This window comes from Mus caroli, unplaced genomic scaffold, assembly GCF_978045245.1.
Source record: "Mus caroli unplaced genomic scaffold, Mus_caroli_1 scaffold_15, whole genome shotgun sequence".
Taxonomy (NCBI): Eukaryota; Metazoa; Chordata; class Mammalia; order Rodentia; family Muridae; genus Mus; species Mus caroli.
Window position 1 is genome coordinate 98,730,494 of NW_028227270.1, and position 72,089 is coordinate 98,802,582.

A 72,089-nucleotide genomic window follows, 5' to 3' on the forward strand; every position below is an offset into this window, starting at 1 on the left:
TACAAGAGATGGAAGAGAGAATCTCAGGTGCAGAAGATTCCATAGAGAACATCGGCACAACAATCAAAGAAAATGCAAAACGCAAAAAGATCCTAACTCAAAACATCCAGGAAATCCAGGACACAATGAGAAGACCAAACCTACGGATAATAGGAGTAGATGAGACTTAAAGAGCCAGCAAATGTCTTCAACAAAATTATAGAAGAAAACTTCCCAAACTTAAAGAAAGAGATGCCCATGAACATAGAAGAAGCCTACAGAACTCCAAATAGACTGGACCAGAAAAGAAATTCCTCCCAACACATAATAATCAGAACAACAAATGCACTAAATAAAGATAGAATATTTAAAGCAGTAAGGGAAAAGGATCAAGTAACATATACAGGCAGGCCTATGAGAATTACACCAGACTTTTCACCAGAGACTATGAAAGCCAGGAGATCCTGGACAGATGTTATGCAGACATTAAGAGAACACAAATGCCAGCCCAGGCTACTATACCAAGCAAAACGTTCAATTACCATAGATGGAGAAACCAAAGTATTCAACGACAAAACCAAATTCACGCATTATTTTTCCACAAATCCAGCCCTTCAAAGGATAATAACGGAAAAAAAAAACAATAAAAGGATGGAATTCACGTCCAAGAAAAAACAAGAAAGTAATCCTTCAACAAACCTAAAAGAAGACAGACACAAGAACAGAATGCCAACTCTAACAACAAAAATAATAGGAAGCAATAATTATTTTTCCTTAATATCTTAATATCAATGTACTCAATCCCCCCAGTAAAAGACATAGACTAACAGACTGGGTACACAAACAGGACCCAACATTTTGCTGCTTAAAGGAAACCCATCTTGGGGAAAAATTCAGACACTACCTCAATGAAAGGCTGGAAAACAATTTTCCAAGAAAATGGTCTGAAGAAACAAGCTAGAGTAGACATTCTAATATCTAATAAAATTGACGTCCAATCCAAAGTAATCAAAAAAGACAAGGAGGGACACTTCATAATCATCAAAGGTAAAATCTTCCAAGAGGAACTCTTAATTCTGAATATCTATGCTCCAAATGCAAGGGCATCTACATTCATTAAAGAAACTTTAGTAAAGCTCAAAGCACATATTGCACCTCACACAAAAATAGTGGGAGACTTCACCACACCACTTTCATCAATGGACAGATTGTGGAAACAGAAACTAAACAGGGACACAGTGAAACTAACAGAAGTTATGAAACAAATAGATTTAACAGATATCTACAGAACATTTTATCCTAAACCAAAAGGATATACCTTCTTCTCAGCACCTCACGGTACCTTCTCCAAAATTGACCATATAATTGGTCACAAAACGGGCCTCAACAGATACAAAAATATTGAAATTGTCCCATGCATCCTGCCAGATCACCATGGACTAAGGCTGATCTTCATTAACAACATAAATAATAGAAAGCCAACAAACACGTGGAAACTGAAAAACACTCTTCTCAATGATAACTTGGTCAAGGAAGGAATAAAGAAAGAAATTAAAGACTTTTTAGAGTTTAATGAAAATGAAGCCACAACATACCCAAACTTGTGGGACACAATGAAAGCATTTCTAAGAGGAAAACACATAGCTCTGACTGCCTCCTAAAAGAAACTAGAGAGAGGACACACTAGCAGCTTGACAACACACCTAAAAGCTCTAGAACAAAAGGAAGCAAATTCATGCAAGAGGAGTAGACGACAGGAAATAATCAAACTCAGGGGCAAAATCAACCAAGTGGAAACAAGAACTATTCAAAGAAACAACCAAATGAGGAGCTTGTTCTTTGAGAAAATCAACAAGATGGATAAACCCTTAGCTAGACTCATTAGATGGCACAGGGTCAACATACTAATTAACAAAATCAGAAATGAAAAGGGAGACATAACAACAGATCCTGAAGAAATCCAAAGCACCATCAGAGCCTTCTACACAACGTTTTACTCAACAAAACTGGAAAATCTGGATGAAATGGACAAATTTCTAGACAGATTCCAGGTAACAAAGTTAAATCAGGATCAGGTTAATGATCTAAACAGTTTTATATCCCCTAAAGAAATAGAAGCAGTCATTAATAGTCTCCCAACCAAAAAAAGCCCAGGACCAGATGGGTTTAGTGCAGAGTTCTATCAGACCTTCAAAGAAGATCTAATTCCAGTTCTGCACAAACTATTCCACAAAATAGAAGCAGAAGATACTCTACCCAATTCATTATATGAAGTCACAATTACTCTGATACCTAAACCACAAAAAGACCCAACAAAGGTAGAGAACTTCAGACCAATTTCCCTTATGAATATCGATGCAAATATACTCAAAATTCTCACTAATCGAATCCAAGAACACATCAAAACAATCATCCATCCTGACCAAGTAGGATTCACTCCAGGGATGCAGGGATGGTTTAATTTACGGAAATCTATCAATGTAATGCATTATATAAACAAACTCAAAGACAAAAACCACATGATCATCTCGTTAGATCCTGAGAAAGCATTTGACAAAATCCAACACCCATTCATGATAAAAGTCTTGGAAAGATCAGGAATTCAAGGTCCATACCTAAACATGATAAAACTTCTGAATAGAACAACAATGGTTTGTGCTGTATGATTGAGAATCGACCAATGGGATCTCATAAAATTGCAAAGCTTCTGCAAGGCAAAAGACACTGTCAATAAGACAAAAAGGCCACCAACAGATTGGGAAAGGATCTTTACCTATCCTATAGATAGGGGACTAATATCCACTATATATAAAGAACCCAAGAAGGTGGACTCCAGAAAATCAAATAACCCCATTAAAAAACGGGGCTCAGAGCTAACCAAAGAATTCTCACCTGAGCAATACCGGATGGCTGATAAGCACCTGAAAAAAAAATGTTCAGCATCCTTAATCCTCAGGGAAAGGCAAATCAAATCAACCCTGAGATTCCACCTCACACCAGTCAGGATGGCTAAGATAAAAATTTCAGGTGACAGCAGATGCTGGCAAGGATGTGGAGAAAGAGGAACACTCCTCCATTTTTGGTGGCATTGCAAGCTTGTACAACCACTCTGGAAATCAGTCTGGCGGTTCCTCAGAAAATTGGACATAGTACTACCAGAGGATTCCGCAATACCTCTCTTGGGCATATATCCAGAAGATGTTCCAACCAGTAAGAAGGACACATGCTCCGCTAAGTTCATAGCAGCCTTATTTATAATAGCCAGAAGCTGGAAAGAACCCAGATGCCCCTCAACAGAGAAATGGATACAGAAAATGTAGTACATTTACACAACGGAGTACTACTCAGCTATTAAAAAGAATGAATTTATGAAATTCCTAGGCAAATGGTTGGACCTGGAGGGCATCATCCTGAGTGAGGTAACCCAATCACAAAAGAACTCACATGATATGTACTCATTGATAAGTGGATATTAGCCCAGATACTTAGAATACCCAAGATATAAGATACAATTTGTAAAACACATGAAACTCAAGAAGAACAAAGCAAGCTATAATAGCCATACAAATATTTAATAAAATATAATTTTAACCAAAATTAATTTTAAAAAGAGGGTCAGAGAAGGACACTTCATACTCAGCAAAAGAAAAACTACCAAGATGACATTTCAATTCTGAAAATTTATGCCACAAATACCAGGGTATCCACATTTGTAATAGAAACATTGCTAAAGCATATACTGAACATCAAATCCCACACATTAGTGAAAGACTTCAACACCCCACTCTCACCAATTGACAAGTTATACAGACAAAAACTAAATGGAGAAATAATGAAATGTACTGACATTATAAATCAAACGACCTAATAGATCTACAAACGACCTACAGAATATTTCACCCAAACCAAAAGAATATATCTTCTTCTCAGCACCTCGTGAAACCTTCTGAAAAATTGTCTATATAGTCAGTCAGAAAGGAACCCTCAACAGATACAAGAAAATTGAAATAATGCCTTGTATCCTATTAGACTTCCATGGATTAAAGCTGAACTTCAACAACAATAGCAACACAAGGAAACCTATACAATCACAGAACAACTGAACAACTCTCTACTTAATGATCTCAGGTTCAGGGAAGAAGTAAAGAAACTAATGAAAAACTGTTTCTAGAATTCAATAAAAATGGAGGCAGAGCATATTCTAAATTATGGGACACAATCAATGCAGTGCTAAGAGGAAAGTTCATAGCACTGAGTGCCTCCATAAAGAAATGAGAAAGTTCTCATAACAGCTATTTAAAAGTATACTTGAAAGCTCTAGAAGAAAAAGAAGAGGAGGAGGAGGAAGGAGGAGGAGGAAGGAGGAGGAGGAAGGAGAACAAGAATGAGAATGATAACGAGAAGAAAACACACCCAAAAGGAATAGATGGCAGGAAATAATCAAACTCAGGGTTTAATTTGATCAATTAGCAACATGAGGTGGTTCTTTGAGAAAATCAAAAAAAGTAGACAACTAACTAAAAGCAGAGAGAGAGAGAGTATCCAAACAAACAAAATCAGAAATGGAAGGGAGACATAATAACAAATAAGGAGGAAATTCAAAGAATCATCATGTCTTATTATAAAAGCCTGTAGTCCACAAAATTGGAAAATCTTAATGAAATGTATGATTTTCTAGACAGATATCACTTGCCAAAATTAAATCAAGATCAAGTAAACTATTTAAGAAGCCCTATAATCTTTACAGAAATAGAAGAGGTCACAGTCATCAAAAGTCTCCCAACCAAAAAACCCAATGACAGTTGGTTTTAGTGTAGAATTGTACAAGACTTTCAGAGAAGAGCTAACACCAATTCTCCCCAAACTATTCCACAAAGTAAACAGAAGGAAAACTGCCAAATTTAGGAGGCCATAGTCACCCTAATAGCTAAACCACACAAAGACTCTACAAAGAACAAGAATTTCAGACCAATTTCTCATGTAAACAATAATGCAAAAATACTCAATAAAATACATTCAAACCAAATCCAGGAACACATAAAAAACATCATTCTTCATGAACACGTAGGCTTCTTCCCAAGGATGCAGGGATGGCTTAATATATTAAAATTCATCTACATAATCCACTACATAAACAAACTAAAAGAAAAAAATCACACGATCATCTCATTAGATGCTGAAAAGAAAAACTTTGACAAAATCCAATACCCCCTCATGTTAAAAGTATTAGAGATATCAGGTATAAAATACATACCTAAACATAATCAAAGCAATATACAGTAAGCCAATAGCCAATATCAAGCTAAATGGAGAGACACTTAATGCATTTCCACTAAAATAAGGGACAAGACAAGGCTCCCTACATATTCAGTATGGTATTTGAAGTTCAACCTAAAGCAATAAAATAACTAATGGAGATCAAGAGGATACAAATTGGAAAGGAAGAAGTCAAGGCATGTTAACTCAAATAAATCAGCAACCCTCTTTTATAAAAATTTAAAAAAATGATCTGAGAAGGAAATTAGTGAGACAAGACCCTTTACAATTGCCACAAATAATATAAAATATTATATTCATGCAAGTGTAAGACCTGTATGACAAGAACTTCTTGTCTCTGAAGAAAAATATTTGAGGAAATATTAGAAGATGAAAAGATCTTCCATACTCATGGATCAATAGGATTAACATAGTGGAAATGACCATCTTACCAAAAGCAATCCACAGATTCAATGCAATCCCCAACAAAATTCTGATATAATTATTTACAGACCTTGAAAGAGCAATGCCTTTCTTCATATATTAAAATAAACAAACAAACCAAAACAGAATAGCTCCTGAATACTGAACGAACTTCTGGATCGTTATCTCTGATCCCAAGCTCAATTATAGAGCAATTATAACAAACACTGCATGATATTGGTATAGGAATGGACAGGTTGAATAATGGAATTGAATCAAAGAAACCTGAAGTGACCCAGACACTTACAGACACTTTTTTTTTTACAAAGAATCCAAAATACCACATAATAGAAAAAAAAAGAAAGTATCTTCAGCAAATGATGCTGGTTAACTGAATTTCTGCATGTAGAAAAACGCAAATAGATCCATACCTATCACTCTGCACAGAACTCAAGTTCGAGTGGATCAAAAACCTTGACATAAAACTGGATACACTAAATCTAGTAGAATAGAAAGTGGATAACAGTCTTGAATGCACTGGTATGGGAGACAAAATCCTAAACAGAACACGAATGGCTCTAAGATCAACAAATAATAAATAGGACCTCATCAAACTGACAAACTTCTACAAGGCAAAGGACACCATCAATAGGACAAAATGGCAACCTATAGATTAGGAAATATCTTCACCAACTGTACATCTGACAGAGGGCTAATATCTAAAATTAATAAAGCACTCAAAAAATTAGACACCAACAATCCAAATAACCCAATTAAAAATGGGGTACAGATTTAAACAGAGAATTTTTTTTTTTTGTTATAGAAAGGTCTTTTTTTTTTTTTTTCACTGAACTGGAGACTCTTTGGAAGCCTTGGTGTCTTTGAAAACTACTGCTTTACAGATCCTAAGGGATGGGTGTTTTTCCCTCACTTTGATCGCATGTTCTGTCCCTTATTACTGTTACAACAAATACATACACATCAGTGTCTAGAACCTCATAAAGCTAAAAGAGTTACTCTTTGTGGAAGGGATGTCATTTACCTTTAGTGTCCACTAAAGACCAAAGCAAAAACTGAGAGCTTGGGCTGGAGAGTTGGCTCAGTGGTTAGGAGCACTTACTGTTCTTGTACATATGGGTTCAATTCCTCGAACCTGCATCAGGCAGCTCAGAACCACCTGAAACTCCAGTTTGGGAGAATCTGCTGGCCTCTTCTGGCCTCCAATGGGCACCTACATGTAATTGCACCTAGCCACATACAAACACATGGTTTTTAAAAAACAATTAATTAATTTTTTTTAAATATGAAAAAGTCCTATGTGATTCATTGTGTCCATAAGGAAGAAGGTAGAATAGTGGGGTAAAAAATGCTTCTATGCTGAGACCTGACTTATGAAGAGGTAAAATCTCCAAGAGTATGAATAAGCAGTTCACTGGGAATCTTGGCCTAAACATCGAAAAACCCAGACACTGAGGCTACTGGTCCTACTGGTCCCTCACAGATACAGCTAGATGGGATGACCAAAAGTACAAGGTCCAGCCTGGCAGTTCCAATCATGAATGATTGGCAGTGATGGTAAGCATGGTACTGCTCTCAACTGGCTGTGGCTATGTACTGGCTACCTAGTTTCCATATCCTGTACCACACAGAGTTTGAGGCATAAAGTGAGTCCTTGCAACTTAATCTATTCAACACTGCAAGACAAGATTATTTCTTGAGCATTTTTTAACCTACAAAATAGGACAAACTAAAAGGTTTCTTCAGGTGGGTGCATATACTTTGAAATATATGGACTGAAGTTTTAAGAACAAAATCACATCTCTATTAAAAAGTCTACCTGGAAAAATGAGTGCGTGGAACCATCTGATTGTAGACAGTTGGAATGTTACCGATTCTGAGCCACATCCTCGTGGGTTATTTGTAATATCTTAACCATCTAGTGCTTACCTCTGTGTCAGATCTAAGATCCTTGTCACTACCAGGTAAGAACTATTTCAAATGTACTAACAGATCATTAGTTTCCATCAATCCAAAAGCCAGGAATAGATTCCATCATCTGAAACCTATAGCAGAGACCCTCCAATTTGCTGTAACCCACTATGGTGGTCTATAGATATAGACCCCATCGACACATGTGTCTGAATGTTTGACTCATAGGGAGTGGCACAACTAAGAGGTGTGGCCTTGTTGGAGGAAGCAAGTCACTGTTGAGGTGGGCTTTAAAGTCTTATGTATGTCCAAGCTACACCCAGGTGGCAGTCAGTCTCTTTCTATTGCTTGGCATTCAAAATGCAGAACTCTCAGCTCCTCCAGCACCATGTCGGCCTACATGCTGCCATCCTTCCCACCATGATGATAATGAACTGAGTCTCTGACATGATTCTGAATGAATTTCTCAGCAATGTTGTCTCTGTAGAAATCAAACAAAACAGTGTGTTGATCTCAGCTCTATTGTAGAACCACCTCTTCCAACTTGAAAGCAGAGACAATGATGCTCATGAAACAAACATAGAGCCCATACCTGTGGAATAGGCAGATATAGGTCTATCTGCAAGAGCTTAAGCAGCATCACGTCGTCCCCACCACCCCACGCTGGGATGCCAGGAGGAGCCTGAGCTACCCTCAGAGAGCTGCCATTCTGGGCCCCTCCCCACCTCTCCCCCAACCCTCCCACCACCACCACCACCGCCCCTTACCCCCCCCCCCCCCGCCCCAGCTGCTCTACCTGCTGTACTTATCTAACAGCCCCTGGCTTCCGGAAGCCCAGAGCCCTTGCCCTCAGTGCTGTGGAGGCTAAACAGAGAATTCTTTTTTGGGTTGTTGTTGTTGTTGTTTCGAGACAGGGTTTCTCCGTATAGCCCTGGCTGTCCTAGAACTCACTCTGTAGACCAGAATGGCCTCGAACTCAGAAATCTGCCTGCCTTTGCCTCCCAAGTGCTGGGATTGAAGGCTTGCTGAATTCTTTTTTTTTTTTTTCAACCCAAAGCTCAAGGAAAAAAATTTTTTTTATATTTTTTATTACATCTTTTCCTCAATTACATTTCCAATGCTATCCCAAAAGTCCCCCATACCCTCCCCCCCACTTCCCTACCCACCCATTCCCATTTTTTTGGCCCTGGAGTTCCCCTGTACTGGGGCATATAAAGTTTGCATGTCCAATGGGCCTCTCTTTCCAGTGATGGCCGACCAGGCCATCTTTTGATACATATGCAGCTAGAGTCAAGAGCTCCAGGGTACTGGTTAGTTCATAATGTTGTTCCACCCATAGGGTTGCGGATCCCTTCAGCTCCTTGGGTACTTTCTCCAGCTCCTCCATTGGGGGCCCTGTGATCCATTCACTAGCTGACTGTGAGCATCCACTTCTGTGTTTGCCAGGCCCCGGCATAGTCTCACAAGAGACAGCTATATCTGGGTCCTTTCAGCTTGCTGAATTCTTCATTTATTTATTTATTTATTTATTTATTTATTTATTTATTAATTATATGTAAGTACACTATAGCTGTCTACAGACACTCCAGAAGAGGGCGCCAGATCTCGTTACGGATGGTTGTGAGCCACCATGTGGTTGCTGGGATTTGAACTCTGGACCTTCGGAAGAGCAGTCAGGTGCTCTTACCCACTGAGCCATCTCACCAGCCCCGCTTGCTGAATTCTTAACAGAAGAATTTGGAATGGGTGAGAAGCACTTAGAGAAAATTTCAAAGTCTTTAGCCATCAGGGAAATGCAAATCAAAACAACTCTGAGATTCCATCTTACACCCATCACACTGGCTAACTTAAAATACTCAAGTGATAGCACATGTCTGCAAGGATGTGAAGCAAACAGAATAATCCTCCATTGCTGGTGGGAGTGCTTTGGAACTCAATTCGGCAGAATAGTTCTACCTCAAGACCCAGCTATACAAGTCTTTGTCATATACACAAAGGATGCCCCACTATATCATAGGAAAACATGCTCAGCTGTGTTCATAGCAGCTTTATTTGTAATAGCCAGGAAGTGGAAACAAGTTAGATATCCCTCAACTGAAGAATGGATAAATAAAATGTGGTACATTTTACTCAATGTAATACTATTCATCTATTAAAAACAAAGACATCATAAATTTTGCAGGCCAAACAATGAAACTTGAGAATATCCTGAGTGAGGTAATTCAGAGCCAGAAATACATGTATGGAATGTACCCACTTGCAAGTGAATTTTAGCCATAAAGTGCAAGACAACTATGCTACAATCCACAGACCCAAAGAAAATGGATAAAAAGGAGGTCTGAAAGGAGGGTGCTTGAATCTTACTCAGAAGGGGAAAGTAAGAAGTCCGCAGAGGTGGATGGAGAGAGGAAACTGTGTAGGAGAGGAGGGGAGTGGGGGACTGGGTATGATGACCAAGTAGTGGGGGACTGAGTATGATGATCAAGTAGAAGGCTGGCAGTGACAATGGAAATAGGTGTAGGGAGCATCTCTGGTGACTAACTAGAGGCCTGGAATGGGAGAGGATACAGGGAGTCTGTGGGAGTGACCCTAGCTTAGATTCCAAACAGAGAGGGATATATAGACTGAAGTGGAAACCTCCTGGAGCCAGGAAGGGCTTCTAGTGGAGAAAAGGGATCATCAATCCACCCACAAAATCTTTAGCCCAAAATATGTCTTGCCTACAAGACTACAAGGATGGAGCAAGACTGATGGATGGCAGAGACAGGCATCCAATGATTGCCCCAACTTGATACCCATCACATGTGGCAGAGCCAACCTCTGACAGAATTAATGATAGTCTGCTATGCTTGCAGACAGGAGCCTAGCATAACTATCTCCTGAGAAGTTTCATCCAGAGGTGGATGGAGGCAAATGCAGAGACCTACAGCTGCCCATCAGGCAGAGCCCAGGGAGTCTCATGGAAGAGTGAGGAATAGAAGTGAGCAAGTTGGAAGGGCCAATGACACCACAAGAAGACCCACAGAATCAACTAACCTGGGACCATGGGGGGTCACAGAGCCTGGGCCACCAACCAGGGAGTATGAAGGAGCTGGACCTAGTCCCCCTACACATTTGTAGCAAAAGTGCAGTTTGGTTTTCATGTGGGCTCCCAAAAGTGGACCAGGGACTGTCTTGATCTCTGTTGCTTGCCATTTGATCCCCTTCCCCCTTTCTTGGATGCCTGGTTGGGCCTCAGTGGGCAAGGCTGTGCCTAGACCTGCTGGTACTAGATGCCCCAGGGTGGGGTGGCACACAAGGGGGAGTCCTCTTATCTAACAAAAAGGGGAGGAAGTAATGGTGGGAAGGATTTGTAAGGGGGGACTAGGAAGAGAGGAGGGAAGAGGCTGTGATTGGGATGTAAAGTGAAAGAAAAAAAAGAAATTGTCACATATTTAACAGGATGAGTTTTCTCTTTAAATGGAAACTTAAAACTCTAGTGTGTCAAATGAGATGAAGGAAAAAAAAAGCATTGGACAGGTCGCTGTGAACAGCTTTCATTGGTGTGGGGGGCATAAGGAGAAATTTAAAGCACATACTGGTGTCACATGTGAGATGCTGGATAGTGACTGGTTAAGTCAATTACCCCTGAAATGCAGCATGTTACATCTTGGTGAGAACAAGAACATGCTATTTTCTTACTTTCATGATGGGATTAGCAACAAGTTTCACATTTGCCTACCCTATGATCTGTTTTTGCTGGTATTTTGCTAGAATGCGGAAAGTGTATAGTTATTGAGTAAATTGAGAACTCAAATGAGCATTCACAAGGAAAGAATATGACAGGTCTGCCTGTCTACTCAAAACAGAATTTGTGTTTATCTACTTATAAACAACTACTAGTACTTTGTAGGTCTAAATATTGAGTCAATCTGAATAGTCTTACTGGCTAGGATTCAGCGGGTAAGTGAATTAGCCAAAGATGTCTAGGGGTGCCATTTGAGGGTTTGTTTTTTTTTTTTAAATCAGATCATAGGCTGTAGATAGGAGAGGAAACTTAAAGGACCGCGGGGTGTTGCTCTTTCAGGGAATGTACAGGAAGTTTAGACAACTCTGGATCTCCCAGTGAGTGATCTCAAGGGTCTATACAGGAACCTCGATCAGTTCTGAATGCTGAGTCAGCATGGGTCCAATTTCTGAAATGCAGCATGTTACGTCCTTATCTCCCACATGTCACCCTTTAAACTGAGAATATACCATGATGGTAATCACTTAGGATGTTGCTCTTGGATAAATCCCAACTATGGACTTAAGCAGATTGAGATTCACCTTGCTCCATTGTAATATACATGATTCTATTCCTCATTTATTCAACAATGACAATTGTCATTTAAAATCAGTTGTGGCCTGGAGAAACAGCCCAGTAAGCAATTCCCTAGCATATTCAAGGTCTGATTCTCAGTGGTGATCAATTAAGTAAGTTAAGTGCATTTCTAAGTTAAAAATTAGTAGAAATGTCATTTAAAAAGTATCAACACTAAGAACATTCATCACTCCTATATTTCAACTTTTCTCCAAATGTTGCTTCTGTTACTCATCCTAAATGCCAGAGAGGCTCTTTCTCGTCCCTGTGGTAAAGGAAGGTAAAAAGATGACTGACTTTTCTAGAAGTGAGAATGGTACTGATCTAGTCTAGGAGTAGGGCTTCTAGTCACAAGCCTCCTCTGTTAGCTACAGCTGTACCTGACATAGGATATAGACATATGTGTGTCATAAACAAAAGAGCAGAACTGTGCTGGATGGTTTTACTTCTCTTTTTTTATTTTATACTTATTTATTTATTATTAGATATTTTCTTTATATACATTTCAAATGCTATCCCGAAAGTTCCCTGTACCCTCCTTCCGCCCTGCTCCCCTACCCACCCACTCCTGCTTCTTGGCCCTGGCATTCCCCTGTACTGGGGCATATAAAGTTTGCAATAAGAAGGGGCCTCTCTTGCCCTGGTTTTACTTCTATTTGACACAAGCTTAAGTCATTTTGGGGAAAGGAACCTCAATTAAGAAATACTCTGCACAAAATTGGCCTGTGAGGCATCTTTCTTTTTTTTTTATTACATATTTTCTTCATTTACATTTCAAAAGCTATCCCAAAAGTCTCCTATCCCCTCCCCCCACCCTGCTCCCCTACCCTCTCACTCCCACTTCTTGTCCCTGGCGTTCCTCTGTACTGGGGCATATAAAGTTTGTTAGACCAAGGGGCCTCTCTTCCCAATGATGTCCAACGAGGCCATCTTCTGCTACATATGCAGCTAGAGACACGAGTTCTGGGGGTACTGATTTGTTCATATTGTTGTTCCATCTATAGGGTTTCAGACCCCTTCAGCTCTTGGGTACTTTCTTTAAATCCAACATTGGGGGCCCTGTGTTCCATCCTATAGATGACTGTGAGCATCCACTCCTGTATTTGCCAAGCACTGGCAAAGCCTCACAGGAGACAGCTATATCAGGATCCTTTCAGCAAAATCTTGCTGGCATATGCAATAGTGTCTGCGTTTGGTGGCTGATTATGGGATGGACTCCCAGGTGAGGCAGTCTCTGGATGGTCCATCCTTTTGTCTTAACTCCAAACTTTGTCTCTAAAACTCCTTCCATGGATATTTTATTCCCTATTCTAGGGAGGAATGAAATATACATACATTGGTCTTCCTTCTTGATTTTCTTGTGTTTTGGAAGTTGTATGTCGGGTATTCTATATTGTATATCTCTGGTTTCTGGGCAAATATCCACTTATCAGTGAGTGCATATCTAGTGACATCTTTTGTGATTGGGTTACCTCACTCAGGATGGCATCCTTCAGATACATCCATTTGCCCAAGAATTTCATAAATTCATTGTTTTTAATAGCTGTGTAGTACTCCATTGTGTAAATGTACCACATTTTCTGTAACCATTCCTCTGTTGAGGGCCATCTGGGTTCTTTCCAGCTTCTGGCTATTATAAATAAGGCTGCTATGAACATAGTGAAGCATGTGTCCTTATTACCAGTTGGAACATCTTCTGGGTATATGCCCAGGAGAGGTATTGCTGGATCTTCTGGTAGTACTATGCCCAATTTTCTGAGTAACTGCCAGACTGATTTCCAGAGTGGTTGTACCAACTTGCAATACCACCAGCAATGGAGGAGTGTTCCTCTTTCTCCACATCCTCTCCAGCATCTGCTGTCACCTGAATTTTTGATCCTAGCCATTCTGATTGTTGTGAGGTGGAATCTCAGGGTTGTTTTGATTTGCATTTCCCTGATGATTAAGGATGTTGAACATTTTTGCAAGTGCTTCTCAGCCCTTTGGTATTCCTCAGTTGAGAATTCTTTGTTTAGCTCTGTACCCCATTTTTAATGCGGTTATTAGAATTTCTGGAGTTCAGCTTCTTGAGCTCTTTGTATATATTGGATATTAGTCCCCTATCTGATTTAGGATTGGTAAAAATTCTTTCCCAATCTGTTGCTGGCCTTTTTGTCTTATTGACAGTATCTTTTGCCCTACAGAAGCTTTGCAATTTTATGAGGTCCCATTTGTCGATCTTACAGCCAGGCCATTGCTGTTCTGTTTAGGAATTTTTCCCCTGTGCCCATCTCTTTTAGGGTTTTTCCCACTTTCTCCTCTACAATTTTCAGTGTCTCTGGTTTTATGAGGAGTTCCTTGATCCACTTAGACTTGAACTTTGTACAAGAAGATAAGAATGGATCAATTCTCATTCTTCTACATGATAACCGCCCGTTGTGCCAGCATCTTTCTGAATAATGGTTGGTGTGAGAGGGCCTAGCTTACTGTGGATGGTGCCATCTATAGGCAGATAGACTTGGGGTATATAAGATGGGATAGGGGATTTGTGGACGGGAAACTGGGATGGGGGATAACATTTGAAATGTAAGTAAGTAAAATAACAACAACAAAAAAAAATGTGTAGGCTGAGCAAGGCTGGCTGCACCATAAGGTGCAGCCAAGAGTACTCTTTCATGGCCTCTGTCTCAGTTCCTGCCTCTAGGTTCTTGCCTTGAGTTCCTGTCCTGAGTTCTCTGACTGATGAATTGTAACTGGGAGCTGAAATAAGCCTTCCACGTTTCAAGTTGATTTTGGTCATGATGTTTTAATTCAGCAATAGAAGCTCCAACTAGGCTGGGGCACTGTTTTCTAGGTCAGGGGCACAGAGAAGTGTGTAATTTAAGGATTGCAACTATGAAATAGCTTAAAGTCTGGTTACATGAGAAATTTAAGACAAATAAGATTGTTTGTTACATTGTTCTAATAAAGAAATAAGCTGGGTCCACAGTAGTATATCAGGCTAAAGTCTTTGGGGAACTCAAAATGTATTATTAACTGGGTCATGAGGCCAAGCCAAAGTTCCTATCTCATACATGTAAAGATATTTGACAAATTGGATCAGTGTGTGTGTGTGTGTGTGTGTGTGTGTGTGTGTGTGTGTGCGTAACTGTGTAAGTGTGAAAGTGTATGTATGTATGTGTGTGTGTGTACTTGTAGTCCAGTGGGTGATGTTAGTATCTGTTTTAATCACTATCTACTTCATATTTTGAGGGTAGGACCCGAGAAAACACAGATTTTTTATATGGGAGCTAGTAATCAAATCCAGACCCACATGCTTGCTCAGAAAACACTTGAGGTTTAAGCCAACAGCCCCGATCATTTTTGTAGTTTTCATTTGAATTTCTCAGAGTATTATCAGTATTGAACACTCTTCATATGTCTAATGGCCATCTGCATGTATTTTTAGTAAAGCCAGTATTTCATTTGTTTAAAAATTTCATGTGAATGAATTAATAATCCAGTGAGCACCAGGAGGAAACTATGAAATTCATCTTCATATGCTTCCATTAACTTAGTAACTTAGGTTCTCTCAAATGAAGTAAGTACACTTTCCACTCATTTTTATTCTATCTAAGGATCAAATAGTGGGTAATATGCAACAAAATATTGTTATTGTACTGTAAGCATAATTAGCATAGATTGTTAAATGAATTATAAGCACACTTAGGTATCATAACATGAAAGATTGAACTTGCCCATTCTTTCATATGTTTGATGAGAAAAATGTGAGGTGAATCTCTGTATCTGTCTTTAAATAACAAGCAAAAGGAACTGTTACTAGATATTTTGTTTTAAAAATAATGTTGCAGCATGTGAAAGTTTTTGCTGTATGTCTGATATACACAGTTTGAGAAGTAAATGCAGAAGGAGCATTGTGGCTAAGCTCAACAGTAAATCCTAAGTGAGCCAGAGCTACATACAAAGACTACCTCAAACACTCAAACTAAGACTGAAACAAAATAAACATAGATAATTGTATCTGCAAGATGGAATCTAGAACTGAAAAGTATAGGTAAAAGGATAACTCTGAAAGTAGTTACGCAGAATTTCTGAGTCATTTGTTTCTCAAAACTGAATGTAACTCATTTATTTTCATTGTAATTGTTAACCTGTTAACAGTATAATTCAATAGGATTCACTATTATTCTTACACACTGCCTCTAACATGTATTGATGGTTTTTGCCATTTTTGGTGCTTGTCGTCATTCCATCTGCTACCTGAACTGGTGATCATGAATGACCTTTTTAGACACAAGAGACTGTCAGCTTGCCATCACTGGATGCCAAAATGAACAAAGAGACAGTTGAGGCTTTGAACTTTCCTGTGCCTCATTATTAGCTAAGCACTGTCACCATTTGATGCATGAAGATACACCTTTATGTGCTTAAAATATTCTTAGATTATGTATTATGTACAGAAAAGCAAAACTATCAAGTTTTCTATTTTACATGCTGAAATGATCAATGACATTTATCAATGTCTGATCTCTCTTACTGAGTATGAAAACATTTAATCACTTGTTCATCTCTATGAATCAGCATGAAGGGGCTGAGAACTGCATAACCAAGGGTTAGGAACTCTGGAACATATAGTACTGTAGAATGATTCTCTATGGAGAAAGTAAAGAATAAAGAAATAAAACAATCTGCCCAATAAAAGAAAAGAAAACACAACATCAGAAGGAGGACACTTTGAGCAGCTCTCAGCTCAGGGGGAGTTCTGTAGAGAAGTTTGGAGTTCTGAAGGTAGAGAACTTGCTGGTGATGCTTGTGGAGAAGAAATATCATGTAGCCACTGGCCCCTCCCATGGCACCCTGAAACACTGCATCTCTCAGCACCATGAGGGTGAGAAAAATCCATCTTGTTATCCAGCTTTCAGGCAGAAAATAGCAATAATTGCCTTTTTTCTTAAACTGTGTTATGTTCAGACTACTGACATTTTTAATGTAAGATAGTAAGTTCATGCTGATCAAGGAATTGAGTATCCACAGGCAGAGCAGCGAGAAAAGAATGTGCTGTGGGGTCTTTAGGTTGAGCCTCTGCCACATTGAGTGTCTGGGACTGATGGTGATGGCCTGGACCACAGTGAGGAGACTACTGGTGCAGATAGAGAGGCCCCGGGACACTCTTGCCAGGTAAACAACAGCTTTACAACTGGTGTCATTTAAGTAGTTTCCAAAATTAAATGCTTCTATTGTCTTCGGCATCCCTTTTGAAAGAAGCATTATGATATTTGTAAGTGTCAAGTGAGCAAGAATGAGGTGTATGGGTTTCTGCTCAGTGCTTTGGAACATGTGCATATAACTCACAAAAACTAAGCTGTTCCCAACGGTGCCAAGTCCAGTGAGACAGAGGAAGACTGTGCCCTTGACAGGGTCCAAAACCATCCTTAGATCTGAAGTAGGAATACTAAATCCAGGAAATACCTTTTGGAAGAAATTATCAGTAAATCATGGGACATATAAGCAAAATATCTCTCAAATCACCTAACATTTCTGGAGGATAAGGAGATGATATGTATTATTATTCAGATTTATTGACACAAATCTTTCTTCAGTGGTACTCTCTGTGAGTTATCCTATACATAGACTCAAATATATCATGAAGTCTTGTTTCCAAAAATCTAAATATCTTAGCTATATATTTAATTTATACTATAAAATAGAATCTACTTGTTTAAATATTGATATATCTCATCTGTGTTCTGTCTCAGCATGGCTTAATTAACACCAAAGGCACCAATCAGCATTTATCCAAGCATTTTATATTTCCTTCTATCCTGCAATCCAATTCTGTAAATCTTGCATCCATGGCAATCTGTCTGTGCGTGCCATATGGCATATACAAACATCTGTGAGGTTCTGTTGTTTCAACATACTGAATACCTCTTACTTAACCACATTTTGATTGCTACAGCACCTATTATATGCCCAGTGTTCCACTAGGTCTTTCAATTTGATAAGTGTAGAATTTTCTGTTTCTTCCCTCTTATTGTATATTAGATACATAGGCCCTCATGTTTCAACGGCTACATATTAAAAACCAAATCTGATTCTATGGTTGTATAATGAACCACATACATTGAGATTTTTAAATTATCTTCAGTGAGCCAAACTTTCTACTTTTTGAGAAAAAAAAGATATGTTGAGAGTGGATGTGGTCAACACCCAAAGCTCTGGGCCCTGGTTCCAGGAGAAAGGCAAATATCAGCTCTGAGAACTGAGGCCCATAACTACATATGTGTGCATATTTCCTAACTTGGGTTTCACATGTTCTGTAAAGTTTAGAACCACTATGGTGAGATCTAGAGACATACTGAAGCAACTTTCTCCCCTGTTTTAGCTCATTCCATATATATTCATATATGAATGTTACTTTCTTTTAATCTCAGTGAGAGGACTGACAGAGAGACAAGCTATAGACACAATGGTGGCAATTTTACTACCTAGAAATACTCACTGGTTTTCTGTAGTTCTACAACATCCAGTCAAATATAAGCCATTTAGATGAGACCCACTAGTTATAGCTGAACTAGTCATAGACATCCGTGAAAGAATGTTTCGTTATTATCAACACATAAATTGTATATAACAATAGGTGTACTGTGGCATTTTCACACATTTATACCTTGTATTCTGTGTGTACCATTGGTATCCTACCTAGTCCCTCCTCGTTCCAGTGCTTTGCATCTTAGCCATGTAGTAAGGAAGAGAAAAAAACACAAAAAGAAAATAAAGAGGTGAAGAAATATAGATGATTTTATTCTTTCATGGCAACTTATACTTAAGAGATCATAAACATATGTGAGCCACCCTGATCCACTTTAGAAAAGGATGCTAGAAACACACACAGGGAAGGGGAGGGAGAGGAAGAGAGAGAGAGAGAGAGAGAGAGAGAGAGAGAGAGAGAGAGAGAGAGAGAGAGAGAGAGAGAGAATGGGATTTCCAACACAGTATCTTACAGTAACAATGTTGTGCCTTATCAGGGTCCTTCTCAAACCTTGAGGACAAAGACAAGGAGCTGTGAGACAGAATGTCTTCTTTTCCTCTCAGGGCCAATATTGAATAAATGCATTTTCTTCAACAAATCATTCCTCTAGGTTTCAGAGAGAGCAGCAAGCCATGTGAACCTTAGATAAAGATAGCCAACCTAAGTCAACCTAATCTCAGAGGTAGAAGATCCTCAGCAGACAGGACGTCCTCCCCAAGTTCATGGTGGAGCAGGACCAGTGTCACTGCAGGAGTCACTCTCCATATCCAATGTGCTCCCTGCCAAGACACCAAAGCCTTCCCAGGTGTGGGCAGAACACCTGTAATGCTAGCACTCAGGAATCTGAGGACAGAATATAGAGAATTGGAGACCAGTCTTGTATTCATAACATTATTCACAGAACTACAAAATATATTCTAAAATTCATATCTAGATACAAAAACAAAAACCTACAGGCAAAGCAATGTGGAATATAAATGAGCTAAGCCATACGTATCACATAAACTAATTTCAAATTATACTAGCAATAAATCCAAGATCTTGACATAAAACCAGCTGTATATCAATGGGTAAAGGAAGGAATCTAAATATAAACCAGTGCAACTTCTGGTAAGTAGGTGGGAAATGTAGCCTCAGATAGAGGACAGAAACTAGATACACACTCCTTATACTTCACACACACACACACAGTGAAACTCTGCTGAAAACAGTGACGTAGGAACTGAGGCTCAGGAAATGTACAAGGGAAAGCACCAGGAAAGCACCTCAGGACATAGCGTCTACATAAGAGTCAGATCCTATCTCAGCCTCAACTGAGATTACCCTCCATCAATTGCAGCCTCACCACTCTAATGATACCTGTGCTAGGGAAAGGCAAGGATAAAACAGCTGCAAAGCTACCTGCTCTGGATGTCATGATAGCACATAGCAGTTCCAAACCTGTCTCGGTCTCCCTAGTGCTGGGATTCAAGGCATGTGCTATCTTGCTGTGCTTATTTTTTCATATCTGTAGATCCTGACAGTACCCACAACCACCTATGGATACAATGATGATATCGGTTTAGAATTTCAGTATAACATCCTAACTTAGGGTGGAGACTTTAAGGATGGACTCACAAGGAAAACTCTTTTCTTTGTGAATTAAATTAAACAGCACCACATGTGGGGGTTTAGGAGGCAAAGCAGAACAACAAAAGTCACTGGCAGTAGAAATAGAGAAAAACAAAAATAAAATGATTAGATTAAAGTTACAGTACACCCTTATAAGGCAAGTGAACTTTGATGTTAGAGAAAATAGTTATTTTCCACAGAAAATTAAGAAACTTCTATTTAGTTCTAGTTGCTGGAAGAAAAGAGGGAGCATCAGACAGAGATCGACCCTGAAACTCTGTCATGACAGCAGACCCTAAACACAGGGAGTGATGTACCTGTGCATCCTGGAATCAGGTTTCCTGGAACTGGCCCCAGTTATTCTGAGCTTTAAGTGTCAGAAGAAGAGTGGAGGGGTTCAGGCTCAACATATCTCCTCTATACCTTAGCTTTGTCAAAGAAAGCAAGATGTGTATCTTTAAATAAAATATTGCATGCACACCTGAGTGAAAGAAACTGAGATGTCTACTCACCACAGTGATCAGGGCAGACAGATTCTGGGTCTTCTGGAAAGTGAGCCTTCCCAGGTCACATTTGTACCTTTAGGGTTTGCAGAGCACTTGTCACCATAAAGAATCCTCAAGATGTTAACACATCACTGTGTCAGGGAGAAGGAAGCCCTCAGTGGAACCTTAGTCCCTAAAGAATGACTTTCCCTCTCCCTCCTCAATGACTACATTTGTTTGCCTCAAGAGTTACCTCTGGATTAATTACATTTTCATTATGTGATAGAAACATATGAGGGGACAAAGTGAAAAACAACAAGTCTTCTATATCTAGAGTCCCCATGTTCCCGGTCCTCTCTTTACACTGCTAAACCAAATGTATGGATCAGAATAGAGTCCTGCTTTTGATACAGAAAGAGATCCATTCTTTCTCAAGTCCTTCTTTCTGTAGAGGACATGATAAATTACACCCAACACTCGACACCATACTTTCTGAGCTCATTCCAACCACACATCTGAGCAAACAAGGTGTCTTTGCTACATATGGACACAACCTAGATCAGTCAACTAGAAGTGATGCTTTCTTTCTTCTTTGTTAAATAAATGGTATCTTCAAGCCAGATGAACCTCCCTTTTCCAGTTCAAATTCTGTCTTTAACTACTGTTTCCTTGTAACTCAAAGGCACTCCCAATACTCTATGCACAATACACACTGGGCTGTAAATGAAGGAAATCCCTTTACTGCCTCTATCCTTGATTTGAATGGAAAATTGAGTCCTAGGTTGATCAAATTGGCCCATCATATTTTCAAGAGGTAATACAAATATAAAAATTAAACCCTAATTTTCCCTGAAGCAAATGGGCAGGATTAATGTATTTCTCTCCTTTAAAGTATTTTCCTCATTTATTGTATATAAAATATATTTGTCCCTTTTGAAATATTTGTAAAATTTGGTTTCATCAGGACAATACATTGCATTTTCTTACTGAACCTGGAATCAACCCTAGAGATATGTCTTACAAACATACTTTGTCACTGGTATTGAGAATACTACAGACTTTATTCTCTCCTGCCTTGACTTTCCAAAGCATTTTCATTATGGAGAGATTGCACAGAAAGACACAGGTTTTCTAATTTCTACTTCTTAACCAGTTGAGAGGAGCATTTGTTGGGACTTGGAGATACAGAATCGAGGGGATTCTGCTCTTCACTGTCAAAATATTTGACTGTAACGTGTCTTTTAGGATGAGTCCCAGAAAGCCAAGAAATGCTGGGAACTGTCTGTGTGATATGGAGTCTCGCCGGCAAGGACACACACACAGGACACAATCGGATCCTTCTGCAGCAAACAGCTTTAATTCATCTTGAGAGATAGATGATCAGCTTCTGGGGAGGAGGAGGCCCAGAACACAGGAAACTCGGTCCTTTTATAACCCACAAGAGCATTTGGATACGTATTTTACCCTGACTGGTTGCTCACTATCAGCCCAGAATGACGCCACGGGACAGGCAGGGCACACGGCATGGAAAATTACCCCAGCACATGCACAGACTACTTGTTTACTAGTCAGAACACCAGATATCAGCGCCATCTTGTAATGGCGATTGCAAGGGCGGCTCCTCACAGGGAACCCATTCTTCTGTGGCTTCTTTGAGGATCAGGATCTTCTGGATTGCAGTGCCACAATATACCCTCAAGAGCCTCCAGTCTTTTATCTCAACTGAAGCCCTTCAGGAGGAGGCAAATTCTCCCTCCATACACCATTTGGCTTTGCACTCAATGTTACAGCCTATGTTTTCTTTCATTCTTTTATTTGTTTGTTTGTTTGTTTGTTTATTAGATTTACTTTATTTATTTACATTTCAAAAGTTGTTCCCCTTCCCAGTACCCACTCCTCAAGTTCTTCACCCCATCCCCCCACCCACCCACTTCCAACTAACTCTGATCAGCATCTCTCTCCTTGGGGCATCAAAGTTCTACATGATTAAGCAGATGACCTCTCTCATTGAGGTCATACAAGGCAGTCTTAATGCTATACATGTGCCTGGAGCCGCAGAGCAGCCCATGTAAGGTCCTTGGTTTTTGGCTTAGTCTCTGGGGTCTCTGAGAGGTCTGGGTTAGTTGACACTGTTGTTCTCCTTAAGAGGTTGCAACACCCTTCAGCTCCTTCAGTTCTTCCTCTAACTCTTCCATATTGGTCCCCGACCTCAATCCAATGGTTGGCTGAAAGTATCTGCATTTGTCCCAGTCAGTTTCTGGTAGAGCTTCTTAGAAGACAGCCTTGTCAGTCTCCTGTCTGCACACACAATATGACCTCAGCAATAGTGTCAGAATTTGATGTGAGCACACGGGATGGATCCCAAGGTGGGCAGGTGGCCTTTCTTTCAATCTCTGTTCCATTTTTGTCCCTACATTTTCCTTCAGAAAAGAACAATCTGGATTAAAAATTTTGAAGATGGGTGGGTGGCCCCTGCCTCAACTGGGGGCCATGTCTATCTACTGGAGGTGACCCTTTCAAGTTCCATCTCCCCATTGTTGGGCACTTTGGCTAATGTCATCCCCATTGAATCCTGGTAGCTTCTCACATCCTAGGTCTCTGGGACTTTCTAAAGGTTTTCCCCTCCCCCTAGCCCCCACTGCTGCACATCTCCACTCATTCTCCTGGCCCTCCAAGCATCCCTCTTGTCTCTCCCCATACTCGATCCTGCCCTTCCTTTTCCCCTCCACTCTCCCCTCTCCTACCCAGTTTCCTCTCTCCCTCTGCCTCCCATGATTATTTTGTTCCCCTTTCTAAGTAGGTATCAGATATCCATACTTGGACCTTCCTTCTTATTAAGCTTCCTACAGTCAGTGAATTGTATCATGGGTATTCTGAACTTTTTGGCTAATATCCACTTAGAAATATAAAGTTGATTATGTCTATATTCCACCTGACCTCTCATTGTTGTGCATTTTGTCTAATAATACTACTTGTATTTTGTTAATCTGATCCCCTAAATTGCATGAGAATCTACACATCCGAATATAAGAAGTTCTGCCTTCAGATGGTTTTGATTGGTAAATAAAGTTGCCAGCGGCTAATGGCTGAGAAGAGAGACAGAGGTGGCTCTTTTAGGATTCCAGGGAAAGGGACCAAGGGAGTGGGGGAGGGGAAGGGGGAAGAGGGAGAAGGGAGGAGGGAGAGGGGGAAGGGAGGAGGGAGAGGGGGAGGGGAGGGGGAGAGGGGAGGGAGAGGGAGAGGGAGAGGGAGAGGGAGAGGGAGAGGGAGAGGGAGAGGGAGAGGGAGAGGGAGAGGGAGAGGGAGAGGGAGAGGGAGAGGGAGAGGGAGAGGGAGAGGGAGAGGGAGAGGGAGAGGGAGAGGGAGAGGGAGAGGGAGAGGGAGAGGGAGAGGGAGAGGGAGAGGGAGAGGGAGAGGGAGAGGGAGAGGGAGAGGGAGAGGGAGAGGGAGAGGGAGAGGGAGAGAGGGTTGCCATGCCAGGTTGTGGTGTAGGTGTTGGGGAATGTAGTCAAAGGGACTGCAGATCTGGGTCCTGGGAAACAAAGATGGAATACAGATTTTAGTAAGTAATAAATTGGGAATATTGGAGGAGGGTACATCAGCCACATGGAGATTTGGAGATGGTCCAACTATTGAGCAGTTTAAGGCATATTAAAATATAAAGGCTGTGTGTGTGAGAGAGTGTGTATACTTGAGGTGGGTAGTGAGCAGCACTATAACTGCTGCCACCAGGAATGATTTAAGCAGAGTAAATTGGGTTCAACTGCATCTCATCACCTAATCTTTACTATAACACACCAGTGCCTTTCCCTAACACACCCATCTCCTTTCAGTAAGACCATCTCATATTTTATTTTAAAACTCTGGAGATTTTATTTTAAAACACCCCAATAAGAGAGGGGTGTTTCTGATCCACCATCTTCCCCAGGATCTCTATTGCTTTCAATACCAGCGAAGGCTTTGCTCTCCTAGCATCACACAGAGATGGCACTGCTCCCAACACACTGAGAAGGAATGGCAGCAGGTAATGCTTTCTTGAAGATCCCACAGTTTCTTTTCTATCAATTGGCATTTGAGAAGGAACCAATATTTGGTGTTCCTTCAGTGACATGCTAAAGAACATCTGAGAGAATCTGACTAAAGAAAGAATAAAAAGAATAAAAAAGAGAGAATGTTTTTAGGTGAACTCTTTTCAGTGGAGTACTAATAGCTCCATTATTACCTAAGCCTGGTTATCATAGGAGTGTTCCATTCATGATGTCAAGCCAGGGTATGCTGTAAGCAATCTAGCAATTCTGCTTCAAGAAGATATATGGTAGGAACTGTAGAGAATGCTCAGTGCTTAAGAATCATGGCTGTATATGTATCGAAAGATGGCCTAGTCGGCCATCAATGGAAAGAGAGGCCCATTGGACTTGCAAACTTTATATGCCCCAATATAGGGGAATGCCAGGGCCAAAAGAATGGGAATGGGTGGGTAGGGAAGTGGGGGGCGCTATGGGGGACTTTTGGGATAGCATTGGAAATGTAATTGAGGAAAATATGTAATAAAAATATTAAAAAAAAATAAAGACATGGATTAACATAAAAAAAAATAAAAAAAATAAAAACATTGCAAATTAAAAAAAAAAAAGAATCATGGCTGTATTTGAAGAGGACCTGGGCTGGTTGTGTTCACCCACAAGGTGGCTCACAATCATCTGTAACTTCAGTTCTAGGGTATCTGATGATTTTTTTTTTTCTCTTCAAGTGCTATATGTAAATGGTACACATACATACACTTGAGTATATACACAAACATAAAATAGAAAAACAAATAGTCTGTTTAAAAAAAAAAAAGAAGAAGAAGAAAAGGAAGATAAATGGTCATGCCAAGTAGAGGAACTAGCAGTACTAGACTCACGGTGAAAAGAGAACACAAAGGTCACCTGCTAATCCTCTGAGGCTCATTCGGGACCACAAGGCCACTCATGTCCATCACTGCATAACAGATACTGGGTCTCAAACAGCAGAAGTTAGAGGTCAGGTATGTCATTAAGTGTAGGTCACTGTGAATCTCTGCTTCTAAAATGACTGAGAAATCATGTGCACCAAGAGAACAGGGACACAAGAGTTCACACATTTCTCCTCTGCCACTGGCTGGTGACCATGTTGCTAGTGTTTAGTGGAGCAAATAAAAAGCAGAGGCTTGTTGAGAATGGGCTGCATCCAATTCTCAGTTTCCCCTCATTGTGTTGAACAGTTGCTTGCAGACTGTGCATTGCCTAGAAAGACTATCTTAAAAAGCTCACTTGGCTCTATTGTGATTGAAGTATTGTAATTGAAGGCCTTTAGTCAACTTGAGCATAGATAGCAAATCTGGGCTCTAGCAGGTGCTTCCCATCTCTCCTATTTCCTGTACCTTGGCAAAAAAAAAAAAAAAAAAAAATGATTAGGTCACATTCCTAAAAGTAGCACCAAAGTTATTCCCTTATTTGGTCACTTCCTCCTCCTAAGGCTGGCCACTTAGTAGCAGCTATCAATACATTGAAGTCTATCAATCAAAAGCCCCTGTGGCTCACCTAATTAACATAGCAATTAACTGTAAACTCCTCATCCTAACACAAGGTTTCCCAGTTTACATTCATAAACTGCTATTTGCCTATGAGCTACATCTGTCTGCTTTCTATCTAGCAGTAGTTCTTTGCCCTTTAAGCACCCTTCCCCCTTCTCCTTTGCCCCTTTTTTCCTATCTCCCTCTGTTCCCTTTTCCTTCTCATCCCCACACACTCCCCACCCAAAGCTGTCTCCTGTCTTTGTTCCTTATCCCTCCCCTCTGTCCTACTGGGTCCAATAAATATCCTCTGTGCCAAGAAGTTAGTTTTAGAGTGTCTTGTGCCAACTAGGAGGTCCCCTCCAGTAAGTATAAACAGAGAAGATGGATATCTCTGCTCCTCGTTGCATATGTGGACACTACACTGTCTGCCTAGAATCACCCTAATAGACTTCAAGCTAAAAAGATATTAGGTATATATTTAAAGGAGATTAGGACCATATGAACACCTTAAAAACATTCAGAAAAATAGGATGACAATTTATTGAATACACCAAGCCAAAAAGACTGCAAACCCCTTACCTGTTGTCTACAAAGAGGAAGACAATGACCTCTAGGGTAGCAATGATCACCAATAACCTGTCATCTGACTACTTGGTGTACTGTGCTAAGGGATTACCAGGTAGTGAAGTCCTCACTAACACTGGACGTCAGCTCATCTTAAGTCAATGCAGTTAGCACAGCCCTCCAAAACATGTTTAAATCCTTGTCTTGTACCTTGCCTCTGTAGCACTTCTGGTCATATAACTTGCCTCGACAACACACTTTAACCATAAAGTCAGTCATGACCCTGAAACTCCACTACCCTAGTACACAATGCCTAGATTAGTAAGGGTTCTCTAGAGTAACAGCACTTATAGGATGAATGAATCCCTCTCTAGATTTATAGAAAGTGGATTTATTAGAATAACTTACAAACTACAGTCCCCCTAATCCCACAATGGCTACATGGGAGAGTAAAGTTCAAGGGTCCCTTCCACAAGGCTGGAAGTCTCCGCTGGTTTTCAGTATATGCTGAAACACCAAAGAAGTAGGCTCTAATGTCAGGAAGGAATGCACTGGCTTGCAAGGTTAGAGCAAGCATGTAAGGAACAAAAGCTTCCTTCTTCCTTATTATACATTTCCAGCAGAAAGTTTGGCCCAGATTAGAGGTGGGTTTTCTGCGCTCAAATGATCTGGATTAAAGGTATGGTTTTTTTGTTTTTGTTTTTGTTTTTGTTTTTGTTTTAGGAGAGAAAAGTTTGAGTATTTATTAAGAAACATGGTAGCAGTATGCACCCCTAAAAACCTAAGAGTAAATAAGTGTTCTCACCACAAAAATGACAATGTGAGTAATGTACTATTATGTGTGTGTGAATGTATGATTAGTTTAGCCACTTAATTTATATAACAGCACATACCCCAATCATTTATTTCATATAACATAATAATTACACATAATTTTATCTTTAAAATAGACAAATAGAATAGAATATCTGATATGCATATTAAAATTAGAAACAAATGAACAGATGGCTTTTTGTCAAGTAAGGAGCATTATATTTCTTCAGATAAATATTTATCCTAGGCAGAAAATTGCAATGAATTATATAAATAAAGCAGAATGCTGACATGTGTGCCTCATTTCTGCTCAAGGTACTAAATGTCACAGTATCAATTCACATTTTATTATACACACATCCACAGTCAGAGTCCAAATGCATTAGCAATTTAGAAAATATGGAAGTTTTAAGTTTACTTTATAGAATGTAATCATTGCATATCAAGCCTTTATAAGAAGAACGAGCCCTAACAGCTACTACTAGACCATCATGATGCATATTTGTCCTGGAATTGAGATATATACTGTCCACAGAACTGCCATGTATCCTCAACAACTGATTTATAAGCAAAACCCCATTCACCCTACTTACATGTGAGAAGATGTAGTGTATTTCTTTTGCTCACTGAAACACTGTAGAACCAGTGTTCTACTTCCCAAATACTCCCTTGTCAATCTTGTGTACTTCCAAAAGCTTGTATGTCACAAGAAGAAAGGTAGCCAGAGAGCATGGTCTTCTCGTCAAAGAGAAGGGACTGGAACAGTCTTCTCCATCCATCAGAATTTGTGCGAACTGAATATAAACATTAATTCTCAGAGAGTTAAGATGGGCTTTTTCTCACTGAACCAATTAAAGGTATGTTTACCACCTAAAGACCTGGATGAAAGGTGTGTCTTTTCTAAGCTCAAAAGATCCGGATTAAATGCAAGTCTTCTCACTTCAAAGATCTGGATTAGAAGTAAATCTTTCTGCTTTATATTAAGCAAAAATTTTTCACATGAGTGCCTTCCATTTGGAGGTTTAGTTAATTCCAGATGTTGCCAAGTTGATAACCAAGAATAGCAATCACAATCCCCAATCCTTAATCTTTTTACTACTTAACTAAACAGTGCAGGGACTCTAATCTATATCTGCTCTCTCTGCCTTTATCAATGTCTCTTTAAGTTCTTAGGACAATTGCCACCCCTTTAACCCTTTTTTAGCCATTTTGAAACATATATGCATATGTAATTATACAAGATGTAATAACTGTAATGTGTTGAGAAGACTAGGCTGACTCCGTGACAGGCTTCAAATTGGCAGTTTAGGAAACTAGGTCTAAGAACTGGGCAAGTACAGGCAACCCTGGCAGGCAATTACTAACAGAAAAAATCCCAGGCTCCAGCCTCCACACCCTGGTTATGGTTCTGGAATGCCTACAGTTAGAGCAAGATAAGGCAACCTACCCTGGGATTGCCCAAGAACAGTTTCCAGCCTCCACATCGCAGTAATGGTTCCAGAACGCCTAGAGATAGAGTAAGATAAAATTCATCTACTCGATCTTTTTTAAAAAATATTCTTATTAGGTATTTTCCTCATTTACATTTCCAATGCTATCCCAAAAGTCCCCCATACCCTCACCCCCATTCCCCTATCCACCCACTCCCACTTTTTGGCCCTGGTGTTCCCCTGTACTGGGGCATATAAAGTTTGCATGACCAATAGGCCCCCAATGGAGAAGCTAGAGAAAGCACCCAAGGAGCTGAAGGGGTCTGCAACCCTATAGGTGGAACAACAATATGAATTAACCAGTACCCCCAGAACTCGTATCTCTAGCTGCATATGTAGCAGAAGATGGCCTAGTTGGCCATCACTGGGAAGAGAGGCCCCTTGGTATTGCAAACTTTATATGCACCAATACAGAGGAATGCCAGGGCCAAGAAGCGGGAGTGGGTGGGTAGGGGAGCAGGGCAGAGGGAGGGTATAGGGAACTTTTGGGATAGCATCTGAAATGTATATAAAGAAAATATCTAATAAAAATTAATTAATTAATTAATTAATTTAAAAGAATATCTAGCCAGGCAGTGGTAGCGCATGCCTTTAATCCCAGCACTTGGGAGGCAGAAGCAGGTGGATTTCTGAGTTCGAGGACAGCCTGGTCTACAGAGTGAGTTCCAGGTCAGCCAGGGCTACACAGAAAAACCCTGTCTCGAAAAAAACAAAAACAAAAACAAAAACAAAAAAGAATATCTAGTTTCACTAACATATCTCTGACCCAACTTTGTAATACATGTGCAAATATTGAATAAATTGCCTACTACATTAAACAAGAAAAAAAATTCATCTACTCTAGAACTCCAATATGCTTTAAATGGAGCCTTCTGAGCTACTTGCTTGGTTCTCTACCTTGATAATGAGAGACCCCAGTATGCTGGACTTCTGCAGAATAAAATACTCTTTGCATTTACATACTATTTGAGTTGGGGTGGGTGGTATCATTCTTTGGAGAATCATGGACCTTACATTTGGGTGCTCATCTGGGATTCACTGAAGACACCCTGACCCAAATAATGGAGTGTTTTCCCCCCAGTTGTCTTTTGTCTTCTCTATCTTTGTGGGTTTTGTTTTGGGTTTAATCTGGTAGATGAGTGGAACAAAGTAGATGTGTATTTTGTCAACTGGCCAGGGTCAACGGAGGATGCTCCCAATCCCCTACCAGAAGTTCAATAACTTGCTAGTTCTCATCTGGATTCTTAACTAGCTGTAGGTCTATGGGCCTCCCTCCTTTGTTACAGGGAGGAAGACTGTCTGAGACAGCCTATTGGTTTGGGTTTTGTTTTCCCAGGAGCATCTTTCTGAGTCTGTGTATATTATTTGTGCTTTTTGTGCTCCCAAACAAGTTTTTCTTTGATTCTCATTTTGAATGAGACAGGCACAAGCACCCCATTGGGCTTAGTCCTGAACCACTTTAAGGACTTTCACAGAGTTAGAGAAGACTCCAGTCTGGTTGTAGTCCCCACAAACAAACCATCTTCTGCAAGAATTAATGGCCCACCTTTGGCCTGAGGAGGGAACTTTCCATCTCCCCATCATTTACAGGGTAAAGGGTTACTTTATAAGGCCTGGGGCCACCCAAACAAAATTCATATCACCATATGGCAATACCTGGTTGAGAAACCCACTATATACATGAGACCATTTGTTGCTCCCCACCCTTCTTGCTCTAAAGGAGGATCAGCTTTGGTCTTATACCTTGCTCTCCCTTTCTGCTCCCTTATGTTCCTGTTCCTGCTTCAGCTGACTCTGCCCAGCCAGCACAGGTAGAAGGAGGAGCAGTCCCTGACTCTCCTGACCCTCCTGACTCCACTTGGAGTCCACCTCTGTCCCATACTGCCCAGAGGGACAACTCTACTAAGGCCTTACCAATTCAGGCTATGGGGCCCCCAGGTGCTCAGGGGAGACAGTTCGAGGCATATATGCCATTTTCCAGTAATGATCTTCACAATTGGAAGTTGCAGAATTCTCCATTTTTAGAAAGATCATCTGCTCTCACAAGTCTTCCAGATTCAATCATGCTGACCACCAGCCCACCTGGGATGAGAGAGAGAGAGAGAGAGAGAGAGAGAGAGAGAGAGAGAGAGAGAGAGAGAGAGAGAGAGAGAAGAGATCAGATCATTGAAGCTACATGGAAATTGGTTCTGGGAGCAAATGGGCTGCCCACTCAAGTTCAGGCTGATATAGATGTAGCTTTTCCTTTGACTTGACCCGACTGGAATTTTAACACTGCTGAAGGTAAGGAGATGCTCCAGGTCTACTGCCATATTCTAATGAGAAGCCTCTGAGAGACTGCCAGACAGTCCACAAATATATCTAAGCTGAGCCAGGTGATGCAGGGAAAGAATGAGAGCCCCAGGAAATATCTAGAAAGACTTTTTGAAGCCTATAGGACCTACACTGCTTTTGACCCACAAACTAGGGAGTGCCAGTCAACTGGGACTATGTTTTTTGTTAACCAAGCTGCTCCAGACATCCATCGGAAACTTCAGCCACTGAATGGCTATGTGGTCTGCCTCTGGCACCCAAAAGCCAGTTTCTATTTGCCTTTAAATTGCAAGACTTAGAGAGAGGCTTTGAGAGAAAACTGACTTGTTCACGCTTGCATCAAGGATTCAAGAACTCACCACCACCTTTGATGAGGCACTGCATGAGGACTTGGGTGAATATGAGTTGCCGCACTCCCCAAATAACTGTGCTCCTAAATGTATTGCCAGCCTCTGACTTGGAGGAATGCCAGGAGGCCACATGAGACCTGCTATAGGAACTTGGCTACCGAGTGTTTGCGAAAAAGGCCCAGCTTTGTCATTTTGAAGTTACCTACCTGGGGTACATATTTAAAGGAGGCCAGCCAATGCATGTGGTTAGATACCCCAGAAGCATACCATCCTTAGCATCCCAGTTCCATCAACCTGAAGGCAAGTACAGGAATTTCTGGGATCTTCTGGGTTTTATAAACTTTGGATGCCAGGGTTCAGTGAAACAGCCAAACAGTTAAGAAGCTGGACCCAGTGGCCCAAGGATAGCCAGCCTGCCTTTGAATCATAGCCACTACTGCCCTGCTAGTCTAGGATGTTGACAAAATAACCATGCAGTAGGAACTTGTTATCACACACACACACACACACACACACACGCACGCACGCACGCACGCACGCACGCACGCACGTACACACCCATATGCTCTTGGGGGAATCTTCAAGAATCTACCTAGTCAGTGACTATCCAACACCAGACTGGTGTACTTTCAGGCTCTACTTTTGAATCCCCCTCAAATAGGATATAACCAATCATCTGCCCTAAACCCTGCCACCCTACTACCTGACCGGTTCTCTGACATGCAGCATGATTGCTCTTTAATTCTGGGGCACACTCAGAACATCATGCCGAATGTGACTGACATACCCTGGCCAGATGTGGAACGTATCTACTTCATGGATGGGAGCAGCTTCATCCAGAATGGAATCAGATATTCAGGGGCACCGGTAATGGACTTGGGCTCTGTTATTTGGGCAACTGCTTTGTGACCAGGAACTTCAGCGCAGAAAGCTGACGTAAAGGCTCTAACCCAGCCTTTAAAACTGGCAAAAGGAGCCATACTGACAGCAGATGGTATTATTAACTGCTGAAGAAAAAAATCATCAAAAATAAGGGGAAATATTTGCTTTATTAGAGACAATATGGATTCCTCTCAAAATGGCCATAATTCATTGCCCTGGGCATAAGAAGGGGACATCAGAAACAGCCTGAGGGAGCAGGCCAGCTGATAAAGCTGAAAGGGAGGCTGCCTAAGTTTCCACTGTCGACATCCTGGTAGCTTTGCTGACCTCTGCACTCCAAGCCATCCCTGAATATACTGCTAAAGACAAACAACAGCAGGCAAAATGCCAAGGGGTTTAGAGAACAGATGGATGGTTGCCGACCTCTGAAGGCTACACCACCCTACCTAAAGAATTTGCTAAGCAACTCATGCATCAGATTCACCAAGCTTCACACCTGGGTCACTGAAAACTGAAGGAACTGCTGTGAGGGGCAAGGTACAAAGTATTTGACTTCGGACACTTGGTTGATCAGGTCATCTCAGACTGTGCCACCTGCCAGGCTGTGAATCCCTCAGGCCCTACCAAATTCAAGAGCTGCTCCAGGAACCAGAATCAGAGATCAACAGCAAGGGGGTTGTTTGGGAAATAGATTATACAGAAATAAAAGGAGAAACATATGGATATAAGTATTTGCTAGTTTTTATAGATACCTTTTCAGGATGGGTAGAAGCCTACCCTACAAAGAACACTGTCAATGTAGTGGAAAAGAAGTGTCTGGAAGATGTCATACCCAGGTATGGTTTGCCTACTCTGTTTGGGTCTGCACTGGTATCTCAGATAACTCAATCTCTAGCACAGGTTCTGGGGCCCAATTGAAAATCACATTGTGCATACAGACCTCAGTGTTCAGGGAAAGTAGAGAGGATGAATTGGACTCTGAAGGAGGCCTTGACCAAGTTAACCCCTGAAACTTGCCTACCTTTTGCCTTATATAGGGCTAGCAGCACCCCTTATACTTTAGGTCTCCCCCCAAGCCACAGTCATTTTTTGAGATCCTATATGGGAGGCCACCTCCCATGCTGCCTAACCTCCATCTCATATCTTAGCTAAATATGACCAACATAAGTTTTTTTAAAATCCTTGGAAGTCCTACACTGGTTCCAGAATCAACTCTGGCCTGCCACCCACCAGGTTTATGAGACTGCTCCTCCCCATGAAACCATTGCTTTGAACCTGGTGAGAAAGTCTGGATTAAAAGACATAACTACAAGTCTATGGAACCTCACTCGAATAGGGCCTCACACTGTCATCCTGACCATGCCTGCAACTGCTAAGGTGAACAGAATCAGGACATAGATACTCCACTCCCACATTAAGCCTGCTAGGAGAGAGATGATCCAGCAGTTGAGGTCCCAGTGGAGGAGAGTTCCAGGTGAACTGCCACAAGAACTATTTAAGGTCACCCCACACCCTGTCAATCTGCTGAAACTGTGACTCCAGTGTTCTTGATCCTGCTTGCTTGCTACTTATGTTTTGCTGCACCAGCCACTAGCCCCCTTAATATCTGGGTACCCCCAGGTGATGAAGCAGCATCCTTGTCATCAAATTCACAGTGGCTGGCAAAAAGGCCGATTCTACTGCCAGTTCTTAACTCCTTTCTCTCCAGACTTAACACAGAAATGTTGGTTACCAGACAGTGACTCTGAATTGTAAATAAGGTACCCATAGCCTATTCCCACCGTACTGTAACCCCTACTGTTGCAGGATACATGCTACCCAAGAGAATGCTTGGTGAGCTTGTACCTCAGGACTTACACTATACATTTATGGCCTGGTTGTAAATTTGACTGAGGATTTTTATGTTCTAGTACAGCTTGTACCAAGTGTGACTTATTATTGTGGTGAGGATGTCATCAATCAGCCACCACCTCCAAACAACTGGGTTAAAAGGGTGGCCAGTTCCACTGTGTAACTAGGTTCTCTCCTTGGTGGAGGGTTGCTATGAGCTGCTAGTATAGGGGCCTCAGCCCTAATATTCCAAGATAAAAATTACAAGGCCCTACAAATGGCGGTAGATGCAGATATACAGGGGATGGGAAGCTCATCAGGCTCTGCGGGATTCTCTATTCTCCCTGGCAGAGCATTCTTAAAGAAAAAGCCTAGATTCACTGTTCCTCCAGCAGGGAGGACTCTAGGCAGCCTTAGGTGAGGAATGTTCTTGACAACTCAGGGTTGGTTAAAGAATCCATGGTCTTAGTCAGTAAGAGACTACAAGACAAATCCTACTGATAGTAGTTTTGACTTGTGGTTCCTGCATAATCAGTGATTTAGTTGGGTTTCTTAAGGAACAGATTTATTAAACATCTTAAGAATTTGAGATGGCCCAAAACTGAAGGGGAGAAATGAAAAGGCTAGGCTGACTCCACAACGACAAGCTTTAAATTGGCAGTTTAGAAAACTAGGCCTAAGTTTCTGGGCAAGTCCAGGCAAACCCTGGCAAGACAATCACTATTAGAAAAAAACCCAGGCTCCAGCCTCCATCCCCTATAATGGTTCTGGAATGCCTAGAGATAGAGTAAGGTAAAACTCATGTACTCTGAAACTCCAATGTGCTTTTTTTTTAAAATTAATTTATTTAGTTAGCTTTTTAAACTCCATATTTTATCCCCCCCTCCCTCGCCCCTGTCCATTCTTTGATTGCTCCACATCCCATACCTCATCCCCACCCCCCTGTCTCCATGTGGATGTCCCTACTCCCCATCCCACTTGACCTCTAAACTCCCTGGGGCCTTTAAACTCTTGAGGGTTAGGTGCATCATTTCTGAATGAACACAGACCTGGCAATCCTCTACTGTATGTGTGTTGAGGGCCTCATATCAGCTGGGGTATGTTGCCTGGTTGATGGTTCAATGTTTGAAAGATCTCAGGGATCCAGATTAATTGAGACTGCTGGTCCTCCTTCAGGATCGCCCTTCCCCTCAGCTTCTTTCAGTCTTCCCTAATTCAACAATGGGGGTTGGCTGCTTCTGTCCATTGGTTGGGTGCAAATATCTGCATCTGACTCTTTCAGCTGCTTGTTCAGTAGTCTGGAATACAGTCATGCTAGGACCCTTTTTGTGAGCACTCCATAGCCTCAGCAATAGTGTCAGGCCTTGGAACCTCCCTTGAGCTGGATCTCATTTTGGATCTGTCGCTGAACATTCTTTTACTCAGGTTCTTCTCCATTTCCATTCCTGTACTTCTTTCAGACAGGAACAATTATGAGTCAGAGTTGTGACTGTGGGATGGCCCCCCTCCCTCATTTGATGCCCTGTCTTCCTGCTGGAGGTGGGCTCTATAAGTTCCTTCTCCCTACTGTCAGACATTTCATCTAATGTCCCTCCCTTTGAGTTCTGAGAGTCTCTCATCTCCCAGGTCTCTGGTGCATTCTGGAGGGTCCCCCAAAATCCGATTTCACAAAGTTGCCTGTTTCCATTCTGTCTGCTGGCCCTCAGGGCCTCAGTCCTTTTTAGCTCACCCAATACCAGAACAGGCTCTCCTCTCCTCCCCACTACCTCCCCACCTCCACTTTCCCTCACAGGTCCCTCCCTCCCTCCTTCCCTCCCCACTTGTGATTGCTTTTTTCTCCCTCCAAAATGGGATTGAGGAATCCTCACTTGGGTACTTCAGATTGTTGAACATTTTGAGTTATGTGGACTGTATCTTGGGTATTCTGTACTTTTGTTTTCTGGCTAAAATCCACTTATTAATGAGTACATACCATGCATGTCCTTTTGGGTCTGAGTTACCTCATTCAGGATGATATTTTCCAGTTCCATCCATTTGCCTGCAAATCTCAGGAAGTCCTCATTCTTAATAGATGAGTAGTATTCCATTGTGTAAATAAACCACATATTCTGTATCCATTCTTCTATCATGGGACATCTAAGTTGTTTCCAGCTTCTGGCTATCACAAATAAGGCCACTATGAACATATTGGAACATGTGCCCCTGTGGCATGGTGGGACATCTTTTGGGTATATTTCCAAGACTAGTATAGCTGGGTCTTCAGGTAGATCTATTTCCAATTTTCTGAGCAACGCCCAGATTGATTTCCAGAGTGATTGTACCAGTTTGCAATCCCACCAGCAATGGAGGAATCTTTCCTCTTTCTCTACATTCTCTGAAACATGTGATGTTATCTGTGGTTTTGATCATAGCCAATCAGGATGGTGTAAGGAAGAATCTCAGGGTCATTTTGATTTGCATTTCTCTGATCACTAAGGATTTTGAACATTTCTTTGGGTGCTTCTCAGCCATTTGAGATTCCTGTTGTGAAATCTTGGTTTAGTTCTATACCCCATTTTTTTCATTGGGTTGTTTGGCTTTTTGGTGATTAGCTTCTTGAGTTCTTTATATATTTTGGGTATCAGCCCTCTATAAGATGTGGGGTTGGTGAAGATTTTTTTTCCCAATCTGTAGGTTGCAAATTTGTCTTACTGACTATATCCTGTGCCTTACAGAAGCTTTCCAGTTTCATGAGGTCCCATTTATCAATTCTTGATCTTAAAGCATGAGCCATTGGAGTTATGTTTAGAAAATTTCTCCCTGTACCAATGATTTCAAGGCTCTTTCCCACTTTCTCTTCTATTAGATTGAGTGTATTTGGATTTATGTTGAGGTTCTTGATCTACTTGGACTTGAACGTTGTGCAAAGTGACAAATATGGGTTTATTTTCATTGTTCTACATACAGACAGTCAGTTAGATCAGCACCATTTACTAAAGATGCTTTCTTTCTTCCATTGTATATTTTTGGCTTCTTTGTCGAAGATCAAGTGCCCATAAGGGTGTGGTTTTATTTCTGGGTTTTCAGTTCTATTCCATTGAACATGTCTGTATCTGTACCAATGCCATGCAGTTTTAATCACTATTGCTCTGTAGTACAGCTTGAGGTCAGGGATACTGATTCCACCAGCTGTTCTCTTATTGTTAAGAATTGTTTTTGCTATTCTGGGTTTTGGGGGTCTTCTTTGGTTGGTTTGGTTTTTGGAGGGTTTGGGGGTTTTGTTTGTTTGTTTTGAGGTTTTTGTTTTTGTTTTGTTTGTTGGATTTTTGGTTTTTTTTGTTTGGTTTTGTTGTTGTTGTTGTTTTTGGTTTTTGGTTTTTTTTTTAATATTATGATTAGAATTTTATTTTTTTTAATTTTTAATATTTTTATTACATATTTTCCTCAATTACATTTCCAATGCTATCCCAAAAGTCCCCCATAGCGCCCCCCACTTCCCAACCCACCCATTCCCATTCTTTTGGCCCTGGCATTCCCCTATATTGGGGCATATAAAGTTTGCAAGTCCAATGGGCCTCTCTTTCCAGTGATGGCTGACTAGGCCATCTTTCGATACATATGCAGCTAGAGACAAGAGCTCCAGGGTTCTGGTTAGTACATCATGTTGTTCCAACAATAGGGTTGCAGATCCCTTTAGCTCCTTGGGTACTTTCTCTAGCTTCTCCATTGGGAGCCCTGTGATACATCCAATAGCTGACTGTGAGCATCCACTCCTGTGTTTGCTAGGCCCCGGCATCGTCTCACAAGAGAAAGCTATATTTGGGTCCTTTCAGCAATATCTTGCTAGTGTATGCAATGGTGTCAGCGTTTAGAAGCTGCTTATGGGATGGATCCCTGGATACGGCAGTCTCTAAATGGTCCATCCTTTCATCACAGCTACGAACTTTGTCTCTGTAACTCCTTCCCTGGGTGTTTTGTTCCCAATTCTAAGAAAGGGCACAGTGTCCACACTTTGGCCTTCATTCTTCTTGAGTTTCATGCGTTTAGCAAATTGTGTCTTATATCTTGGGTATCCTAAGTTTTGGGCTAATATCCACTTATCAGTGAATATATATTGTGTGAGTTCTTTTGTGATTGTGTTACTTCACTCAAGATGATGCCCTCCAGGTCCATCCATTTGGATAGGAATTTCATAAATTCATTCTTTTTAATAGCTGAGTAGTACTCCATTGTGTAAATGTACCATAATTTCTGAATCCATTCCTCTGTTGAGGGACATCTGGGTTCTTTCCAGCTTCTGTCTATTATAAATAGGGCTGCTATGAACATAGTGGAGCATGTGTCCTTTTTACCGGTTGGGACATCTTCTGGATATATGCCCAGGAGAGGTATTGCTGGATCCTCCGGTAGTACTATGTCCAATTTTCTGAGGAACTGCCAGACTGATTTCCAGAGTGGTTGTACAAGCTTGCAATCCCACCAACAATGGAGGAGTGTTCCTCTTTCTCCACATCCTCGCCAGCATCTGCTGTCACCTGAATTTTTGATCTTAGCCATTCTGACTGGTGTGAGGGGTAATCTCAGGGTTGTTTTGATTTGCATTTCCCTGATGATTAAGGATGTTGAACATTTTTTCAGGTGCTTCTCTGCCATTCGGTATTCCTCAGGTGAGAATTCTTTGTTCAGTTCTGAGCCCCATTTTTTAATGGGGTTACTTGACTTTCTGGAGTCCACCTTCTTGAGTTCTTTATATATATATTGGATATTAGTCCCTTATCTGATTTAGGATAGGTGAAGATCCTTTCCCAATCTGTTGGTGGTTTTTTTGTCTTATTGATGGTGTCTTTAGCCTTGCAGAAGCTTTGCAGTTTCATGAGGTCCCACTTGCCCATTCTCGATCTTACAGCGCAAGCCATTACTGTTCTATTCAGGAATTTTTCCCCTGTGCCCATATCTTCAAGGCTTTTCCCCACTTTCTCCTCTATAAGTTTCAGTGTCTCTGGTTTTTTTTTTTTTAATATTTTTATTACATATTTTCCTCAATTACATTTCCAATACTATCCCAAAAGTCCCCCATAGCGCCCCCCACTTCCCTACCCACCCATTCCCATTCTTTTGGCCCTGGCATTCCCCTTTATTGGGGCATATAAAGTTTGCAAGTCCAATGGGCCTCTCTTTCCATTGATGGCCGACTAGGCCATCTTTCGATACATATGCAGCTAGAGACAAGAGCTCCAGGGTTCTGGTTAGTACATCATGTTGTTCCAACAATAGGGTTGCAGATCCCTTTAGCTCCTTGGGTACTTTCTCTAGCTTCTCCATTGGGAGCCCTGTGATACATCCATTAGCTGACTGTGAACATCCACTCCTGTGTTTGCTAGGCCCCGGCATCGTCTCACAAGAGACAGCTATATTTGGGTCCTTTCAGCAAGATCTTGCTAGTGTATGCAATGGTGTCAACGTTTAGAAGCTGATTATGAGACGGATCCCTGGATACAGCAGTCTCTAAATGGTCCATCCTTTCATCACAGCTACGAACTTTGTCTCTGTAACTCCTTCCCTGGGTGTTTTGTTCCCAATTCTAAGAAGGTGCACAGTGTCCACACTTTGGTCTTCATTCTTCTTGAGTTTCATGCGTTTATCAAATTGTATCTTATATCTTGGGTATCCTAAGTTTTGGGCTAATATCCACTTATCAATGAATACATATTGTGTGAGTTCTTTTGTGATTGTGTTACTTCACTCAAGATGATGCCCTCCAGGTCCATCCATTTGGATAGGAATTTCATAAATTCATTCTTTTTAATAGCTGAGTAGTACTCCATTGTGTAAATGTACCATAATTTCTGTATCCATTCCTCTGTTGAGGGACATCTGGGTTCTTTCCAGCTTCTGGCTATTATAAATAGGGCTGCTATGAACATAGTGGAGCATGTGTCCTTTTTACCGGTTGGGACATCTTCTGGATATATGCCCAGGAGAGGTATTGCTGGATCCTCCGGTAGTACTATGTCCAATTTTCTGAGGAACCGCCAGACTGATTTCCAGAGTGGTTGTACAAGCTTGCAATCCCACCAACAATGGAGGAGTGTTCCTCTTTCTCCACATCCTCGCCAGCATCTGCTGTCACCTGAATTTTTGATCTTAGCCATTCTGACTGGTGTGAGGTGGAATCTCAGGGTTGTTTTGATTTGCATTTCCCTGATGATTAAGGATGTTGAACATTTTTTCAGGTGCTTCTCTGCCATTCGGTATTCCTCAGGTGAGAATTCTTTGTTCAGTTCTGAGCCCCATTTTTTAATGGGGTTATTTGACTTTCTGGAGTCCACCTTCTTGAGTTCTTTATATATATTGGATATTAGTCCCTTATCTGATTTAGGATAGGTGAAGATCCTTTCCCAATCTGTTGGTGGTTTTTTTTGTCTTATTGATGGTGTCTTTAGCCTTGCAGAAGCTTTGTAGTTTCATGAGGTCCCACTTGTCAATTCTCGATCTTACAGCACAAGCCATTACTGTTCTATTCAGGAATTTTTCCCATGTGCCCATATCTTCAAGGCTTTTCCCCACTTTCTCCTCTATAAGTTTCAGTGTCTCTGGTTTTATGTGAAGTTCCTTGATCCACTTAGACTTGACCTTAGTACAAGGAGATAGGAATGGATCGATTCGCATTCTTCTACATGTTAACAACCAGTTGTGCCAGCACCATTTGTTGAAAATGCTGTCTTTCTTCCACTGGATGTTTTTAGCTCCCTTGTCGAAGATCAAGTGACCATAGGTGTGTGGGTTCATTTCTGGGTCTTCAATTCTATTCCATTGGTCTATTTGTCTGTCACTATACCAGTACCATGCAGTTTTTATCACAATTGCTCTGTAGTAGAGCTTTAGGTCCGGCATGGTGTTTCCACCAGAGGTTCTTTTATCCTTGAGAAGAGTTGTTGCTATCCTAGGTTTTTTGTTATTCCAGATGAATTTGCAGATTGCACTTTCTAATTCGTTGAAGAATGGAGTTGGAATTTTGATGGGGATTGCATTGAATCTGTAGATTGCTTTTGGCAAGATAGCCATTTTTACAATGTTGATCCTGCCAATCCATGAGCATGGGAGATCTTTCCATCTTCTGAGATCTTCTATAATTTCTTTCTTCAGAGATTTGAAGTTTTTATTATACAGATCTTTCACTTCCTTAGTTAGATATTTTATATTATTTGTGACTATTGAGAAGGGTGTTGTTTCCCTAATTTATTTCTCAGCCTGTTTATTCTTTGTGTAGAGAAAGGCCATTGATTTGTTTGAGTTAATTTTATATCCAGCTACTTCACCAAAGCTGTTTATCAGGCTTAGGAGTTCTCTGGTGGAATTTTTAGGGTCACTTATATATACTATCATATCATCTGCAAAAAGTGATATTTTGACTTCATCTTTTCCAATTTGTATCCCTTTGATCTCCTTTTGTTGTCGAATTGCTCTGGCTAGGACTTCAAGTACTATGTTGAATAAGTATGGAGAAAGTGGACAGCCTTGTCTAGTCCCTGATTTTAGAGGGATTGCTTCAAGCTTCTCACCATTTACTTTGATGTTGGCTACTGGTTTGCTGTAGATTGCTTTTATCATGTTTAGGTATGGGCCTTGAATTCCTGATCTTCCCAAGACTTTTATCATGAATGGGTGTTGGATCTTGTCAAATGCTTTTTCCGCCTCTAACGAGATGACCATGTGGTTTTTTTTCTTTGAGTTTGTTTATATACTGGATTACGTTGATGGATTTCCGTATATTGAACCATCCCTGCATCCCTGGGATGAAACCTACTTGGTCAGGATGGATGATTGTTTTGATGTGTTCTTGGATTCGGTTAGCAAGAACTTTATTGAGGATTTTTGCATCAATATTCATAAGGGATATTGGTCTGAAGTTTTCTATCTTTGTTGGGTCTTTTTGTGGTTTAGGTATCAGAGTAATTGTGGCTTCATAGAATGAGTTGGGTAGAGTACCTTCTGTTTCTATTTTGTGGAATAGTTTGTGAAGAACTGGGATTAGATCTTCTTTGAAGGTCTGATAGAACTCTGCACTAAACCCATCTGGTCCTGGGCTTTTTTTAGTTGGGAGACTATTAATGACTGCTTCTATTTCTTTGGGGGATATAGGGCTGTTTAGATCATTAACCTGATCTTGATTCAACTTTGGTACCTGGTATCTGTCTAGGAACTTCTCCATTTCATCCAGGTTCTCCAGTTTTGTTGAGTATAGCCTTTGGTAGAAGGATCTGATGGTGTTTTGGATGTCTTCAGGATCTGTTGTTATGTCTCCTTTTTCATTTCAGATTTTGTTAATTAGGATGATTTCCCTGTGCCCTCTAGTGAGTCTGGCTAAGGGTTTATCTATCTTGTTGATTTTCTCAAAGAACCAGCTCCTTGATTGGTTGATTCTTTGAATAGTTCTTCTTGTTTCCACTTGGTTGATTTCGCCCCTGAGTTTGATTATTTCCTGCTGTCTACTCCTCTTGGGTGAATTTGCTTCCTTTTGTTCTAGTGCTTTTAAGTATGTTGTCAAGCTGCTAATGTGTGCTCTCTCTAGTTTCCTTTTGGAGGCACTCAGAGCTATGAGTTTTCCTCTTAGAAATGCTTTCATTGCATCCCATAAGTTTGGGTATGTTGTGGCTTCATTTTCATTGAACTCTAAAAAGTCCTTAATTTCTTTCTTTATTCCTTCCTTGACCAAGGTATCATTGAGAAGAGTGTTGTTATGTTTCCACGTGAAGGTTGGCTTTCTATTATTTATTTTGTTATTGAAGATCAGCCTTAGTCCATGGTGATCTGATAGGATACATGGGACAATTTCAATATTTTTGTATCTGTTGAGGCCTGTTTTGTGACCAATTATGTGGTCAATTTTGGAGAAGGTACCATGAGGTGCTGAGAAGAAGGTATATCCTTTTGTTTTAGGATAGAATGTTCTGTAGATATCTGCCAGATCCATTTGATTCATAATTTCTCTTAGTTTCTCTGTGTCCCTGTTTAGTTTCTGTTTCCATGATCTGTCCATTTGTGAAAGTGGTGTGTTGAAGTCTCCCACTATTATTGTATGAGGTGCAATGTGTGCTTTGAGATTTACTAAAGTTTCTTTAATGAATGTGGCTGCCTTTGTATTTGGAGCATAGATATTCAGGATTGATAGTTCCTCTTGGAGGATTTTACCTTTGATGAGTATGAAGTGTCCCTCCCTGTCTTTTTTAATGACTTTGGGTTGGAAGTCAATCTTATCAGATATTAGAATGGCTACTCCAGCTTGTTTCTTCATACCATTTGCTTGGAAAATTGTTTTCCAGCCTTTCATTCTGAGGTAGTGTCTATCTTTTTCTCTGAGATGAGTTTCCTGTAAGCAGCAAAATGTTGGGTCTTGTTTGTGTAGCCAGTTTGTTAGTCTATGTCTTTTTATCGGGGAGTTGAGTCCATTGATATTAAGAGATATTAAGGAAAGGTAATTGTTGTTTCCTGTTATTTTTGTTGTTAAAGTTGGCATTCTGTTCTTGTGGCTGTCTTCTTTTAGGTTTGTTGAGGGATTACCTTCTTGTTGTTTCTAGGGCGTGGTTCCTGTCCTTGTATTGGTTTTTTTCTGTTATTATCTTTTGAAGGGCTGGATTGGTGGAGAGATAATGTGTGAATTTGGTTTTGTCGTGGAATACTTTGGTTTCTCCATCTATGTTAATTGAGAGTTTGGCTGGGTATAGTAGCCTGGGCTGGAATTTGTGTTCTTTTAGTGTCTGTATAACATCCGTCAAGGATCTTCTGGCTTTCATAGTCTCTGGTGAAAAATCTGGTGTAATTCTGATAGGCTTGCCTTTATATGTTACTTGGCCTTTTTCTCTTACTGCTTTTAGTATTCTATCTTTATTTAGAGCATTTGTTGTTCTGATTATTATGTGTCGGGAGGTATTTCTTTTCTGGTCCAGTGTATTTGGAGTTCTGTAGGCTTCTTGTATGTTCATGGGCATCTCTTTCTTTAGATTTGGGAAGTTTTCTTCTATAATTTTGTTGAAGATGTTTGCTGGTCCTTTGAGTTGAAAATCTTCATTCTCATCCACTCCTATTATCCGTAGGTTTGGTCTTCTCATTGTGTCCTGTATTTCTTGGATGTTTTGAGTTAGGATCTTTTTGCATTTTCCATTTTCCTTGATTGTTGTGCCGATGTTCTCTATGGAATCTTCTGCACCTGAGATTCTCTCTTCCATCTCTTGTATTCTGTTGCTGATGCTGGTATCTATGGTTCCAGATTTCTTTCCTAGGTTTTCTATCTCCAGTGTTGCCTCATTTTGGGTTTTCTTTATTGTGTCTACTTCCCTTTTTAGGTCTAGTATGGTTTTGTTCATTTCCATCATCTGTTTGGATTTTTTTTTCCTGTTTTTCATTAAGGACTTCTACCTGTTTGATTATGTTATCCTGTTTTTCTTTAAGGATTTGTAACTCTTTAGCAGTGTTCTCCTGCAATTCTTTAAGGGATTTTTGTGCTTCCTCTTTACTGTCTTCTACCTGTTTACCAGTGTTCCTTTGTATTTCTTTAAGTGTGTTATTAAAGTTCTTCTTGAAGTCCTCTACCATCATCATGAGATATGCTTTTAGATCCGTGTCTAGCTTTTCCGGTGTGTTGGGGTGCCCTGGACTGGGCGAAGTGGGAGTGCTGGGTTCTGATGATGGTGAGTGGTCTTGGTTTCTGTTAGTAAGATTATTACGTTTACCTTTTGCCATCTGGTAATCTCTGGGGTTAGTTGTTGTCGTTGTCACTGTTTAAAGATTGGAGCAGAAGCTGTGTTCCACTCACCAGCAGTCTCAAAATCCTGTGGTGGGGGTCGTGGGTAGCTGGTGGTATCCCGGTGCTGGTCCAGCCGGAAGAGGCCTGTGGTCCTACTCAGGCCGGTTTTCTGCTTCCCTAACTAATGCAGTCTCAGGTCCCGCGCGCAATTGGATTGGAGCAGAAGCTGTGTTCCACTCTCCAGAAGTCTTAAGATCCTGTGGCGGGTGTTGTGTGTAGCTGGCGAGTGTCAGCCGACCCTGCGCCCTAGCTACCCCGGTGCTTTTCTGACCGGAAGAGGCTTGTGGCCCTACGTAGTCCGGATTTCTGCCTCCCCAACCAAAGCAGTCTCAGGTCCCGAGTGATTGGACTGGAGCAGAAGCTGTGTTCCACTCACCAGCAGTCTCAAAATCCTGTGGTGGGGGTCGTGGGTAGCTGGCGGGTGTCAGCCAACCCTGCGCTCTAGCTACCCTGGTGCTGGTCTGGCCAGATGAGGCCTGTGGCCCTACTCAGGCCGGTTTCTGCTTCCCTAACTAATGCAGTCTCAGATCCCGTGAGCAATTGGTTTGGAGCAGAAGCTGTGTTCCACTCACCAGAAGTCCTAAGATCCTGTGGCGGGTGTTGTGGGTAGCTGGCGAGTGTCAGCCGACCCTGCGCCCTAGCTACCCAGGTGCTTTTCTGACCGGAAGAGGCTTGTGGCCCTACGTAGTCCGGATTTCTGCCTCCCCAACCAGAGCAGTCTCAGGTCCCGAGTGATTGGACTGGAGCAGAAGCTGTGTTCCACTCACCAGCAGTCTCAAAATCCTGTGGTGGGGGTCGTGGGTAGCTGGCGGGTGTCAGCCGACCCTGCGCTCTAGCTACCCTGGTGCTGGTCCGGCCGGATGAGGCCTGTGGCCCTCGGTTTTTGGTTTTTTTGTTTGGTTTTGTTTTTTGTCTTTCCAGACGAATTTTCAAATTGCTCTTTCGATGTCTTTGAAGAAGTGTAATGGGATTTTAATGTGGATTGCATTGAATCTATATGTTGCTTTGGAAGAATGGCCATTTTTACTATGTTAATTCTGCCAGTCCATGAGCATGGGAGATCTCTCCATTTTCTGAGATCTTCTTTGATTTCTTTCTTGAGAGACTTGAAGTTATTGTCATACAGGTCTTATACTTGTTTTGTTAGAGTTACCCATATTATTTGTGGCTATTATGAAGGGAGACCACCAGGCTCTCAGCAGCAGCTCTGGGATTCCAGCAGTGGTGAGAAGAGGGGGTTCTTACCAACTGCGTTGAGTGCAACAGGTTCTCTAGAATAGATCATGATATGGTATCTTCACTGGAGCACACCAGCCAAGAGTCTGCCCCAGCAGAAAGAACTGGGCAAGGAGTGGAAAGGCTCCAATGTGCTTTAAATCAAGCTTTCCAAGTTCCCTTGGTTGTCTCTTTATCTTGGGAATGGGAGACCCCAGCATGCTGGGCTTGTGCAGAATAAAACACTCTTTGAGTTACATACTATTCGAGTTCAGGGGTATCATTCTCTGGTGAATCATGGACCCTTAGAGAGTAATGTGTGATCTGAGAGTTAATATTAGTAATTATGGTTTAGTTAAAGAATCCATGTTTCCTAGTGATTAACTATAAAAAGAAATCAGGACTACTTGTCAAATTGCAGCCATCGGCATTGTTATGTCTTGTAAATTCATTATTTTAACATAAACTTCATAATTATTTTAACTTTTAGAAAAAAATATTGGCAAATTTCTTTTCAACAAAAGTAAGCTTTGTTTTAAGGCAATCAGGAAATAGAGAACATGCTTCAAAGAGATGCCTTCATTGAGCATCTTTTCTAGAGCATGAAGAAAGGTATACATGGAAACAACTAACTGGTTAAGTTTATAGAGCAGCTGCAACAGTCTCATAGATTTACCAACTACACAGGCAAACCCACACAGGTTAACTCCACCCAGACCTCATAAGAGACCAGTTAGCAAGTCTGAATCATAGGGCTCCATCCTCAAGACTGAAAATGTAGTCATCTGCATAAGCCAACACCTCCTTTTCCTTAAGAGTACCCAAGGAGCTAAAGGGATCTGCAACCCTATAGGTGGAACAACAATATGAACTAACCAGTACCCCCTGGAGCTCATGTCTCTAGCTGCATATGTAGCAGAAGATGGCCTAGTCGGCCATCAGTGGAAAGAGAGGCCCATTGGTCTTGCAAACTTTATATGCCTAAGTACAGGGGAACACCAGGGCCAAAAAGTGGGAGTGGGGGTGGAGGGGAGTGGGGTGGAGGGCATGGGGGACTTTTGAGATAGCATTGGAAATGTAAATGAAGAAAATACCTAATTAAAAAAAAAGAAAAAATGCAATAAAGAGATAAGGTCTGGAAAAAGATTGCAAAACCTAAGCATAAACTTAGAACATGTCTTAACTATTACCCAAGTAATAGTGGTTTGAATGAGAATGGTTTCCATAGGCTTATATATTTAATTGTACTTTTCCCAGATGGTAGAGTGTTGAGGAAGACTTAGGAGGTATGGTCTTGTTGGAAAAGGTGTGTCACTGGGTTTAAGGTTTCACACAGCTTTTAAGGTTTCAAAAATCCACAGCAGACCCAGCCTCTGTATTTCTATCTGTCATGCTTTGCTGATCATGACATAGCTCTCAGCTTCATCCCTTCCTATATAAGTTCCCTTACTCATGGTATCTCTTCCCCACAGTAGAACAGGAGCTAAGGCACCGTGTCACTGTTTCCTCCATAAAACTGCAGGTCTTGGATTCTTTGCCATTTTATCCTAAAAGAGAACATAGCAAGAGAATGACTAATCAAGTGGCCTTCATCAAAAGAAGTAGATAAAAAAAAAACACCTAATTTCTTAATGCTTCATTTGTACTAGAATCCAGGTGCCCAGAAAGGATACACACCTCCACCCACATAGGCCTCAGGAGACAGGGCACTATCTTCCTCAATGTCTATGACACAAAAGAGGAATTTAGAGATATAAGAAAATCATCCTTGTGTTGCAAACCACCAAATCATTGCTTATATTTCCGATCCATTTCCACTCATCTCAAAAGTATAGGAAATAAACTTAGATTATACAATTTCTAAAGAAAATATCTTTAGATAAAATGGAGAATAAATTACATTTTGGACATCATGTAATTAAAAATTTTTTATTTGTAATTATTCTTGAAAATGTCATTGGACAACTTACCTACCCTGTGTCTAGATAAACAGGGTCTGGCTGTACCGTGAGGACATTCACCCCAGCCCTGCACAGACCAAGCAGGTGACTGTTGCCTTGTAGCTGTGGACTGAGGCTGCCTTTGACTTTGGCAAGGGAGATGTAAGGCAGGGAGGCTCTTGGTAGGAAAAAGGAGCGTCCCAGTCATCTGTCACTGTGCAAAAAGAAGGAGACAGGACCCAGGGAGAAAACAGTTTATCACTTCCCAGTTTTCATCCAGGACCTGGTTTAGGGAGTGTTTGCAGCAGTTTGGGGTGCACTGTACCAGAACTGCTCATCAAGCGGGCCAGGCAGGGACAGGACAGGGGCCTGGTGGCTTCTTAGTCTGGGTGGCCATAGATTATTAAGGAATGACAGGCAATACTTTTATAACTTGTGGGCCTTAATTTAGACAACAGGCAACTCCTTTCTTCACATTCTTTTGTAACTTACTGGTTAATAGACAAACAAGAAACATCTGGAGAAACAAGATAAGAATTGGTTCAAAGAACTCAGTTTGACTCTGCCAACTGAAGATGGAGGCATTTTCCTTGAGATAGCTGGATTTAGACAATTGTTTCCTTACAGTGAGAAAGCCAAATAACATGAGTGATATGAGACATGCAGAAATCTCTCTCTCTCTCTCTCTCTCTCTCTCTCTCCACATGCACATGTGTGTTGAGAGAGAGGGAGTGGTGTGGAACATGTTATATGTGTGGATGGAAGGGGGCATGTTGGTACTTGCAGGTAAAGATGTGTGTGTGTGTGTGTGTGTGTGTGTGTGTGTGTGTGTGTGTGTGTGTGGTGTGTGTGTGTGTGTAGACCAGATGACAATCTCAGGTGTTTGAAGCTCAGTGCTTCTCCTAAACTGTTTGGCTAAAGATTTCCAGAGATCTTCCTCCCTCTGCATCAATGCTACTGGAAATAAACAAATTATACCACACCCCAAATTTTTGTGGGGGTTCTGGAAATGGAACTCAAGTTCTCATGATTTTACTTCAAGTATTTTACCAACTGATGCATCTACTTGGCATACTAAACTTTATACTTTTAAAGTTCAAGGTACTTCAGTGTATTTGTAATCCAATCCCATATTATTTGCTATAAAAAAAAAAACCTTGACTTCATTAGAGTCACACAGACTAAATTTATTGTTACATGCTGGAGATGAGAAGCATGTAAAAACTTACTAAAATATGAAGATAGCAGCCCTGACTTAGACATGTATATATAGACATTAAACTTGTAGTTCTTTCAGTCCAGAAGCAGCCCTGTTAAAGAAAGCAAGCTCTGTCATTATTACAAGTTCTAATACTGGTGGCTTCATGAACTTAGAAGTATATGTAAAACCTTACCAAATCATCAAATAATTACTAAAGAGATGTGGCAAGTAAAATTAAATCATTGTGAGTTTCTTAAATGATAATCCACATCATTAACTAGATTGGTGGAAGCCTGGAATTATACCAAATGTGTCACCCAAACTAAATTGACTTTTTCAGGCTATTCAGTTTTTAAATATCATAAAGAAAGAGACCAACTCACGTGTCTCTCAAAAGTGGCTGCCAGCTTTTCTCTCTGCTTAGTGTAAGGTTTTGAGAAGAGCCTCATTTAATAACTCATTAATATACTATTTTTGAGTATGCATTAGCAGCAACGTAAATCATTGAGATTCTACAAACAAAAGCAGTTTCTCTGAGGCATGTTCACTATCCAGGGAGGAGGAAAGCAGATACACAGGCAACACAGACCGGAGTTCAGAGAAAGCCCCAAGGATGGAACCTGAGCTGATATGTGAATGATGGACAGCCACAACTCACGTGATCTGGCAAAGATCAACCAGGGTGTATGTGCATAGTCCTGTGGCAAGGGAAGCACCGATGTTACATTTGAGGCAGGGGTTGAGGTTGAATATAACTCAGAAATAACTTTGATAAGAAAAGGATAGTAATTATGAAGGACAAAGTCAGTTAAGGTTTACGTTTCTGAGTGTTTTGTTAGATGTGAAGTATATAGAATAGTTTGTTGTTTCAAAAGCATTGTAATTGTTGTGTGTATATGTCAAAGGGGTTTACATGTATATGTATGCAGATATGCACACGTGTGTATGTCAGCAGAGACCAGAGACAGCATTGCTATCTGCTTCAATAGCTCTGGCCTTAATTTTTTTCAATTAACGTCTCTTTCTGAACATAATGTTCATTGATCCTGCTAAGCTACCTTGCCAGTGGTCTCTAAAGACCCACCTCTCTTTACACCAAACCCCTTCCAAACAACATTCAGGTTTAAAAACCTGCACTTCTTTGGCCAGCTTTTATTTGGATGCTGGGCATCAGAATTTGGGTTCTCATACTTACAGAGCAAACCTTTTATAGACTCTGCCATAGTCCCAGCTATCTTATCTGCCTGATCAAGTTGACCTAGCTCTCTAGCTAAAAATATTTAGCTGTTGTTTTAAGTGTCTCAGCTCTAGAGCTGGCTTACCTGGAACTATCAGTTTAGACCTGGCTCACCATGACCTCATACCCTGAGTATATCAAGTCTCTTGCCTCAGCCTCCTGAGTAGCTTGGTTTAGGAATATCAGGAATGGGGCCTTGTCTTTCTCCCTAGTCTGGGTTCATTCTGTCCTGAGTTCAATGAGGATGAACTAGGGTGGAGCTCTACCAATTCAGTGAGGTGGCAGCCTGTGGTTGGCCAGTTTGGCTGCAAAGGGAAGGTGTGAAGGGAAGGGTGCATAAAAGGCTCAGGGAGTCAGAGAAGACTCTAGGAATCTTGAGGTTTCCTCCTCACCCTCCTGCTCTAGGAGACCTTTCACCAGTGTCTGTGTCAGGTAAGTTGGAGCAGAATTCTTAGTAGAAACAGACAAGGACAACAAGGTCTGTGGGAGGAAATGTAAATCACTTTCAACAAGATTTGACACATGTAGAAAACTGGAAACATGCCACAAATTGGATCAGACTTGCTCCCCACCTTGACAAGAAACGGAAGGACTTCTGGCCCTTATCTTCCATAAAAAATGTAAGCTTTGTGCCATAAATAAATATGGGAAGTCATTTACCCTGAAAAACAGATCCATTTGGCCAACCAGAATTTTCTGAGAAGCTGCGCGCTTTCTATGAGTTCAATATCATTTGAGTGATGGTTGGCTATGGGACAGTGAAGAGGATCAGGATGAAGCAAACAGCACTGTCCAGTAGCCTGAGGTCACAGTGGGTGAGATGAAGGAAAAGGCAGAAGCCTGCCAGGCTAATCCTCAGGACTGTGTTGACTTGAAAAGTGCCAAAGTGATGCCATGCATTTAGCTTTTGTTCTGGATAGAGCATGGTCATATGAACTTGAGGGATGAAGGATTGTCATGAAAGGCAGGAAACTATCAAATTTATGGCCTGATTGTACCTATCATTATTTTTATGGAAATGAAAGAAGAAAAAAACAGAAAACAGAAGACAATCAATCAAAATACCCAAAGAATATGATTAGACATTGTCCAAAAAGAACCATATACGTTTACATATTTGGAAACCATCCTTTTCATCAAAATAAAGAAAAATCTTAAATCTATTTCATAAATGATATTTCATAGTACTGCACATTAATCAGAAGATGAAGTTGAATAACATCATCCAGATCATAGTCTTTTTCTTACTGTACTTAGAATTGTAGGGAATATTCTAATATTTTTGAGATAATCTGCCTTTGGGACTGAGAAAAACCTGTAAATCTTATCCTGCTTCACTTGGTAATTATTAATATAATCATTATTTGCATTACAAGGAATAGAGATATAGCCACAGAGTTTAATTTCAGAAATAGGAGATATGGGCTGCAAAGCTGTGGTTTATCTGGCAAGGATAGAACAGAGCTTTTCTATCTGCACCATCTGTCTGCTGCCACCACCAGCCCCAGGTCCAGCCTTTGTAGAAAGCTCAGACCACAAACAGGATGGCAAATTCTTACCTACATCTTCCTCTTTGGGATCTTTAAAGTTCTCTCAAATCAAGCTTGTCATGATATCACAGCAGGCAGTGATTTGTACAGATTTGGAGCTGGAATGTACATTGGCTATTGCTATATGCTGCCTTCCAGGCACATAGTTAAGTGGCTTTTCCTCTTGCTCATGGCTGTTTATGATCTCATCTTCCAGAGTCTCATGGGCTGGAGCAGTGGATACATTTCTTTTCACCTGTATAAACATCACAAGCATATCCTCTCCCTTTATAGCTGCAGGTTTGTGAATAGTTTCAGTCCAGAAGTCAGAGCTGCACAGAGTCTTGTAATTATCATGAGCTGTATACCTTTCTTTTATTGGGCATACTTCATTTTATCCTTTTTATACAGGTTCCATGATGATTCATCATTCCATTTTAGTAAATATTAAAACATGTCTAATGCTCAGTTATGCTATTCTCAGTCCTTTTGTCCTGATGAACAGTGATGTCCCTATTGCTAAATTCTTGAGTTCTCATTGAGAAATGCTAGGATTCCATTCCTCTGTGACCTTAAGATACACATTGTCATTTATTTCCCTTAAAATTTAAGAGGGTATGTGAAGGGTGTGTAGTTTTGCTATGTCGCATCAGCTGTCCTAGATGCCACCTTATAGTCCAAGTCTTGGCCTGGTAATTGATCTGCCTGGACATTACCAGCACTTTCCACCTCACAACACTTATATATCCAATCATTAAGTCAGTTAAGCTTTTAATAATTCACATTAACAAATGAGACTAATACAAAACCACCTAAGGCTAGTTCAGGGTTTCTAGAAAGGTGGAAAGCATATTCTTACCGACTTCCCATTCCACCATCCTTATCATGTGACTTGTAGCTTCTCATTAGCACTGGGAAAAATGCTTCAGGAAACACTTTTGTCAGGAATCAGTATTTATTACCCCTCAAAGCCAGATAAGGAGAAAAGGATAGGGTAGGTGGAGGTGAAGACATCACCCTTTTCTGGGGTTGGTCTGCACAGCAGAGTGGAATGACAGTGAGACAAGTGACATCTTCATAACACAGCAGATTTTGTCACTAACTGATTGATGTTGCCAGATTCCAAACCTGCTTGGACACTATTGACAATGTGTGACAATTCTAACCATGTTAGATCTTAAATAATTACCATGAGAAGTTCTTGAGAACGGGCTCTCTCAAATGATGCATTGCAGATCTGATCAATCACAGGCTCCAGGACAGAGTCTCATGGGTATACTGATGATTAAATACCTCACTAACAGACTGTTAACACTGGAGCTCCCCCCTGACACCACCACCCCGACACACACGCAAAATGTGTCAGTCAAAGTGGCTGACACTGGACATTTGGTGTTAACTAAGCCACTTTGCCCATACCAGGCTCCTTTTTCCTGATGCTATACAGGAGCACACGGCTGAGCTGTGGGCTAGGAGACCTGGGCATGAAGGACACACTGGAGATCGTCTTGGTGATGGCCAAGGACTGCCTTGCCAAGTGGAAGGACATTGGTGGTGCTGAGAACTCACAGCCTGGGGCAGTTAATTCTCCAGTGTCTTGCTTGTCCATAGTTTGGGCAGGGTCCTGGCAGCAGGCAAGGCATGGGGCACTTCTTTAACAGCAGTTAGAGTTAATTAGGCAAAGTCACTTATACCCCATAGTCTTCTTGGAGGAGTCCTTAAGAATGTGACTAGGATTCTAGCAATATTGTCTATCCTGGGAAGCTTTTTTAATTGAACATTTGAAATGTCCTATTCAACAGTTCTCTGAGTAGTTGGGAGGCCATTGTTTCATTTATTTATTTACATCTGATTTTATTAAGTATTCCTGTTTTTAAACAAATGTTATTTGGCTTTAGGCTTAAACTTGAAAACATGCACAGAAGGTCAAATAAAGGTTGTCCTTGAAATATGTTACATTTATACTTAACATAAATCCAAGCATAATTTGGAGCACATTTAAAAATTTGATTACTTATAAGGTGATTGAACTTAACTTGAATATCCTAATTACTTGTCATACTTATAACAAGCAGCTTTAATAAGATCAGGATTTTATAGTTTTATCACTATTAATTTTAACCTTGAAATTTCAAAAATACTTTGAATTGAATTTTATTGGTATCAAAATAAAACTTTAAATAATAAATGTAGCCCAAAGAGAGACTGAAAACTTTATAAAACCATACACATAGTACGTAGAGTGATAGGGAACCTTATTTTTTTTTTTTTATCTTTTCATAGTGCACCATTTTAGAATATCATGGTTCTTCTTGTCTAACTAATTAAGTTTTCCCTCTGTGCTTGAATTTGGACATAGGGCTTTATGCTAGACAAGTGCTGTACCTCTGACACTTTGATCCAATTCTTTGACCAATATCTCCCAAAACTGCTGAGCCCCCCGCCTAGAGGTCCCAGTAGGCATAAGTGTTTCTCTATCCTGATGACTTATATAGTAGAGAGTTAACACCCATAAAATTGTTCTCTTGACTTCTATACAGGGATTATGGCACATGTATGCACTGATTGAATGAATAAATTTTAAAATTTTATATATGTGAATACACAGTCACTGTCACACCAGAAGAGGGCATCGGATCCCATTTCAGATGGTTGTGAGCCACTATGTGGTTGCTGGGGATTAGACTCAGGACCTCTGGAAGACCAGTCAGTGCTTTTAACTGCTGAGCCATCTCGCCAGTCCACAATAAATTTTTTGAAGACAGAAAACAGAGGAACAAGTTAAAGGAACATATTAAAGTCTTGGTCCTATTGTTCTATCTTCTTCAGAATTTGAACCCTTCAAATCAATGGCCTCTTTTTTTCTAGTGATTAATTTGTAAAGAGTCTACTAGCTAACATTTTTGCTGTATGCTTATTATGTAGTTGAGCATGAACTTGCTAATTTAATCTTCATTATCATCTTTTAACATTCATAAGAGGCAGGAAGTATTAATTACCCAAAAAGCACAAAGCTAATGATTCAGAAAGCCAGAACTTATACCCAAGTAGTTCAATTTCAGATTTCTATGTTCTGGTACTTAATTGTACTAGAAAAGGTAGCCTATAATCTATGTATTTGAAAGACATTGATTATGTCAGCAGTGATAGGGGTGCTAGATGAAACAAAATATTTTCTTATTTGGGATAGTGAAACTGTCCTAACAGTTAATTGTAGACTGTCTTTCTCATGCTTATATGTGCCTATATACATGTTCACTCCTTGCTGGCATTATGCCTCTCATCATCATTAGAATATATTTAGATAAGGATATCAGAATGATTTAGAGTTCTGGACTTAGAAAAGACTGGGTTTCAAATGAAACTTTTTCTGGGTATTTGATCTCAGTATTTCTCAGTCTGAATGTTTTAACATTATCTAAGAAAAGACTTGTTTTGAGTTTTAACCAAAATAACGTATATATTTAGGAATAGAAGTACTCAGGAAATAGCCTCTTCTACCCCCTTTGCTCTACCTTTGTTTCAATTTTCTCTTATCTTTCTTCTCTTTCTTACACTCTACCATGCAACTTATCTTTTCCTTAACTATTGACAGGCACTTAGGTTGAATCCATGTAAACAGTGAATGCTTCTGTGACTAAACATAGAAGTGCAAGTGTCTCTAACGTTCTGATTTCATTTCCTTTGCATGGCTATCCTAGTGGGATTATTGGATCTTAAAGACTACACCTACCTTAAATGTAGTTAATGACTCTTAGAAATAGTACATATCTACAAAACTATACCCAAATGTTTACAGCAATCCACAAACATGTACATGATCCTGGCCAGCTACCTCCTCAACAGAATTTCCTCTCCTGAAAGACCAACCCTTGTTCTTCCCTACCTCTTACAGGTTTCACATACTATTCTGTCAATAGGACCACTGACACTAACATTTCTGCATCTCTGAGATCTTCAACACAGTCATCAAAATACAATTGATCCAGGTATATTGACATCCATCTCAAATAACAGCCGTTGCAAAGTAAGGAGCAAGAAGACCAGGAGTTCAAGGCCAGTATCTGCCTTAAATATTTATGCCTTAAATGTTTGAGAACAATAAGGGTTATACTACACTATGTCTCAAAAACAAAAAGGAAAAAGGAAACCTTCAATAGCTAAAAATGTTTATTTTTATTTTTACTTATGTGTATGTGTCTGTATACATGAGTGCAGGTACCCAAAAAGACCAGAGGTATCAGATCTCCTGGGACCTGGAGTTATAAGCCACTGCGAACCATTGACATACTAGGAATCAAACATAGGTCCTTTTCAAGATCAGTATGTGCTATTTACTGCTCATCTATCTCTTCAGATTCCTCATTATTTTTAAAAATAAAGTTAGAGAGGTAAAAAGAACTAGCTATTAAACTTCTGTTTACCTAGTTTCTCTCAAGCATAATTCTTACAGTTTGTTTTTAATTCTTGCAAATGATGGGGAGAAAATTTAATTGATAATGTTACTACATTCTATTATCTTCCCACTTTATTAAATTTAAATGCCCTTCATTCTGTATCAATACATTGTGAGCTCATTCATTACTTTATAAATGCCATACCAAAATCTTTAAAGCTTTTTAAATTACATCTATTTTTGGAGGGGACATGCATTGCCATGGCACACGTAGAATTCAGAGGACAGCTTAAAGGAGTCGATCTTCTTCTACCACAAGAGTCCTTGGAATCAAGCTCAAGTTGTCAGGCTTAGTAGTGTCTTCCTAATGAGCTACTTCACCAATCCTAAATGCCATAAAATTCTTTTGTAAATGTGGATATTTGGGGATATGTTTTGTTTTGTATTTTTATCTTGATTTTGGTTCTGAAAATTGACATGGGCCTTGCCCATAGAGAAAGTCACACTGGCATTGAGGTATACCCTCAGCCCTGGGATATTTTCAAGTAGCTAACAAATGCATATCTTGTTTGCTATCTAGGTACTGTGCTTGGAATGATATATACCATTTTTTAATTGCATCTCATCAGTAAATGTGTGTATCTGAAGGATTAGTCATAGAAATGGTCTGAGTCAACAGGAGTTATGCAGATGCTGCCACATTGCTTTGCTGACCTTCACTGCCTGAAGCTCAGTGGAGAAATCTGTCATGGGAAGAGTTCCATGCCTTCAGGATGGACAGAGGTCACACTGAATGTTCAGGATGAGGTGCCAGAAAATGAGAAGCTCCCTGGGTCTCTCTAGCTTCCCAGGATCTTTGTGTCGAGTGGAGGCTGCCTGTTACCAGCTGTGCTGTGTGAACCTACCTTTGCCTGCTTAAGCCTTTCTTACTCCACTAAAATGTATATATACAAGGCCTAGAAAATACGAATAGCCATTTCAAACTTCCTTTTCAGAAGAGATCAAAGTAACACGGCTTTTGGAACATTAATGAGCATGGCAACATTCAGCCAGAAGTCCATCCCTATGAATCAGCATAAATGGGCTAAGAACTGCATAACCAATGGTCAGAAATTCTTGAAAATGCATAGTTAAGGAGTCATTATTCAAGGAGGAAGATAAATACAAAGAAACAACACAATCTGTCCAATAAAAGAAAACAAAACAGAGCATCAGAAGGAGGACACTCTGGGCAGCTCTCAGCTCAGGGGGAGTTCTGTAGAGAAGCTTGGAGTTCTGAAGGTAGAGGACATGCTGGTGGTGCTTGTGGAGAAGAAATACCATGTAGCCACTGGCGCCTCCCATGGCACCCTGAAACACTGCATCTCTCAGGACCATGAGGATGAGAAAAATGTTGTTTCTTTTCTGACTTTCTTTTTTGAAATAACAATATTCACTAATCTGCCTCAGTTGTAAGGTGTCTGTAGCTGTGTCTCTGATGGAAAGGAGGAGGTTCATGCTGGTCAACATATTTAGAATCCATAGGAAGAACAGAGAGAGAAGCACATGCCATTTAGACCTTAGTCTGAGCCTCCCCCACCAGGAGACTCTGGGGCTCATGATGACTGCTTGGACCACTGTGAGGAGACTGCTGGTGCAGATGGACAGGCCCCGGGCCATCCTTTCTAGATAAACAATAACGTGACAGCCTACATCACCTAGAAAGTGTCTCAACCCTAAAGCTGCAATTGTCACTGGCATTACCTTGGAAAAAAGCAATGTAATATTTGTCAAAGCCAAGTGGATAAGAATAAGGTGTATAGACTTCTTTCCAGACCCCATAAAAGTACATATATAATTCACAAAAATGGAAATATTTGCCACAGTGCCAAGTCCAGTTAGAAGAAGGAATACAGTTATTTCACTAATATTCAAAACTATTTTTAACTTCATGGGTAGAAAATTTGGGATCTTGTAAGTAGACTTTGAGGAAAGTAACTGATTTGATGAGTATCAGTAAAACACATTTTACATCATATTTTATTTCTGGTATATGAAAGATAGCCTAGACATATGCAATGAAATAGGTTTTCTTTTCTTTTCAAAGAATTCTATTTTTTTCTTTTTAAATGATTATGGCAAAGACCTGTTTCATGTCCTTTCTCTAGTTACTATATCTTTGATTCATATATATTTATACTTGAGAGGTGTTCTTTTAAAGTCAAACTATTCTGCTGATTTTACTGCTTACAAAGTTCCTGAGGGTCATCATACACCTTAACACCAAGCCCACCTGCACAGTGCTTCACTCTTGGTGCAGCTGATAACATTGAAGTAAAGACTCCGGGGTGAGCTTATGATCCAAACAAATCAGGTACGCTGACTGGATGCAGCCCGACTGTGCACTGGAGCAGTCAAGAAGGGTTCAGGAGAGGGCTGCCTTCCCATGGAGTGACGTCATGGCCTCTGAGAGAACATGAAATAGATCTGAATGAGCTGCTGATGATCAAGAGGAGAAGGAAGTCTTCCTGGGAGTTAGGTGATGCCATAGGATAAATGCAGTTATGAGGTTGGAATCTCTAGTAATGCCTACCTAAGTGCATTGGGGCTCTGAGCCAATGCACTTCACCGTCATACCAGTTGTGGCACTGCAGTTGCCATGTCACCATATTCCCATTGTCATGGCAGCTAGATTTACACAGGTCTGCTCTCTCCGTCTGTTAATACAGTAAGTGTGCTTTGATTTCTGACAGTCCCAGGTCCTCCCACATCCAGGCAGGCCCTCCCACCTCAGTTAAAAACCCACTGGAATCTCTCACTGAAGCACCCAGAGACGTGTGTCTTAGATTCCATGAATCTAAGACAGTCAGGCTGACAATGAAAATTAACCCTCACACAATTCCCCAGAACCAAAGCAATCAGGACTGGTTCATGCTGTGTGTACTTGGGATGCTTTGCCGTGTGTGTGTGTGTGTGTGTGTGTGTGTGTGTGTGTGTCTGTGTACTTGTTAGTTTGTTTTCAAACAGGGTCTCCTGTAATGGAGGAAAAGAAGGAACACAAGCAAAGACCACCCCTCCCCTCCTGAGCTCCCCAAAGGCACTGTAAGTGGGGAAGCCTGGTGCTTTCTTTCCAGCCTGTGGTACATACCTTTGGAGATCAGGCTCAGCAAGCCCTAGCTTACAAACCAAACCAGCAAATGTGCTTCTGAGGGAGGAACAGCAAAGAGTGTTCAGGTGTGCTCACTGCAGCAGCTGCAGCAAAAGCGATGGTCTGGGTTACCCTCAGGCCAGGTGAGCCCTGCAGGGCTGTATTTGAAGCTTCTGGGTGTGTAGAATTCTTGTTTTCAGTTCTCGGTGTAGAGGAGAAGGAAGCCCTGTGCAGAAAATTAGTCCCTGAGGTGTAACTCTCTCCCTCCACAATTACTACAGACTTTTATTTTAGAGGGTGTTTCAGACTTAATTAAAAATTAATTACTTATGTAACCGACTGTATAAATAACCCTTGAAGGAATAGTCTTAAATTTAATTAACAGAAGGGTATTCAGTTAAGATAGGAACAGCAGCCAGATTCTGTGTCCTCTTACCCTTCACTAAGCTCCAAAGCAGGTTCCAAAGGGAACCTGCTTTATAGGCACAGAAAAAGCAATATCCTGCTCTTTCCTTTGATCTATCGAGGCCCATGATGGTTCAAAGTCTTCCAAAGTGACTGTTTCCCATGTTTTTCATTAAACATTACCTGGTATCCCAGTGCCTGTGTCCAGTTCCCACCTCTATGGGTCTCACTCATGAACACTGTGCAAGTGACTTATGTGACAGACCCCATACCAACAAGGATTCTTCCCTGCTAGGGAGGGTAAAGGTCAGGAGGACCTCAGAAGTCATTGCTATTAAAGTCACTCAAGCCTTCTTCACCAATGGCAACATGCTCTGCATTGACTGCCCAGGTTTGTGTTATTGTCCTCTCCATCATCTGGAGCTTCAGTGTCATTTGTAGAAGAACTGCCTAAAGCATGCTGAGATTTCCTTTCCAAAAAAGGCCCTCCCTCAACCCATCATACAAATCCAGGAGTGTATGTAGCTGTCTATGGAGACGTCTTGCAAGTGTTTGATCTCCTTTGTGTTTGTTATTTATTTATTTTCAAAGATTTATTTTTATTTCATGTGTATGAGTGTTTTCCTTTATATATCTCTGTTCACCACATGTATGCCTGGTACCCAAAGAAGTCAGAATACAATATTGGATTCCCAGTACCTGAGATACACATAATTGTGAGTCTCAATATGTGCATTGGTTTTTTGTGCATACCTTATTTATTAGATATTTTCTTTATATACATTTCAAATGCTATCCCGAAAGTTCCCTATACCCTCCCTCCGCCCTGCTCCCCCACCCGCCCACTCCTGCTTCTTGGCCATGGCAATCCCCTGTATTGGGGCATATAAAGTTTGCAATACCAAGGGGCCTCTTTTCCCAGTGATGGCCGACTAGGCCATCTTCTGCTACATATGCAACTAGAGATACAAGCTCTGGGGGTACTAGTTAGTTCATATTGTTGTTCTACCTGTAGGGTTGTGGACCCCTTCAGCTCCTTGGGTGCTTTCTCTAGCTTCTCCATTGGGGGCCCTGTGTTCCATCTTATAGATGACTGTGAGCATCCACTTCTGTATTTGCCAGGCACTGGCATAGCCTCATACAAGACAGCTATAACAGGGTCCCTTCAGCAAAATCTTTCTGGCATTGTGCAATGGTGTCTGAGTTTGGTGGCCAATTATGGGATGGATCCCTGGGTGGGGTAGTCTCTGGATAGTCCATCCTTTTGTCTTAGCTCCAAACTTTGTCTCTGTAACTCCTTACATGGGTATTTTGCTCCCTCTTCTAAGGAGGAATGATGTATGCACCCATTGGTCTTCCCTCTCCTTGATTTTCTTGTGTTTTGCAAATTGTATCCTGGGTGTTCAAGAAGCTAGACTCCAGAAATTCAAATAACCCCATTAAAAAATGGGGCTCAGAGCTAAACAAAGAATTCTCAACTGAGGAATATGGAATGGCTGAGAAGCACCTGAAAAAATGTTCAACATCCTTAATGATCAGGGAAATGCAAATCAAAACAACCCTGAGATTCCACCTCACACCAGTCAGAATGGCTAAGATCAAAAATTCAGGTGACAGTGTAAGACCCCCGAAACTGGGGAGACCTCCACTCAATTCCTGGGATGAGCTGGCAGGCACCCCATTAACTCAAGAGAAAACCATACCTGATGCAAACTGCAAGAGGCTTTATTGTCAGCTATCTGAGGACGAACTCCTTTCACTGCGCAGGGCAGGGGAGTTCGACCAGGGGCTTTTAAAGGAAAAAGTGGGGAATTGGGAGGAGTTGAGAGGAGTTTGGCTACAGCTCTTCTCTGGCGGGTGTCCTTGGTAAAATTACAAGGCATGAGGATTGGGGAGTGAGTTGTAGCTCTTCTTTGTGGAGTTTATCTCCGTATAGATAAACATAGAACACCCAAGATTCAATATGTGTATTGAGACTCAAATTCTTCCCTCTAAAAGAGCAGCAAGTGGTTTTAAACACTGAGAAATCTCTTCAGTCTCAAACATTTAGTAGGATATTTCATCCATATAATTGTGCTTAGTCTGGCTTTAGATCAGTCATATTTGAACATGATATGTATTTTTTACTGTGCTTTTTTATATGTAATCATAGACATCGTGGGTAGCGAATTCTTTTTCATACTGAATAGAATACTTATTAGAGCAATCTGGAACAGAAGAAATGGTCAATGTAAACATCTGATGCTACTTTTATATTTAGAAGAGTTTCATATGTCAGAATGGAATACAACCTCAGTTTTACTGTAATTGCTTCATATCAAGCTGTGAGAATCCTCATTTGAATTTCCAAAGAGTTCTATTCTCTTAATGGCTAGCCATAGGAAACTATTCAAGTATGAATGTTCAATGTCCTAAATGGGGAAGTGCAAATCAAAATGACCCTGAAATTCCATCTTACACTGAACAGAAAGGATAAGATAGAAAACTCAAGTGATAGCACATGCTAACCAGGATGTGGAGCAAGAGGAACACTCCTCCATTGCTGGGGGAAGTGCAAACTTGTACAGCCACTTTGAAAATCAATTTGGTATTTTCTAAGAAAACTGGGAATAGCTCTACCCCAAGACCCAGCAATACCACTCTGGGTATATATACAAAAGATGTCCCACTACTCCACAGGAAAACTTACTGAATTATGTATTCATAGCAGTTTTATTTGTAATAGGTTGTCCCGAGCTATCATTCTCGCCGGCAAGAACACACTTGGACAACCTGATTCTTCTGTGGCAAGCTTTATTGCTTCTTAAGAAGGGAAGACCCAGACCCCGGAAAATGGTGCTGCTTATATAGCCCTCAGCGTGGCATTTCAGCACCTGATGTGGCGTGTCAGCTCCTGATTTGTTGCTTGCCCATCACCTCATTACTACGCCCCGAGGTGGGCAGTGACTAGGCATGAGTTCACTCTCGCACTTGCGCACAAGGCTTGTTTACTAGTTAGGCACAGCAGAAGCCAGCACCATCTTATAATGGCGATTGCTCACGGCATGGCTCTCCACATCTCCCCTTTTTGTTTTATTAAAATGAGGCTGGACTAGGTCTGTGTAACTATGTCCATCCACTGTGGCTCCTGTCTTAGGTCGTTCCTCTAATGTCACAGCCTTTCCCCTCATAGGGTAACCCTATCACCACCGGCCCCGTGTCTTAGGTTAATCTGTGCATGAGGAAAGTTGCCCATTCCTGGATACCGCAGTGCTATGTGACAGTAACTACTAAATGACCTAGGGCAAAATCTACAAAAGAGGCCAGCCAAAAAATGACAAATGCTGACTAATTCTTGAGCATAGATAGCCAAATTTCAGGGGAGGCCCCTTGCTTTATGGCAGCAAGTGCTTGAGCTATCACGACCTTGTCATATGTTTGTTGGGCTCTGAGCTTCCAAACCAACCAGAGCATGAACACAAGTCCACAGCAGATGGCAGTACCAAATAAACCTACCCCCAACCATTCCTTAAAATAAGAAAATGCAGATGAAATCCAGGAGGAGAGGCCCTCTATCAATGACAGGTCCACTCACGTTGAGTTGATCCTTAAAACTGCCGCCCTCAGGGCCTCAAGAGTCTCATCAAACCCCTCAGACCAATTTTCTGCAAGATACAAGGAGAGCTGTCTAGACAGACTAGCTGCACGAGTAAAATTTTCATATTGGACACTGGTAATACACAGAGCACCCAATTTTCTTTCACAACCCAACTGGGCCAACTGGTATAGGACGCCTATCTGTTCCTCAACCAGATCAAGGCGCTGATTCAAAATCATCAGCCCGGGCTGGCGAGATGGCTCAGTGGTTAAGAGCACCGACTGCTCTTCTGAAGGTCCCGAGTTCAAATCCCAGCAACCACATGGTGGCTCACAAGCATCTGTAACGAAATCTGATGCCCTCTTCTGGAGTGTCTGAAGACAGCTACAGTGTACTTATATATAATAAATAAATAAATAAATCTAAAAAAAAAAAAATCATCAGCCCTCCCTTCAACTGGGCACTAGCAGAAGTTTGGACATTGATGGCATCAGTCAGATTGACTGAAAGCTGATTTAATTTTGTGCCTGCTTGGACCATCCTAGTCATAGCGTACCCTGCAGCTGTAGCAGCAGCTGCACTGGCTGAAATTGCTATGATCACGACAGCAGTAATGCCAAAATATCTTTTTTGTCAAAACAGGGATAAGGTGGAGGATGTTTCCACCGGAACAGGGATCCAACGTGGGATCTAGGCCACCATGGTGCGGGTGTCCTTTGTTACATCCCAACATTGAGAAATCCAACAAGAATCATTGGAACCGACTTCAAATGAATCATTTGAAAGGATAAACAAGAAAGGGGGTAAACACAGACTGGGGTAGGTGGATAATTAATCTGGTTTACTAAAGTTTTATTGAACCCAGTGATCTCTACACTGGAATTAGTATATCCGGTATATCCATCAGAGTCCAGGGAGGCAGCATTTATTCCCCAATACTGAACAAATCTTGAGATTCCAGTAAAAGAGGCCTTCCCAACCGCTCCTTCCTGGATAAAGATCGAAGGATTGAGTTCTGTACAACTGTCATTGACTCCACAGAGCACCCACTTGTGAAAGGGATGCATTCTAAAGTCCTGTAAAAAAAAAAAAAAAAAAAAGTCCCTGTCTCATAGCAGATTCCTTCTCTGGGTCAACCATCATATTGGGAGAAAAGGAAAAGGTTTTTCTCTGATCTGCCCAACGAGTGATGGAGGATTGACAATCAGACCAAGGCAGGATCAGCCCTCCATCTTCCAAGCTACAATGGGGGGCTGTATTAGTCAGGGTTTCTATTCCTGCACAAACATCATGACCAAGAAGCAAGTTGGGGAGGAAAGGGTTTATTCAGCTTACACTTCCATGCTGCTGTTCATCACCAAAGGAAGTCAGGACTGGAACTCAGACAGGTCAGGGAGCAGGAGCTGATACAGAGGCCATGGGGGGATGTTCTTTACTGGCTTGCCTCCTCTGGCTTGCTCAGCCTACTCTCTTATAGAACCCAAGACTATCAGCCCAGGGATGGTTCCACCCACAAGGGGCCTTTCCCCCTTGATCACTAATTGAGAAAATGCCTTACAGTTGGATCTTATGGAGGCATTTCCTCAACTGAAGCTCCTTTCTCTGTGATAACTCCACCTGTGTCAAGTTGACACAAAAATAGCCAGTACAGGGGCTATTCTTGGTTGGTGGGGACGTTCTTTGTTTGAAAAGTTAGGTGGTAGAAATGTACCATTAACCCAAATTGCCTCCTGCCAGAAGGTCCGATTTGTAATGGTTATATCTGCGTTGGAAGTATCTTGGGTTGTGCTCACCCAGCCTCCTCGCTGCTCATTAAACATCCCCGAGGCTCGGGCTGTGAGGTTGATACATTTTCCTGGTCCATTAATTTGAAAACATAAAGAACCCTGTTCTAATAACAAGCAATTTTCTCCTAATGGTGCTCGGGTGGGATCATAGGGTAGATATGGTAAATCCACTGTTTTATTAGTAGTAAAGAATTTTGGAAAAACTATAGCATCATAGCGAACTGGCATTGGTTTGGGGAAAGCCAAGAGAATGGCCAATCTCTGTTCGCCAATCATACTAGGAACCTGAGACAAGTTCAGCATTGTCAGCATCAGGAGCAGTCCTCGGGAGGTCAGCATCTTCCACACCATCCTTGATTACTATCTTTCGGGTGAGTCGTTCTGGCAGCCAAAATGGGTTTTCTTCACTCTGTGGAAAAACACAAACAGCTCCCCTGGATCTTATCAAAATAGGATCCGGGCCTTTCCACAGACCAGATAAGACATCCTTCCATTTCACCATTTCTTTTGGTCTATCAGGGTCTGAGCTATGTCGATTGGCTGCAGAGCGACCTTGCTCATCAAGATTCAAAAAATTAAGTGTAAAGAGTGCCATAGATACAGCTACTCTTGGCACTGAGGGCAGATTGTCATCAACTCCCCACTTTGGTTTTATAAAATAAGACTTGAGTGTACGGTGGGCACGTTCCACAATGCCTTGTCCTTGAGGATTATAAGGAAGGCCAGTCAGGTGAGTGACATCCATTTGATGACAAAATTGCTGAAATTTAGTAGAGGTATATGCTGGCCCATTATCAGTTTTAAGGATTGTGGGCTTGCCCCAAGCACTCCAAGCAAACATAACACCAGAGCAGGTGTCAATGGAAACATGTAAATATTGATTTCTTCCAAAGGAGGAAATATGAGTGACATCCATTTGCCAGACCTGTAATGGCCTGATGCCTCGGGGTTTACCCCTACATGAGGAGTAGGCAGAAATTGACAACAGTTTTGACATTGGGTGACAATGTCACGAGCTTCCTTCCTGGTTAAAGTGAAACGGCGGCGTGATGTTTCAGCCATCACGTGGAAGCGTTTATGAAAGTCCCTTGCAGCCTCTGCCTGCGAGGACAGAGCAGCAGCCACAATTCTAGTGGCTTTGTCTGCCAAGTCATTTCCATGAGACATGGGACCAGGAAGGCCAGAATGAGCCCTGACATGAGTAATATACACAAGATGTCTTCTATGTAACAGGGCTGACTGAATTTGCTGAAAAATGTGAACAAGCTTGCTAGAGGGTCTAATTAAACCAGCAACTTCAAGCATATTAACTGCATTAACCACATATAAGGAATCAGATACAATATTGAGCGGTCCCAGGAAAGTTTCAAGGACCTCCAGAACCACCAAACACTCTACAACCTGGGGTGATGTCTCATTATATTGTTTAGATGTTACTTGGCCATTTACTACATATGCACCTATGCCAGATTTGGATCCATCTGTATATACCACCACCCCATCTGCAAGCGGGTGTTTGGCTGTCATTACTGGAAAGACTATGGCTTGGCTTAAGGCAAACTGTAAAATTGGATGTTTTGGATAATGATTATCAATTTGTCCTGAATAGGAGGCAACCAAGACTGCCCAATCATTAGTTGTTGCTGCCAGGGTTTGAACTTGAGCAGAGGTATGAGGTACAATTAGCATATGAGGTTCTTTCCCAAAATGAGTAATGGCTGCTTTTATCCCCCGAAGTGCAAGTTGAGCAACTGCATTAGGATACCACTCAATGATTTTTCCAGGGGAAGCATTAGAGTGAATCCACAATAAGGGTCCATTTTGCCACAAGACCGCTGTTGGTAACTGTGCAGTTTTTAATACACACAATTCAAATGACTTCGACTCGTCAATGCGTTGTAATTGAGCATCTTGTAAGGCCTTTTCTACAGTTTGTAAAGCTTGACATGCAGCTGGGGTAAGTGCTCTGTGGGAGGAGATGTGTGTATCTCCCTCTAATATATCAAATAAGGGCTTTAATTCCGCTGAGGGAATTTTCAAAAATGGTCTTAGCCAATTAATATCTCCCAGCAATTTTTGGAAATCATTCAAGGTATGTAGTTGATCTTTGCGAATCTCTAATTTTTGAGGAACAATTTTGTCAGGATAAATGAGTGACCCTAGGAAGGCTCCCATTCGAGCAACTTGCACCTTTTCAGAGGCCACCTGCAATCCCCATTGCCCTAACGTTTTTATTAATATAGGGTATGCATCTTGCAATAACTGTGAATTTTTATGGCAAATCAAAATGTCATCCATATAAATTATCAAAAGTAATGATGGAAAATGCTCTCTAACTGAGTTAAGTGCCAATTGCACATACAGTTGACACATGGTGGGGCTATTCGCCATCCCCTAAGGTAGAACCTTCCATTGGTATCTTTGATCAGGTTCTAAATGATTAATGGCTGGGATGGTAAATGCTAATCGTTGCCTATCTTGAGGGCATAAAGGTATAGAGAAAAAACAATCTTTAATATCTATAATTATAATTTCCCAATTTTGGGGTAAGGCAGAAAGCAATGGTAGCCCTCGCTGAACTCGCCCAAATAGGCACATTTGTGCATTAATTGCTCTAAGATCATGTAATAAGTGCCATTTGCCAGATTTTTTCTTAATTACGAAAATAGGTGTATTCCAGGGTGAGGTAGAGGGCTCTAAATGATCCAAGCGTAGCTGTTCAGAAATCAGTTTTGTGGCTGCTTCTAATTTTTCAGAGGAGAGAGGCCATTGAGGAATCCATAAAGCTTCCTCTGTAAGCCATGGTATGGGCATGGAGCACTCAACGGCCCCTAGGAAAAACCCAAACCTTGTCTCCCATTATTACCTTCTTGAGGGATAGGTTCCAGTCTACCCTGCTCTCCTTTCCCTAATCCCCTTCCTTCTTTATAGCCCATTTTCTTCATCATTTGAACAGCTTGTGGAGAGTATTCATTAGTCAAGGTCATTCCCAGTGCCTGTAAAATGTCACTCCCCCAGAGATTTACTGGGAGTGGTAAAACATGGGGAGTGAATCGTTCCATTTGACCTTCAGGCACTTGCCAACTCAAAGAATTGGAGCTAATAGTGGGGCAGGACTGATAACCTAACCCTTGCAAAGAATGTGATGATTGAGTGACGGGCCAGGCTTTTGGCCACCAGTGGGAAGAGATGATACTTTTATCTGCTCCTGTGTCTAAAATCCCTTTAAATTGTTTCCCTTCTATAACTAATTCTAAGGATGGCCTGGAGTCAAGAAGCATTATTAAGTAAGCAGAATCATTTCCAGTAGAACCAATCCCTCTGGCAGCTCGAGGGACACCAGAGGAAGGAAAACAGCCATGTAGGCTTGGCAAAATTATTAACTGAGCTATTCTATCCCCTTGTGAAATAGAAAAGACACCCTGAGGACAGGAACAGAGAACTTGAAGTTCCCCTTCATAATCTTGATTTACGACTCCAGGGTGAACAATAAGGCCTTCTAAGGTAAGGGAGGCGCGGCCCAGTTTAGGCCGACACTTCCAGATGGCAGAGGCCCTTTGTAGTCAGTAGGAATGGGCTGCACCCCCATTTGGGGCATCAGCATGAATCGGGTGGTGGCATGGAGGTCCAATCCAGCAGATCCTTCTGTTGCCCTGCAGACTGTGGGGTCCACCTTTTACCTGCCAGGATCCCATATGTTTTCGGGCCCTGAGACCTGGGGGCCCTGTACTGGTTTTCTGGAATGGCCTCATTATCTACTGCTTGAGGAAATCCTGGCTGCAGGGGCCTGCCTCGAATGTCCTTGACTGAGCGACAATCTCTGGCCCAATGATATCCTTTCCCACACTTAGTACACAGTCCTGGTGCTCTCCCTTTGACAAGGGCTCTACAGTCCTTTTTTAAGTGTCCTGGTTTGCCACAATTATAGCAGACTTTGAGCTCAGCCGTGTCAGGGCGTTTTTGTCCTTGTAGAATGGCAGCTGCTAAACAGGCATTAGTGAGTGGCCCTCCAAGCTCATGGCAAACCTTCAACCAGTCCTGCAATCCCTTGCTCTTTCTAGGTGTAATAGCCACCCTGCATTCCTGCGTAGCCTGTTCATAGACCAACTGTTCAATTAAAGACATAGCTGCCTCTGGGTCTCCAAAGATTCTTCCTGCCGCTTCTGTCATTCTAGCCACAAAGTCTGAGAATGACTCCTGGGTGCCCTGAGTAATCTTTGTCAAATGTTCACTTGTCTCTCCCTTCCTAGAGAGTGCCTTCCATGCCTTAACAGCGGCAGCTGAGATCTGGGTGTACACTCCCCAATGGTAATTTGTCTGGTTAGTAGCATGTTGTCCCTGACCTGTAAGTAACTCAAAAGTCCATGTTCTTTGGTCCCCTTCAACAGTGGCATTGGTCCTTGCCTGTGCTTGGCAGGAGTCTTGCCACAAAGCTTTCCATTCTAGATACATTCCCATGTTAGGAGCTGCAGCTTTTACTAGAGTCATCCAATTGCTGGGGGTCATTGCCAGAGTACCAAGCCTTTCGACTTGCGCTATAGTAAAATTGGCATTGACTCCATAGTTACGGACTGACTCCGCAAGTTCTTTAATCTGTATATACTCCACCGGAGCGTAAACACGTCAGCCATCGGTGCCTTCAAAGACTGGAAATGCTTGCTGCACTTTTCTCTGTTCCTCTTTTGGAATGAATGAGTCTGAATGATACCTCTGCACATAGGGCGGAGGTGCACTAGGACCCAGAGGTCGAGGGCCCGGAGACCGCGCAGCGAACTGACAGTTGTCTCTAGCTGCTTCTGTCTTATTCTGTAACTGATTAGCTCGTCCTTCATCTGACTGGTATCTTTCTTCCTCATACCGAGCCGCTTCTTCCTCTAAGTCTGTTTCCTCAGAGGAGCTAAGTTCCTTATCCGATTCTGAGCTACTAACAGCTAGTGCCTTGAACTCGTCTAATGGCGGATAGAGGCTCCTTCCCTTATGTGCCTCCCCAGCTCGATCTCTCTTCTTCTCTCCCTTTCCATCCCTTTTTCTAAGCTCTCCCAGGGCATTCTGTCCCTTATTTCTCTTTTCCTCGGGCTCAAGGCCCGTGGAAAGGCCTTTATTCTTCGGTACACCTTGTTTCCTCTCAACTCTTATTCTCTCCCCGCTCTGTCTCTGATAGACTGTTTTGAACCTCCTCTAGTATCCTCTGCCCCGCCTCAACCATTTGCTGACAATCCTCGTTTGTTAAGCACGATCTTACCAGTTTCTAAAACACCATGGTCCCTGCTTTAAGTTTGCTGTTCTGCTGTTCCCTAACTAGATCTCCTTTCAGTTTCTCCCAAGAGGTGATAGTTAATGACCCTGAGCATGCATACCAGGGTGCTACGCGATCTATCTCTTTAACAAAGCCCTCTATAGTCTTAGTGGCGATATTTAGGCCACACTGCCTCAAGACCAACTGTAAGGCGGTCACTACAGAGTGGGAAGTTCCCATACTGCTCGCTGCCCTTTTATCTAACCGTGCCTGGCCGCGACTGAGAACCAGTCAGCAGTTCCAGCGGTGGAAGCAATACGTGATCAAAAGAAAAAGAACGAGCCCCGTGAAAACATACAAAAAGGCCTCTAACACTGGAGAAATTTCAAGACCGAACATACCTTACAGAGCCTTACATGTCCCGCAGTTCTGAACCGGCCCGCGAACAGGGGATCTCCCTTGCACCAGTGATGGTATGCAGTTCCTGGGTTTCTCGGTGCCACTTGTCCCGAGCTATCGTTCTTGGTTCTTGCCTGGTTCTTGCCGGCAAGAACACCCTCGGACAACCGGATTCTTCTGTGGCAATCTTTATTGCTTCTTAAGAAGGGAAGACCCAGACCCTGGAAAATGGTGCTGCTTATATAGCCCTCAGCTTGGCGTTTCAGCACCTGATGTGGCATGTCAGCTCCTGATTTGTTGCTCGCCCATCACCTCATTACTACACCCCGAGATGGGCAGTGACTAGGCATGAGTTCACTCTCACACTTGCGCACAAGGCTTGTTTACTAGTTAGGCACAGCGGAAGCCAGCACCATCTTATAATGGCAATTGCTCACGGCACGGCTCTCCACAATAGGTGAAACTTAAAACAACCTAGGTATCCCTCAACTGAAAAATGATAAAGAAAATGTGGTACAACTACACAATGGAATAGTATTCATATATTAAAAACAAAGACGTCATGGATTTTGTAGGCAAATGGATAGAATATCATCCTGAGTGAGGTAACCCAGAGCCAGAAATACGTGTATGGTAAATACTCCCTTACAAGTGAACATTAACCATAAAGTGCAGGACAACCATGCTACAATCCACAGGCCCAAAGAAACTGGATAATTAAGGGGTCCCAAGGGAGAATACATGAATCTCACTCAGAAAGGTAACGAAATAGGTAGATGGAGAGAAGGAACTAGGTAGAAGAGTAGGTGAAGATGGGGTATCAGGTGTAGGGAGAGGCTAAGCAGAAAGTAAAAATGGAAATCAGTTGGGGGTAGGAGGGTGCAGGGCACATCTCTGGTGAATAGGTGGAGGTCTGGCACTGTAGAGATTGAAGAGGATACCA

At 41.4% G+C, this 72,089-nt stretch overlaps 2 protein-coding genes and 1 pseudogene across 4 annotated transcripts; 1 reads left to right on the forward strand and 2 right to left on the reverse strand.

Annotated features, from left to right (window-relative positions):
• Positions 1-12,767: 12,767 nt before the first annotated feature.
• On the reverse strand, positions 12,768-20,657 carry LOC110308678 (vomeronasal type-1 receptor 4-like). Of its 3 annotated transcripts, none has more exons than XM_085831250.1 (3): positions 20,564-20,642; positions 19,101-19,283; positions 12,768-17,377 (listed from the first exon to the last, which is right to left on the reverse strand). In XM_085831250.1, exon 3 carries the CDS (start codon positions 17,336-17,338, stop codon positions 16,442-16,444), a length of 897 nt encoding a protein of 298 aa, XP_085687376.1. In that variant the 5' UTR covers positions 17,339-17,377; positions 19,101-19,283; positions 20,564-20,642; the 3' UTR covers positions 12,768-16,441. The 3 variants fall into 3 exon arrangements, with proteins under 3 accessions (XP_085687376.1, XP_085687375.1, XP_085687374.1); XM_085831249.1 differs by having other exon boundaries at positions 18,913-19,283; XM_085831248.1 differs by lacking the exon at positions 19,101-19,283 and having other exon boundaries at positions 20,564-20,657.
• Positions 20,658-51,895: 31,238 nt separating this feature from the next.
• On the forward strand, positions 51,896-52,761 carry LOC147001052 (putative vomeronasal receptor-like protein 4; annotated as a pseudogene).
• Positions 52,762-53,169: 408 nt separating this feature from the next.
• LOC110308355 (vomeronasal type-1 receptor 4-like) lies at positions 53,170-59,887 on the reverse strand. The gene is made up of 2 exons (XM_085831251.1): positions 59,743-59,887; positions 53,170-59,060 (listed from the first exon to the last, which is right to left on the reverse strand). Exon 2 carries the CDS (start codon positions 58,545-58,547, stop codon positions 57,642-57,644), a length of 906 nt encoding a protein of 301 aa, XP_085687377.1. The 5' UTR covers positions 58,548-59,060; positions 59,743-59,887; the 3' UTR covers positions 53,170-57,641.
• Positions 59,888-72,089: the final 12,202 nt, after the last annotated feature.

What these genes read in the sequence shown, in the direction of transcription:
- LOC110308355 (XM_085831251.1), bottom strand. Translation starts at nt 58,547, where the DNA reads ATGAAGTTAAAAATAGTTTTGAATATTAGTGAAATAACTGTATTCCTT.
- LOC110308678 (XM_085831248.1), bottom strand. Translation starts at nt 17,338, where the DNA reads ATGGTTTTGGACCCTGTCAAGGGCACAGTCTTCCTCTGTCTCACTGGA.